Consider the following 58,581-nt stretch of genomic DNA (forward strand, 5'->3'; position numbering starts at 1 on the left):
ACTGAGAATGTGCTGCCCAGCCAGGAGCGCATGCCCTAGTCCCCCTCACAGGAACTGAAGTCATGAGATCCATGCTTGCCAATGCAGAGGGGGCAGATGTGAAGCAGGGTTTTCTGCAGCCCAGCACGGTAAAGACACAGCTGTGCCTTCTCCACGCTCACACTGTTCTCCCAGTGTCATTGGCAAGCCTGCCTTTGTCCAGGCCAGACCAATATTGACATCAGGGAGAACTGGGCAACCAGCAGCCATAAAACACATGACAATCCTGAAAAGCTCTCAGGATCTTGGCCAAGGCTGTAGGAGATAGCTGAATCAAGCTTCTGGAGACTCAGAATTCAAAAAGGGATGCTAATTTGCACTAATTCTAGACACTATAGAAGGTGGGTGAGGGGGAGCCATGTGGAGGGGTGAGGACATTGTGACAGCATTAGTGTCGGTACCTAGAGGTGATTGCTTCTGCAAAGACTAACCCAGCCTCGGGGTCCTCCCTTTTATCCGAGAAAGAAAAACGGGTGATAAACAGGGTTAATATTAGGGTTAATAAAGAGCACTCCTGTCTTTATCCACTTGGGGCAATCAGGGTGTTCTCATAGCAGACAACAAGGTTGTTTCTAATAACTTAGCACACCACACACACACACACGTAGGCACACTTGTTAAGGCATAACCATCCTGTCTCATGCCCTGGCCCGCTGATCTTTGCAACCTGGGAACACAGACCTGGCTCTTAGCCTGTGAAGATTGTAGGGTGCCAGCTTAACACAATATAAAAGGCAGAGACGAATTATTCTCCCAATCCCTTGTTCAATCCCACGCCCGCTTGTGATATCAACCAATTTCACAAACAGAGGCAGCCACTCCCAGACCTTGCTATGACTGGCTGCAGCCTGGAAGCCCATTCCTGGCTCATGAGGACTCTGCAGAAGTGATGGGTGAGGCTGGAGTCCATGAAGCCTAAAGCCAGACCTCAGTTTTGCTTGACGTGTATAATCTCCCTGCGTCACATTAGCCGTAAGAGATACAGCTCTTCTTGTTTCAGTGGCAGTTGACTGGGATTATCGCTGTTCCCTCAGGGAGCTCCCTGAGGTTTCCCCTGTGGAACTCCATGGTCTGAAGAGTAAACTCCTAGGAACTGGCCTTAGCTCCTAAGTGGTTGGGCAGGTCTCAGGAGAGAAGACGCCTCTGGGGGCTCCAAATTAGCCCTCGCAAACCTCTCCATCTCCATCAGTTTACTCAATAGATATATGGAGAGAACATGCTAGAACAATCTCTGAACTAGTAGGAGCCCCTGACCCACTGGGCCCTTCACTTGACTTGGTCTATTAATCATGGGATTAATGAGGCAGAGACTTCATGGTGGGGAACACGGCACTGGGACACCAGAGGTCTGGGAACCCCACTGGGTGACATTCAGGGATCCTTTCTGAATACAAGGAGGTGAGATGCAGGGGTGTCTTAGGGTGAGGTAACCTCTAATGCACCATCCAACCTGGATCAATGTTCTGTGAATACAGAATGCTATGACATTTTCCAATGCAGCCTAAACATAAGCAGTGTTTCTGGAACCTAGGTTATTCTCATTATAACATAATGTTTTTGCCATATCAGCATACCATCTGTATTATTATTGTCAGTTTTCTTATGAGTTAATCCTTTACTTTAACACACTCATTAAAAAAAGAAATTTTGCACCATTCCCGTAAATGGAAGACCTGAATGACTTGCCATGAATTAAAGGTAAGCATGAAAAATGTGACATTGTATTTTTAAAAATTAAAATGATGGTAAAATTAAAAAATGAATGAGAAAACATAAGTAATAACTCCTCTAAGTGATTTACAAAGGTGTATACCCCAAAATAAGTAACTCAATGGGAAAAGTGGAGCACTGATGGTCAGTTAGTAATATAAGGGCAGGGACAACCTTGTCCACCAACACGACCATTAGATAATTCCCCAGGAACTGGCTTCATTGAGGGTCATTGTAACTGCAAACATTTCCCTGAGTTTCAGGACCTTCTTCTCTTTCCACTCAGGTGGTTGGGGAGAGATTTCGTTACCGTCACACCTCTCAAGGCCCTTGATGCTGAGCTGTAATTAGGTGGTCAGACTCCCTGGGCTCAACCTGTTCATAGGACTAAGTGAGGGAGAGCACCTGTGGGAAATTTTGGCCTGAGGGTGAGTCCTTGGGGGAAGTACTGCCCCACAGGCATACTGGTCATCCTGCATGGCACTAGCAACTGGCGGCAGATAATCTACATTGGTCAATCATGTGGGACTGCCTAGTTTAGCTCCTGCTGAGTAAGAATGTATTGTGAGAGTAGGGTAAACTATAGTAACGAATGGATCCAGAATTTCAGGGGCTTATTCCTTGCTTATGTAATGACCGAGGGTGCTGTTCAGGTCAACAAAGTGGCTGTCCTCCATATGATCATTAAGGTATACAACCAGGGAGTCAGCAAACTTGTTATTTAAAGGGTCAGATCGTAAATATTTTAGGCTTTCTGGGTCCTATTGTCTCTGTAGCAACTACTCAACTCTGCCTTTGCAACAAAAGCGGCATAGACAATGCCTAGGCAGATGGGCATGGCTGTGTTTCAATAAAACTTTATTTTAAAGGTAGATGGTGGGCCAGATTTGGCCCATAGAGCAGTTTGCGGATCACTGATCTAGACTTTGGCGACTTTGCCGTCTTTGACTTGTAGTTTCTAATGTTGTTATGGGTGTTGATTCCTGTCAGCTCCAGTGGGGAAGAGCATGAAGAAGAGACGATGGTGCAGGGGGGCATTTTGGACCAGCCCTGGATGTGGCACTCCTCACTTCCACTCACATTCCACTGGAAAGAATTTAGCCACATGGCCAGTCTAATTGCAAGGAAGGCTGGGAAATGTGGTCTGGTTGTGCCCCAAAGAAGGTAGGACAAACTTTAATGTCCAGCCAGCAATTCCTGTTACAAATAAAATCCACTAATTTATGGATCTGTTTCTAGGGAGTTTTTTCTAATACATGGCAATACAAATGCATTATATAAATGCTTTAAAGTTTGCACACCATCTAAAATGATCTTGCATAACTCTAGCAATAACTATACTACACTTTGGTAAACAATGTGCTTTTGTATTTCTTTGTTTTCAATTTCAAGAGCCTGAGTTAAACCCAGTCCCTGCTTGCTAGGGCTAAATATGAAGGTTTCCTTCAACATTTTACAAATAAAAAAGGTAAATGGGCAAATCAGAAAGACACCTAAAAATTCAGGCCCAGAAAGTTAAAATAGAATCATATTCTGGAAATGGCTCAGCGCAAACAAATTACTATTATACATTGCATTATAGACCTCTGGGTGAATACAGGTACCTCAAATAGAGAAGTGTTTAATTGTTTTTTATCCTGAAAGTTTGCATATATTAATGTCCTGAACCATCCATGACTTCTCCTGATTATACTGAGCAGTAACAGGTGAACAAGATTTGAAGGAGCAGAGAAGACAGGGCATTAGCAATGGTGCAAGGTGTGTTTGGAGACTTCTTAGAGACGTGATTTGGGCTGCACGGGTGAATAGAGGATGGAGGGCTTGAATGTCAAGTTAAAGAGACCCAGCTTTCACCCTGGACAATGCAGAGCCATTAACGGTCTTTATTCCAGAGAATGACAAGATAAAAGGGCCTTTCTGAAAGTTGAATCTGGCAGAAGCAGGCAAACCATTGGAGAGGCCAAGAGGGTTACTCTGAAAAGCAACCAGACAACCACTCACTGGGAGGGTGGAAGGTGAGCTCTCCTCCCCAAATATAGCTGAGTTCTCTCCATGTGAAGCTTGGCCTTTGGGCTCCCACAGGCCTCAGCAAGAATAATGACAAAAACATCTCCAAAGAGCTGAACTGCATTAAGGTTTGCCAAATCCTAGGATCCATTGATGCTGCCCCTCAGTTCTCACTTTAGGTGCTCACAGAAGCCACAGGGAAGTTGTAACCTTCTGAGATCCCCCCACTCATTGTCTGTTCTGTCCTACGTGTCCTTCTGTGGAAGCAGGTGGGGAGCACATTGGGGAGGGCACAGGAGTGTGTGTGGGAGGACGAGTCAGTCGACAGATCCCCATTCCATCTCCCTGTCCGAAGGGCCTTTTACACTACACACATATAAAATGTAATTTCAACATGACAATAAGCGTGAACATCAAGATGTGCAGAGTCAAATCAGACACTCAAATTGCCCCTGTTTAATTTGCAAGGATTTGTACCACTACTGTTTTAGTGTTCATGCCAAGTATTGGAAAGAGTATGGAAAAACAGGAACTTTCACAACTGATGTGGGAGATAAACTAGCACACTTTCTTGGGGTACAATATGGCAAAATCTACCCAAATATAATCATCCAAAGGTATCTGCAGGGGATGGGTTCCAGGCCCCTTGCAGATACCAAAATTCATGAATATTCAAGTCAGAAGTGTGGTGACCAGAGACTCCTGAAAGAGGTGGCAAGTAACTGGCTTCTGGTATCCTGCTTATCCGCTACTGGCTCTATCAGCCTCAGGCCCGGGAGTGGCTGTGCTGGGACAGACCAGCAGCTTATGAAGATAAGGGGTTGGGCTTAAAGAAATCAAGGTGGACCATCTCTGTCTCCAGAGAAGGCCCTAGCAAGGGCCAAGGCATGGATACAACCAGGAGCCACAGATGCAGTGTTTCTGCAGCAGAGAAAGACTGTTACACAGGGAGCAGCCCCCACACCTCCTGCAGCTTCAGGCTCCAGTCCAGAGTCCCAACATAGGAATAGCTGACTCAGAGACAGAAGAGGAGGGGCCTAAAGCAAGCCCAGCCCCTGGCCACAGTGGGCCTGTGCAGATGTGAAGTCCATAGATAGCCAAACAAGAAGACATCTGCCTGCTGCCCAACCTGAGCCCATTCCCAGGTCCCTGCTAAATTTCATTCTTGCACCACAACCCTGCATACTCCCCTGGAAGTTGCCATTGAACCATGACCTCCATCTCCAGTCACTTAGTAGTAACAATAATCCACCAATGGAGAGAAGTGAGAGGGCAAGGCCAATATTCGAGATAAGGAAGGACTTTGCAACTCTCATATTTAAAATAAGATGCAGAGTCAGATACAGAACCAAGATTAGAATTATTAGCTGGGTAATTAAATTTGTAGAGGTCCCCACCCGAGCTTTGGAATTGGAAGAGAAACATGGCACAAGGAGCACCTGGATTTGTTAAAAGAGAGAAAGGGTCCATCCCAGACCCACAAGCCATGGATTCCAATTAGCACTGAGACCTTAGGAACATCAGCACCTTGGACAAGGCCACTGCACTGAGCTAACATTTCATCAGGAAACAGGTTGGTTTATCCTGTGCCTGTTACCATTCCCAGTGCTTTATAAATTGCAACTCACTGAATCCTCTTAATGAGTCCATGAAGTAGTATTATTAACCCCATTTACAAGTCAGGGAACCTGAGACATAATGGGATGAAATAACTTACCAGTTGGTGAGAGTGGGTTTTGAACCCAGGAAATTGAGGTCCAGTCTATGCTCTTAACCATTCTGATATTCCATCTCCGCTGGTCCCCAGCATACAGCCATAAAATGGTCCAGAGGGTAGGGACATGGATCCTTAACTAGGATCCCAAGACTCTTTTCATTACAAATATATAATACACATAAACATAAATATATATGTGGGTATATACACATAAATATAAATATATATGTGGGTATATACACGTATATGTAATTGTACAGATACATGTAATTTATATATATGTAGATACTTAGGTATATATAATTTATACACGAGTGTATATATATTTTAGTGCCTGAAATGTGCTTGGAAGAAATAGCTTCCCCAGGTCACATAGTAAGAGAGAATTCATTGTGAACAGAGTTCTCCTGTCTCCTGGGGAAAATACCTTTGCTGGCTTTCTCCAAGCACACCCAGGCCCATGTTCTCTGGTTCTTTATGCCAGATACAGGTTCCATCTGGGCACATTACCAAGAAGCAAAAAGATTACCCATACAGTGTATACGTGTTAAGATGACGAATGGCTTCATGTGTCAGATCTAACTATGGTCTCTTAACAAATGGGGTTTTCTTATTCTCTTGTAACAAAGAGGCAATGGGTCAGGGAGAGAGACGTTTTTCAGAGGGAGAAGAGGGAGAAGAATCCTTGCTTCCAGAATTGAACTTTCTTCACATGGACATGCCCAAAAACCAGGGAAGGCTCTGGAGATACTTAAGAAAGTCATCAAAGATTTGAACTCCTTCTAGCTTCCTGTTCCACCATCCATAACACACGGTTCTCATGCTCACGGTGAAAAAATGGCTAATCCTCCTGCGGACATCTTGCCAACCTTTCAGGCAGGAGGAAGGGAAAAGAAGAAGAGGGCAAAAGGCAGAGGCCCGTCTGTGCCTCTTTACTCTGGGGAAGGAGAGATTTTTCTAGAACCCCACCCAGATGTCTGCCTACATGTCATTGGCCAGATCCACATACACTGGTAACTTCTAGCTGTAAGGGAGTCTGGTGGGCAGGGCAAGAATTTGTACCTGTGTACACTGCTTCCCTGGACAGAATTTGGGTTCTCTTAGGAAGAAGAGAAGAAGGATATAGGGAGGATGCTGCTCATTGCCTCCCTGCCTGTGGCTTCCTCATTCTGGATTCCATCATCTGCTGAGAATGATGGGAAGGGGCGTTGTGGAAAGCACCATGGTCTGAGCAGCCATATGAGGGCTTCTTTCTCCCGCGGGCTGAGATCATCGTTCTCTTGTGCTCAAGTTATGGGGACTCAGGACTCGGTCTTCCGGGATGAGGACTGACAGAGCTGGGGTTGGCATTGACAGAGGCACCTCTAAGCTGGCTGAGTGGTTGGCTATGTCTTTGAGCAGAGCATTTTTCCCCATTCCAGTTTCGCGCTCTCCTTCTCTGGCCTGACAGGGCACCTTACAATGGAGGAAGCTGATTAAAATAGAATATGGGCACTATGGCCACCAGGTGGCACCAACACAGGCTCCTGCTGACAAGCAGAGGCTGAGGGAAGATAGAAGGACTAAGGGTTTTTGTCTCTTGACCATCCTCAGAGCCTATTTGAACCCTCAACACTTTCCTGAACCAGGGGTGAAAAGTGGTTCTTGTCTGCATAAAGTATCTGTTTGGTTTTTTACTGCTGTATCTTTGGTGGATTCACTCATTCATTAATTTTTTCATTCATTGTTCAGAGTCATAACTAGTCCTACTCTGTACCAGGAAGGAACTAGAGAATACAAATATCAAATAACCGTGACCTCAAAGAACTAGCAGTCTGATGGAGGATACAGCTGGTATGCTGATCAACAAGCATATATTGAGCTCCTACTGTGTGCTTATTTGAAGCCCTCCAGTGGCTCCTCTCTGCTGTCAATGTAAATCCAAGCTCCTCAGCCTCCCCATCCTCATCTCACCCCACTTCTCTGTTTTATTCACCATAGACTAGCTGCACCTGTGTCCCCAAGCACACCCTGTCCACCTGGACCTTATCCCTGGGCCTTTCCCAGTCTCTCTGACACTGGAAACATCCTATCTGTTCCTCGAGATGTCACCCCTAAAAAAAACCTTTATTAATCTTCCCCTGTTACCACACTTACCAGAGTTTATTGTCATGATCTTTTGTGGGGCCAGCAACTTGGGAAAGGAGGCACAACCACTTACTTCTCTTTATGTCTCAGGTGTCTAGACGAGTATTTGGCACATCATCAGCCCTCAGTGGATGGTTGGGATACAGAGATGAATGTGACAAGGCCATATCACAGCCTGGCAGAGAAATCATGCACAGAACCCACCTAGGGACATCAGAGCGGGTTCCCATAACAGGTGGCCCTTGAGCTGAATCATGAGGGAAATTCCAGGTCATGAGATAACAAAAGGGACAGCACAGAGGCATGAAGCAGTACAAGCATTACAAGGATCTGCAGAAATTTGCAGGGTTGGAGTGGACAGGTTGTAGAGGAAAGTAAACCAGAAGATGAGGGACTTTGTATGCTGGGATAAGGATATAGGAATTTTTCCAGGTGCCCTGAGGAGTCGGTTGTAAGTGTTTGATTGGTACAGTGGTGTGATCATACTTGGGTGTTATGTAGTGTATCAGCGAGTTATTGCTGGGTAACAAACAACCCCAGGTCTTAAACAATAACCATATGTGCAGCTCATGACTCTTTGAACCACATGCCTCCCACCATTCTGCTCATCTGGACCAGGCTCAGCTGATGTTAATCAGGCTCACCCATGTGTCTGCATCTGTAGGGCAGCTAGAGGCTGGCTGGTCTTAGATAACCTGTCCTAGGATGGCTCCCCTCCACATGGTGTCTCATTCTCCAGCAGGCTAGCAGGGGCTTGTTCACATGGCAGCCACGTGGACTCAAGAGAATGAATGGACACGTGCATGTCCTCTTGAGTCCTGAGCTGAGAACTGGCAGACCATTACTTCTGCCATATTTTACTGTCAAAGCAAGCCAAAAGGCCAGCCTGGACTCTGAATGAGTGGACCTGCGAATCGCTTGGCAAAGAGTACATATATAGAGAGGTGAAAACAGTTGTGGCCATTCAGGTGCATCACTCTGGCTCTGTAAGGTGGAGAATAGCAGCAGGGAGACTAGTTTGGAGTCTTAGACCAGCCCTGGTGAGAGGCAAGGGATAGATCCTTTGCAGAGAAATTCTATGTGTGTGGAGCTTCCTGAGCACTTCCAAGGTGCTGGGAACTGGATTAGTTCTGTCTTTAGAGGCTGGGGAGACCAACTGGGCCAGAAGTGTTTTAATGTCACTTTGAAGCAGGAATAAGATTCTGGAACCTCCCACCAAGCACCTCCTGGGTAGATAGGATCTAGAGGCTGCAAGAGCCAAGGGACCAGTCTGAATACTGTTCCTGGATGTGTCAGCTCAGGCATTGTCACCACTGTTTTGGAACATTGTGGGGAGTCTTGTCCTGGGGCTGAAGTCCTGGCTCCATCCCTGAAGCAGGTGTGGCTACATGGACACTGCCCACAGGAGGGCAGCAGAGAATTCTCAGCCAGATATGTTCCTTTGGTCAAAGTCAAGAGATGAAGTTGGAGATGAGGACAAGTCCGGATAAGGATGTTAAACAATGTCCTGTGTAGGAATGAAGGGTTGCTTTGCACTTAAGGACTCAGACTCTGCAACCAGACTGCCGAGGTTCATATCCCAGCTCTGCCACCCGGGCCTGCTTCATGGGCGTGAGACCTGTGCGGTCACACAGAGCCCAGCTCTGAGAAGGCCTCCAGGCTCCACAATGGCTTTAATGCTCTGCTGTCGCCATCTTGGTAATATTAATAATTTTTGAAATGAGGGGTTATTTTATTCAGCACAACAAAATAATTCAAATAACACATTTCTATTTTGCACAGTCAAGTCTGTAGCTAGTCTTCTCTGTTGCTTTCTAGTTGAGTTTCCTTGGGCCTTGTGTCGGTCTCATACAGTTGCTGTGAAAATCATTGGAATTAATACAAAAAGTACATTATTATGAAAGCACATAATAAATACTTGATAAGTTTTAGTTACTATTATTACTATAGAGTTCAAAGATACAATCCACAGGTCACCGAAGGCTGATGTCCACTTCAACCTTGCAAAGATCCATCTGTCTGGCCATCTGTCAGTCCGTCCATCTAATGTCATTGCCAAGCACTCTCTAGGGGACCATGAAAACGAATCTGACCTTGATCAGACCCCTACGAGCCCACAGTCTAATAGAAAAACGTCTGGTCACTAGCATACTTGCCTTTCTTTTTATTCCTGGTGCTAATGTACAGGGGAAGCTGATGGCCACAAGGACTGAATGGACAGGGCCATGTTCGCTCATCCTGGGCTAACCGTCCACTCCCTCATTCAGTCTCTCACCTCCTAAACTGACCAGGTGAAGCTCTGGGCAGGGCCTGCAGTTACGAGGACCTACTTCAGAAGACTGCCCTTCCAACAGTGCCCGTCTGAATGGCGAGATGTGGGTTGATCTGCTGTACCCCATGGGTGTGGGCAGAGCTGAGCAGTCCAGGGCCAGCCCCAGCCCAAGAAGCACTAGTGGGTGCAGATCCACACCCTGGTCAGGGATGATCTCTACTGGAGGGTGACTGAGACAACCAATCAGACCTTCTCTCTCAGGAAGTTTGACCTGAAACTGTGCAGAGAAAGCCCAAGGTCAGGAGAGGGGACAGAGTGTAATGCGAGGTAACAGTGAGCAGAAGCCCTGAGCAAACAGACACAGAGGACATTGGCAGGAGCTGTAGAAGCAGAGGCTCAGAGGGGATGAGTGGACGTGAAGGGGGATATCCAGGTCAGGGGTGGTGGGGGCCACTGCAGGGGAATTGACATAATGACCTTCTTGTCATAGCTTCCTCAGGTTCATCTCCAAGACAACATCCCTGTCCCCACAAGGCCTGGTAATGAACTGCTTTCCTTTTTGCTTCCTGCATTCTTACCACAGGCCCCATCACTGATGAAATCCTGAGTGGGCCTACATTTTTTGAAATCTCCAGTAACATGGCCAACAGCTCCTTTGCTCAACTGCTCATGCATTCAGCCGTGCAGGCATCCATGCATTCAACACAGTCTGTGCAGGGCCCTGGAGATGCAGAGACCTACAGAAAGTGTTCACGCCCTTAGGAGCAAACTGATAATATCCGTGGATCTCAACCCTGGTTGCCCACCATCTTCACATAAGGAGCTTTTAAAAATCCTGATGCCCAGGCGTCTCCCCAGGTGAAAGGAATCAGAATCAGGATGGGGCCTGGGCAATGGCATTTTTAAAAAGTTTCTCAAGTGATTCCAATGGGCAGGCAGGATGGAAAACCTCTCATCTTATGGATTTCTTTCAACCTCTGCAGGTTTTTGCTTCTTTAAGCCTTCCTCCATTTTTTTTTCATCTCCAGTCTTTCTTTTTCAAGGTTTTTTTCTCCTTTCTTTTTCTGCTTGCCCTGTCTCTGTTTTAGGTCATGACTTGGTCTGGATAAGGCACCAGTTCATGCCACCGCTTCCCCCAAAAGTTAGTTAGTCATAGTCATTTTTCAAGGAAAATATCCATGATGGACCTTACGAAGCCCCAGGCCTCTCACAGCTGCCCAGATGAGGAGAAAAGTGTGTTTGACAGAGTCAGTTTCATACCCTGGAGCTGGACAAGGAGGGGAAGCAGCTGTAGGCGGATGCAGAGGGACAAGGAGTGGAGAGTGTGGTCAAGAGGGAAAGGCCATTCCTGTGTGGAGGGGGTCAGTCTGGGGGTGGCCAGGCAGTGCAGCTGAAAGACCCCTGCTTTGGGGCAAGGAGGGCTCAGTTTGCCTCCAGTAGTTTGTCAATGTCTTCTGGGTGACTTTGAGGCTATTCCTTCTCCTCTCTGGGCCTCCCTTTGTCCACACGTAGGGGTGGTCAAGTGTCCTCCCTGGTGCCCTTCTATGTCATGTCATGTCGTGTATTTTTCCTCTGGTTGCCTTCAATATTTTCTCATTGTGTGTCTAAATGTGTATGCTCTTGTTTAATCCTGTTTGGAGTTTACTGATCTTCCTGGATCTGTTTTTTGATGACTTTTATTACTTTTGGAAAATTCTCAGCCATTATCCTTATAAATATTTTTTCTGCCTGTTCTTTCTCTCTTCTCTTTCTGGGATTCCAGTTACATGTACGTTGGAGCACAACACATTGGCCCACATCTCTTTGATCCCCTGTACTGTGTTTTCTCCCCCACATCTTTTTTTCCTTTTATTTAAGTTGGGTAATTTACATTGACATCTCTTCAAGTTCACTCATTCTTTCCTCAGCCATGTCAAGTGTACTGATAAACCCATCGAAGGTATTCTTCATCTCTGTTACAATTTTTTAAAAACTTTCTAACATTTCCATTTTCTTCTTTCTGCTGAAATTATCCATCTGTTGATAGACTTTTTCTGTATAGTTTTTTAGATTTCTAGTCCGTTAGTTCTAACAACTGGGCTGTCTCTGACTCTGCTTGTATTGATTGTTTTGTGGTATGTTAGTGGGTTTTTATTTTTTATTTTTTTGCTCTTTATTTGTTTGTAATTTTGGGCGAGTTATCCAGAATCCCCCTCCGTAGCGTGTGTAAGCAAGCAGAAAGTGAATTAAACAGTATTTATGACTGGAAATGGGCGTGCCTCTTTTGGTAAGCTGATAATTTGTGTTTGTGTATACATGTGGGTCCGTGTGTGTGTGTGTGTGTGTGTGTGTGTGTGTATTGGGAGAATTGAGTTAATTCATCAGGAGTGGAGCAGGGCTTGGGGTTCATTGTTTCTATGGTCATCTTCAGTGCATCACCTGATTCAGATTCTTCTAGTGTTACCTTGTGCTTAGGGTGAGAGCTGCTGAGAGGTTTCCCTCAATGTTCCTGTTCCACTCTCAGCTTTAGCCCTGCCCTGTGCACCCGCCCCTCAGAGAGGGTCTCTCTCCACACTTTCCTCTTCCCCAGTGGTACATTTCTGCTGCTCGGTACTTGGTGTGTGCTAACTCGAGGTGGCATCCAGGAGTGGTTTCTCTTGTCCTGGTCCAGTCTCAGCCTTAGGCAGATCCTGTGTCCCATGGTTGTGCAGAGGGGGCTTTCTGTGTTATTCTGCCTCTGCCCAGCAGTAAAAGACCTCTAAGGACCAGGACCCAGGATGGTCTCCTGTCCCTCTCCCAGGGGCAGAGGCTTTCTAAATTTTCCTTTTCCTCGGCCTCAGTAAGTCTTCCCCAGGGCCCTGAGGGATGTGGGTTTGCTGCCCTTTACCCAAGGGTTCAAGGATTTTGTTCCTTAAGGGAGAAGTGTCTGAGCAGGGCTTCATGCTTGCACCCCTGAGGCAGGCTTTCTCTGGTCTTATTACCTGCTCCCGATCTTTCTTGTAAGCCCCTGATGGTGGTCCATGGAGAGGAGTCTGTGTAAACACTCCCACAGGTCCGTGGCTCTCAAGGATTTTATACCCTCCTGCTAGCCCACACTTGGCTTTTCGCACTTGATTAGAAATTTTAGAGTAATTGTGCTCACATCTGTTGTGTCCTCATTGTCCACAGGTAGCATATGGTAAGTCAGCATCCACATCCCATCTCTCATCAAGAGTGTCTGTGTTCCTGAGACTTCAGGGTAGTTGTTCACTGCAACCTCAGTTCCTTGAATGGTACAAGAAAAGTCATGATTTTGAGGATGATCCAGCTTGTTCTTGCTGTTAGGCTGGGAGTGACACTCCCTAGAGCTTTCTACATCCCTGCCGAAGCCAGAAGTCACCCCAGGGATTCTGAAAGAGGCAGTTTTAGGGCAACAGTTTAGGGACTCACTCCAAGGTGGTCACATCTTAGACTGAAGTGGTCCAGGCTACAGAAGGGGCTCAGACAAAATGTTGGAAGAGATGGTCTCAGGGAGGGGCCTGAGATGATACTGTGTATGTTGAAGAAAGAATTGTAGATTGGTGGAAGTGTCCGTAAGGGCCACACAATAGTGCCACAAGGTCACCTCCGTGACTCCCCTCCCACCCACTGCAAGTATATCCTCCGTCTGTGCCTCCTATCTCTACACGTCATTTAATAGGAAGGACAGGGACACTGCCTTCTGGCCACCCCACATCCTGTTGTTGGAAGTTGTGGAGGGCCCAGAGACATGGAGCAGATGCGGAGTGTCCCAGGGCCCAGCCTGCTGGACTCTGCTTGTCCAGAGGCCAAGCCAGACATGCCAGAGGCTGTTTCCTGCACATAGTGCCCTCTCTCTTCATCCTTCTCTCTCTAAGGTTGATAGATGGCTGAATCTCCAATTCAAGACACAGACACAGACTGGATCTCCCAAAGAACATTTATTCCCCAAACTGAGGTCACGGATACAAAAATTACCCTCCCTGGCCTCTGCCCACTCCCATCAGGCAATTCTCCAACCTCCACAATCAGATGCCTCATTGACCCAGAAACACCTTCTATAGAATACTCCATCTGTCCTTCTGGGTTCCACTAGGCCTTCGAGGCTGGGTAGGCTGCCCACTCAAAGCTCAACATGTTCTGTCTGATGTCGCTTCTCTGTTGCCTCCTTGGCCAGGAATTCGGTCCAGAAAACCACTTCCTTTTCTTTCAGCTTCTGGGCTGCTTGAGTGGTGACACCAATCTGCAGGTACCCTTCCTTCTGGTCATACGCTGGCCAATGGGGCAGCCCCTGCCCATTGGGGTTCCTGGGAACAGAATCAAACAGATATTCCCCAAAGCTACTGTGTGGTGCCAACAATCTTCTGAGATTTTCATGGACCTCTGGCTTCATATCTGCCAAGAGGCTCGTATGCCTCCAGAGATAGGGAGATCACCATCTCCTGGGAAACCTGTCCATTTTCAGAGGGCTCGCATGTCAGAGGACACAGGACCAGGAATTTGACCATCACACATCAGAAGATACTTCTTCTAAATAGATATACTCTACCCCTTCCCATCCCTGCTCCATCTTTGCCATGAGGCTCACCCATTGCGAGCAAAGTTGGCCCAGAATTTCATCACCATCTTGCTGAGTTTGATCTCCTCTTCTGAGGCACCCTCTGTAGGGAAGAAGACAAAAAGCCTTTACTACTCAAAGTGAGGTTTCTGGGCCCACAGCAGGATCATCTCTGAGAGATTATTACAAATTCAGAATCCAAACCCTTACTCTATTACTACTGAGTCAAAAGCTGCATTTTAAGAAAATCCTGGGTAATGTATGAGCACTTGAAGCTTGAGAGTTACTGATGTAGGACACAGTCAATCCATGAGTGGGCGGCCTTTGTCTTCTGTGCCCACCCTCCCTATCCTCACTGTTCAGAATCACAGTGCTGTACCCCAGTTTTCCACCATAGCAACACCGCCTCCCAAGATTGCTCTCATTTGGGTCTTTTCTCAGTCTCCTTATCCCACCCACATATACATAGAATATGAAAAATAACAGAACTGCAATGGTCCTAAAGAGTCACCCAACCGGGGAATGCCCAGAGGCACTGGAGTGTCACAAACAGCCCTGAGGTGGGTCACATGCAAGTCATCCCTACGTGTTGATAGTTAAGGGATAGAAGACATTTGTGAAAGGTTTTCTTTAAAATATCATATTATTAAATATATTAGGTTTTAAAAGATACAAGTTTTAGAAAGATAGATGGGTGGTTGAATAGATAATAGACACACACGCAGGCCCTGATTCAAGGTCAACACCCACTCTAACCTTACTCTCACTCAATCTGACATGCTCTTGTGAGTGGAAGTGGGTGGTGGCATCCTAGCCCTTGAGTAGGGCCTGACAGGTCACCCCCCACTGGTTACATTGATGCCCAGGTCCCGATTCTTGTAGTGACGATGAATGAGGGCACGTGGATACACAATCCCTATCATGCATGTTAAAGCAAGAGAAAGGTTGGGAACCTTTGCAGTTCAACCCTGTTAAGGAGAAATCAGGAAACTAAGACCTGGAGAGAAGGAGGAAGTTGCCTAAGGCCACCAAACTGAGACTTGAACCCAGGTCTCCTAATCCCAAATTTGTAGCCACTGACGGGCCATTACCTTTTAGAAACGGGGCCCCGAAGACTGAGAAGAGCTCATCCCCGTGGTCCCCAATCACTGTCTCGGGTTTCATGTCTGATGAGAAGCTTGGGCGATACTGAAAGTCATACATGTAGGTGGGGGCTCCGGCATCTGAGAAGACATGGATTCAAGCACAGTTCATGCACACCTGGATGGTATCAAGGTCTCCAGCGGCCCTGAGCACCCAGGGAATTGGCGGCACACCTGGATCCTGAGGACACAACAACAACAATATTAATAACAACTGCCATTGTGAGTGTCAACTGTGTGTTGGACACTGTGTGGCCCTGCAGGAAACCCCTAGTTATCAGCATAATAGAGAAATTTTGTTTCAGAAAAGTTCCATGATGTGCTTAAGGGCACATAGCTGGTGGAGGTGGAATGGGATTTGAGCCAGGTGTTTGTTGAATGAATGAATGAAGACTAAATGAAGAACTGAATGATTGTTGAGACCCTGGAGAGATCCAGTCAAAATAACTATCATTATAGGTGCACTGGGTCAATTCACATAAATCCCTTTGAGTATTGATGCATTCACACTCAACAACATCTACATTCATACAGTTTACACTACTGTATTCCATTGATAACAGGCTAGTTTTCATTCCTTTGGAGAATATCTGCATCCCAATTGTTGTCTTCTATTCTGCCCAAATTTGAGTGTTCCCAGTGTTTTTCTCACCTTTTCTGAGAAGAGTGAAGCAAATCCACGTTGCTGGTCTGAAAGCGTGAATATTTAAATACAAACATATGCAGACAGGGGACAATCTGTCTCTTGTGTCTCACGAAACCACAAACTCAGCATTTCCTATATCTCTCTTGCCTCACATGTCTTGCCTCCTGCTTGGCCTGGGCAGTGTTGAGGTGGTTAAGAGAGAAGAGGGGCTGGGGAAGGAGAAAGTTGCCTCTCTCGTGCCTCTCTCCTCCTCACCTGCCTCCTCTCTCACCTCCCGCCATCCAAGCCGCAGAGATGTCAGCTTTCCTGCTGATGCTTCCCCAGAGCTGCCATCCCTGCTCCTTCAGGGCTAACTCATGGGCCACCCGGCCATGGAGATCAGCACTTTGTGTGAATCATGAGGCCCACAGTGAGTGACTCCAATGGGGGAAGGGGCACGCCCCAAGTCAGTTAGTGGAGAAACTTTACAACTTTTTATTCCCTTGGATCTAGTAAAAAATTTGGCAAATGCAGAAAACAGGAAAATGAACAAGAAGATCATTTATAATCTCACCACTCACAGAAACCTGTTACTATTTTAGCACATATCACTTTAATGTATACAAAATTGGGACAATATTGTATATCTTATTATGTGAATATTATAATCATTTCTTCACATCATTACATATTTATCCACAAAAAGATTTAACAATATATTTCATCCTGACATGAGGAAGTAGAATAATTTCTTTAATTGCCTCCCTCACTTCCATCATTGCACCCTTGGTTTAGCAAGAGGAGTTGTATGGAAGAAGCAATCCTCTGTGGTTCCATAATGCGCATGTTAAACAGCTGCTTCAAGGTCAAGCAGAACTCACTACAAGTGGGGTGTTTCATCTTGTCTCTGCCACTCAAAAGTCTTAGAAAGGAGTTCACAACACAGCCATAGAGGAAAGAACTTTTGTGAATGAGAGAACTTATTTTTGGCACAATGCTGTCCAAAAGTTATTCTTCTTTTTTTCTTCTTTTTAACTTTCTGCCTTAAACCACCGCAACTCATAAAATTTTGCAATCGCAACACAAGTCTTCAAAGTTAAGTAGGGAAGAGATTTGGATAATAACAATGAGGAACAGCAAGAGAATCAGATGGAAAGAGACAGCTAGTAATCAAAAATATGAAAGTTAAAACAGTGTGATGCTCTTTTTTTTGTGTGTGTGAGGAAGGGCTTATGAAATTAACAGTGTTATTTTTATTTATTAGTCTGAGTGTCCCAGGTGAGAGAATTAAGAAATCCACACTCTGCTATACTGGAAACCAATTTCACAATCTGTATGAAGAACTTTAAAATGCTCCTACACCCCAGCCTAGTAATTTCACTTCTAAAAACTAACTCTAAAATAATTATTAGAGACTAGATTAAAGATTTATGCAAATAAGGCTGGGCAGAATGTTTTTGTGGCATCCAAATATGAGCAGCCAGCCTAAATATTCAACAGGGCAGGAACACTAAAATAAATTTTAATCCATGAAATGATGGATATTTTTGATGAGTTTTTACTGACATTAAGGAAACGTCAGCAATATAGTGTTTCATGACCCAAAATATAATATAAATTAATTTTTAAATTGTATGTAAGACATGGAAAGATTATTAGAGGAAAATATAAACATAATTTATAGCAGACACTTCTAGGTGGAGGAGTTATGAGTGATATCTAGTTTCTTCTCTATATGTTCTGATATTTTCAAAACTTTCTACAACTGTAAGATATTAGATATTATTATATATTAATTTTATATTCAGAAAAGTTCTTTTTTATCAAAAAGACAGTGACACAAATACAAAAATGAAAGAATAACATTGGCAAAATCTGTGTACTCCTATCAAAAGACCTTGAACACAAAGTCATGAAATATCAGATGAAAACACAAGTCCGCATGGTTGGACCAGGAGATGATGCAGACAGGGATACCACAAATCAGACACGTAGTAAGAGACAAGAACAAGTTTATGAAAGAACAGATTTGACCCCAGGTGGCCCCTGGCTGAAGAGTTTCATCAGGACCCTCGGGAGGAGGAAGCAGTAACCAACACCTGTACGTTACTGTCCTGAGTGCTTGGGGACACAGTAGGTCAGCTGTGGATAACTTTTATCATGCTTATAACACCCCAAATTTATAATCCTTCCAAATGTGGTTAGAGAAAGTGATCTAAACCAGAGAACCGTTTCCTGGCTTGCAGACTAGGTGTAGGAAGTCTCCCAGAAAAGCATGGGTCCTATGAGGATCTCAGAAAGGCACCCAGAAGGGACACTTACTCTCTAGGTGAGCTCACCCACGCTGACTTTACATCCCACCCACACATCCTTGGGTCAACGTGGAAGGTTGCATGGTAGACAGCACACACCGGGTTGGACAGAAGCTAGCCACAGACATGGACGTTCTCTAGACCACCTGCCCCATACCTCTCATTACCGATTTCTCTCAGCTTACTTGGTCCCAGACAGCCCTCCTGATCTTCTGTTTGGCTTCACTCTACCCCCAGCTACACCAGCTAACAAATTAGTTTGAAGCTCTGGACCTTAGAAACCTTTCAAGATACAGCTTCTAAGATTTGATCTTTAGCCCCATGGAACACAAAAACATCAGGTGAGGAGTCCTGTAGCAGATGTTGTCAATGCTTCACCATATCTCTGACTTCAGGGCATGCCAGTCTGATTTCCTCCTCTGGCATGTTTGCCTGAGGTCTTTGGCCATGAGAGAAGACTCTGTCCATGTGTGCAGCAGCTCAAAGCACCAGGGAATCAACAAACCCTTGAGAACAGCCTTCAACCAATGACACGTGGGCGTGGGAGGATAAAAACCCCAGTTCCCATACCGCTCACCCAGGATAACCCTGAGACTGTCTTCTGCAGGTTTCCCAAAGCTCCCCATCTCCAGTGTCCACAGTGGATACTAAGTTGGCAGGGCAGCATGGATTGGCTTCCTTCTACTTCCCATGTCACTTCTTCACTCCTCTACTGGTATTTTCTGGGATCACCTCCCCAATAAACCTCTTGCGTTTGGTTCCTTTTCCCAGAATCAGCTACCAGCACAAACCAAAATAAGACAGTGCCCCACCCCAGGGCCCTAAGGAATCAGCCTGGGAGGACTGACTCTCCGCTGTTTCCACATATCTGTCTATGCCGAGGGGAGGGCAGGACAGACAGCATAGCCAGTGGGGTTGGTGTCCCTTTCTTCTTTAACCTCTGGTACTCACCTCTATGGAGACGGGCCAAAGTCACAGATGGGACTCCTACCATCACATCTCCCATCAAATCCAAGAACAGGTCTTTCTTTTTGACAGGGTCGTCTGTCCCTCCTAAATACTTCTCAATGGCCACTGGAGTCAGTTCCTCAGGGATGTTCTGAAATAGATCAAGAGTGAAAGTACCACCACTCCCTGGTGAGTGACACTGCTTCTCTTCTTGTGTTAGTGGTGAATCTTTTGATTCCTGTGCAACCACTCCCAACTTGGGTGGTGGGTGAGAAAGACAGAAAAATGGGGGTAGAACCCTCCAGCCCCAGTCTTCCTTCTGCCATTTAATTGATTTGTTATTTGGTGCAACCTCCTTCCTCCTTTGTCTCTCAGCCAATTCCTGTGATTCCCTAGACTTCTTACCAGGATGTGGCAGAACTTCTGCAAGAGTGACATGGCCATCTTCTGGTCCAGCTTGCCTTCAGAGTGTGGGAGGCCCATCATCTGTTAAAACAATTGTTAAGCAATTGGCAATCATTGGGAATTAGCAGGAAGAACCAAATTGACCAACCGACCAAATCAATGCAGGCTGAAGGTCACCTTGTCAAGTCTTCACAGTCAGGGTATTTGAAGCGTTGGGCTAAATTAATTAATCAAATAGACTATTATATCCAGAAACTCAAGGAGTGCGAAGAGGGTAAAGTAAATGTTTACTTTAAAGTAGAGTTGTGAAAGAGCAGCTGTCCCAGTCCTTTGCAGGATATATGTGTATATATATCTGTGTCAGGCTAGAGTCCCCACAATGGTCATCGAGATGGAGAAGGTTGGTTTAAGCCAGGCTAGTGTTGAAGTGTAGGGCTCTGGGCAGAGGACATAGACCTCACAAATGCCCTTCCTGTCTCAGGTGACTGAGGAAGCCCCAAATCCTGCCATGATGGCTTTGGTCCTTCAGTTTAACCTCTTAAATTGCTCCGAACTGAGAACCTCAGAACTCTGCATGTAACAGCTCCATCCTAACCTCTGCACTAAGGGACTCGACCAAACTCTAACAAGGCTTCTAACAGAATAAGGCCCTGTCTTTAAGATGATCCTAGCTTCCCTTAAATTGCCTGCCTGAGAAGCTCCCTGCTGCCAGGAGAATTTACTGTTTGTTTTAGCCAAAATCTGGTGATAGGTTGATGGATCACTAAACCTGAAGTTAGAGCAGTTCCTTTAGAAATCTTCTGATTACAAATCCTTTCTCTGCCCTTTGAGAATTAAATCAACCACCCAAACTATTTCCTCAAGGACCTGAGAGCCATCTCTTTGAAATGCAAACCTTCAGGGGATGACTCTTGCTTGCTCAGTCCCTGTGGGAGGATGAAGGCCTAACTTGCAGTGAACATCTTGCTTCAATTTATGTCACTGCCTCCTGTCATAAAGACAGGGGAGTCTGTTTCTCCTCTGAATAGGTGCCAATTAAGTAACCCAGGTGGAACAGTCACATGGACAAACCCCCCTCCCACCCCGCAGCCTTACCTTGAGCGCACCCAGCCTTTAAATAGGCTCCAGACTTCTGTTTCAGGGACTGGAGCTCAGTTCACGTTGGACTCTTTTCCCTACTGCAGTAGTTAACTGAATAAAACCTGTCCTCGCCACTTCAACTAGTGTCGGCTTTGTGTCTCTTTGTCAGAAGGATAAACCCTTCCTAACTTTTAGCAGTCAATTTTCACTCAAGAGGAAGCAAGCTCCTCTAAATCTTTCCACTTAGATGACTAGGAGCATGTGAGGGATTTATGGAGAAACCATGAGAGCACCAGCCCAAGAGGAAAGGCTGCAGGGCCCAGGCCTCACACACCTTAACTCCCCCAGCTCCTTCCCCTTTCCAGGCCCCGGTTTTCTCATCTGCCCACGGATTATCTCTACAGGCCCCACTATCGACATTTCAAGATTGTTGGATTGGAAGACAATCAGAGAGTGTTTGGGGAGATGGGTCCCCAGGGCCCCACACCCAGGTGACAGTTGGGCCATCCCAGATAGGGTTTCCATGGAATTGTCAACTTGTGTTGAGGGGACAGTGGCCCTGGACCCCGAGGGGTCTGGAGAAGGAGGAGTTCCTGTGACCAGAGACGGGGGGGTGATGTGATGGGTAGGGGAGATGAGTCTATGATTCCAGCACATTCTCACCTTTGGAATTATCCAGCCAAACTCTTGCTTGTTGATTCCGACGATGTAGGGAACAGTATTGAATGTCTTTTCCGCCAGAATCTCTTCAGGCATCTTTGGCAGCAGCACTCCATCAACCACAGTGGGCAGGTAAGGATGGTTCTGTGAAAGACAGAGCATAGTGTCTGTGCTTCCCCTCTTGAGGAAATATCCACCTCTCCTTACCGCCTGATGAGCTCAAGTCTGGCACCACAGACCTGTGTACCCAGGGTGGTGGCCACAGAACTCAGGATCCCAACAAAGGAGGCTAAGTCTGTGTGATCCCAGAGGGCAGAACTTTGACAAGGGGCTAGCAGTGGTAAGGTGATGGGGCAAGACTCCCTCAAATTGGAATATATATATGTACATAAATATATACAAATATATTTATATATATATTCAAATAAATATAAATATATAAATATATGTGTACTTTAAGAATTGAAATGTATACAAATATTTACATATATTTCAAATTGAAGTGTATTTATATCTAAATGTATCTCTCTATCTATAGTCAGTTCTCATTACTCGTGGTGGTTTAGTTCTACAAAGTCACTGTGACTCTGAATTAGTGACTCTGAGCCACTGTCCCCAGGGGAAATACAGGGTTAGGTTCTGGGGTCCTCTGGTCACATTCTCAACAACCCTGTTTTATGTGTGTTTAAAGATACCTAATGTAATAAACATTTTTTACAAATAATTAGTTAGCTGTAATTCTTCTTTATAATAAAGTACCAGCTGAGAAGGGCTCTAAGGTTTCCGGACCATGGGAAACGTGACTGTGAATACGTGTCCTTCAGCCTCATGACAGTGCCGTCCACTGTGATTTTTATCATCATCTCATAAACCACAAGTGTAGCTGCTTTTCCAGAGCCTCATCACAGCTACAGATGTCACTTCAGCATTTCCAGAGGGGCCTCAGGGCAAATTTCCTGCTCCTTTTCTGGATATGCTGCAGGGTTGATGCATTAGCACTGAACTCACAGCCAACAGCGCTGAAACCCACGCCTGGACGAAGTTCATCTAACACACGTATTTCTCCCATGTTGGGCACATCACAGCATTATCATGCTGAGGAACACTAGAGAGCACTTCAGAGCTGTGCTGGGGGCCATTTTAAACAGAGAAACCTCCAACAGAAAGCATAAAAATGTGAAAAATGTGGCACTAAATAGATCATGAAGAGGACACTTGTTAATAGTCTGAGAGATGAAAAAGAAGACAGAGCGCTGTCATGTTTGATCTCAGATGGGAACGAATGTGTCATCATGTGACTCAAACTTTCTGCCCCTCTGTGCACATCCCCTAATGACCACAAAAATGCCCCGAGTATTGATTTTGGGTAACAAATAAATTTCAGTGAGAAGGTGAATTCACAAATACAGAATAATGACAACTGACTGTATCTGTGTATCTACATGTAAACATGAGCTATTCTGGATGAATGGTTTGCTTCCAGGAGGTAGTGAGCTCCTCATCACTCAAGGAGCTTAAACCAAGACCTAACTCCCTATCAGAGAGGAAGAGCAAGAGAAAAAGAATCACGGGTGGGCTCACGTCCTGGGATAAATGTCTTAGTTTTACGTTTTACCTTTGATGAAGAATGTTTACATGTCACAGATTCTGCAGGGCCTGACCCATGTGTCACTATCTGGGAAGCTGGTTCTGGGTAGTTATGTTTCATATTTGGTCACAGAAGCTGTTAACAGCATGGGTTTGGAGCCAGACTATCTGGACTTGAGACCTGGCTCTGCCACTTACTAGCTGGCAACCTGGGAAAGTAATTTCACCTGTTTGTGCCTCAGTTTCCTCATCTATAAGATGGGCTGTTGTGAGGATTAAATGACTGAGCACATGCTAAATGCTCAGCACAGAACCTGGTATGTCAAAAGGGCTGGATAAACACTAGATGTTATTCATTAGCAGTGCTGTTACAGCTCCTTGTGCCATATTCCCTACCTGGATGGCATGTGAAACTGGACAACCCACAGGCTTTGAGACCCTGTGAACCCCAGGACCTGCACCTTCTCTCCAAGGGCCAATGAATGACAGGCCCGTTCTGGCTGCGCAGGAGAAGTTTTCTCAAATGATCTGACTCAGCAGGACGAGGGCCCAAATCCTAATGCAATATCGTTGCACCACTACTCTCTTCTAAAGGCTCCACAGTTCAGAAAGTGGGGCTCCAGGAATCAAGCAAGGGGAGCAAATCCTTCTGGAAGGAGGACACAGCGCAGGCCACCTGCAGTGGGACTTGGAGAATGAACAGTGTTTCAAACAGTGGCAACAGCATGAACAGAGTGACAGAAGTGTCACTGTTCAGCACTAATCCCAGAAACCTCAGACCCCGAGAGTCCTGGGCTTGGAGGAAGCTGTGGGGCGTGGACTAGAGAGACAGCAGATGGTGCATCGTGTTTTCTGCACAATGTCTGCACAGAGCAGGGACTCAGATGTGTTTTGAAGGATAACTCCATGGAGGTGAGGGGGTCTGTCTTGTCAGGAAGGTCAGCCTTTGAAGAAGGGAGGACGTGCCCTGACCTGGGTCTACAAGGGTGAGTCTGGCAGCACCTTGGGTCATGGGAGTGGGAGGGACAGTAGAGGTGGAAGATGGTGAAAGTCCAGGAGAGAAAACGAGGGCCCGATCAGGGCTGCGTCCAGTGGGGGCTGAGTGACACCAGCAGCAGTGAGAATGGCAGGAGTCGCCGCTGTCCAGAGTGGGTGCCAGTGGCTGACCCAGGTGGGCCTCGTGTATCACCTGGCTCAGGACAAAAAGCCCAGGGGACTGCCTTACCCCTTCTCTTTTCCTTACACCCCACATCCTGTCCGTTAGTAAATTCTCTCAAATGTCACTTCAAGAATATTCAGGCACCAACCCCTTCTCTCCACCCCCTCTACTGTGGGCTAGTCCAAGCCACCATGGTCCCTTGCCTGGATGATTGCAGTGCAGTGGACTTCCAGCTGGTGTCCCTGCATCTGCTCTGCCCTTTTGCTATCTTCAATTTCACCACAGCAGTCAAAGAGCCCCTTTGTAAAATCCAAGGTCTCTCACTCCTCTCTTCAGAACCCTCCCAAGATTTCCTGTTACATTTGGAATAAAAACCAAATTCTTTAAGGACCATGCCCCCACCTCCATTCCCTTTTCAGCCCTAGGCCTGTTCCTCACTCCCTGCACTCCAGCCACACTGGCCTCCTGCCTCAGTACCTTTGCAGTCGCGCTTCCCTCTGCCTGGAACACTCTTCCTGCAGTGTTCCTGACAGCTGGCTTCCTCTCCTCCTCCAGAACTCGTCTCAAATGTCACCTTCTCATGGACCGTTCCCGACCCTGCCATGTAAATTCAAACCACCGGCAAACTCTAGCCCCATTTCCCAATTACTTTTCTCCTTAACGCTGACCTTCATCACACACACTACGTATTTTACTTGTCTGTTTACTGACTCTTCCCTCACTCCAGGAGGCAGGGATGGCCTCTGTTTAGCCTGTTTCACTGCTATATCCCCAGCTCCTGAATCAGGTCCTGGCACATAGTAGGTGCTAATTAAATCTTTGCTGAATGACTGAATGAATCTCTTTTAATCCGCACAACACCTTTCAAGATAAGTGCTACCATCCCCAGGGACAGAGCAGGGAGGACAGGAGTGTAAGATGGTAATGCCACTGGAAGCTGGCACAGTGTTGGAAGGTAGGAGGGGAGGGTGAAGGAGATGGGAGGATGCCGCTGGAGTTTCCTGCATGGCTGGGAGTTTGGTGGTGTCCTCAGGACTGAGATTCTGGGATCCTTTCCTGACGGCCCTGCCGACAGTGCAGCTAGTTCAGCCAATCAACTCTGTAGCCTCAGGGGGAAGATCTGGGCTCCTCAATGAAGGCTCCTGAAGAAACCCCTTATCCAGTTATCTCCACCTCTCAGTAGTAGAATTTTCTAGTCCAGCCTTATCTGGAGGCATTTTGGGAGCAAGTAATGTTAAAAGGACGAGGGGTCAGCTTGGCTGAGGGGACACAGTATTGATGACTGGGAGCACTGGACTGGGAGTCAGAGAAAGGGTTTGCAGTCCTACATGTGGTCCTCCTGGCTGTGTTATTCAGACATGTCACTGCCCCTCTCTGGGCCTCAGCAATGTGAACACAAGGAATTACTATGGACCAGAGAGAATTCTTTCACTCACATTTAACTGGAGCTTAAAGGTATCAAGACTTAAAACCTGTACTCAAGAAGCCAAAGGTCCTTATCTCTCTGGCGTCTCCAAGTAAATCTCGAGGGAGAAAATTCTGTGAAGACAAACGCAGAGGATGTGGGTGAGACGCTTCCTGGGAGAAAAGCTGGGCACTGGCTCCCCTGGGCCTGAGCACAGGGTGTGGGTGTAGGACGGGAAGGGAGCTCTGGAGAGGATGTCTGTGGTTGTGCCTGCCCTGCCCTCCATCCACTTCCCCTTCTTGTTCCCCCAAGAAACAACACTCTTATTTTCCTTTTGGGGACCTCCCTCTTCCCCACTCTTACCCCGTGAATCCAGGCATCTGTATGTGACCAGTTTTCCTGACCATGGAGATTAGTTCAGGGATGAACATATGCCCATGTCAGTCCAATGGAGTTTACCCCAAAACTATTCCTGGAATTATTTGGAACAACGGTTTCTGAACAGATAGGATGTAAGTCTAGAGTGTTGTTGTCTTTAACCACCTGAGGAGACTAATCGGCCTGAGAGTGAAGCCAACACTGAGAGGTAAAAAGCTGAGGGATAGAGACAGATTCTAATAACATCATATGTGCATCTGGATTCAGCCGTGCCTGAAGCCATCTGCTCCTGAACTGTAGTTTAGTTTTCAGTTGGTTGCCTGACGAGTCTGTTACAGCACATTCCTTTTTCTGCTCAAGACATTTCGAGATGAATTTTCTCATCTTGCATTAGAAAGTCCTGACTCACTCAAGATCACAGAAAATCACCCCACCTTACACTTCTCTATGTTGTGTGTTCAACAAGATTGCACTGATTGTACACTGTTGCTAACAGGTCTGAGCAGTATGCAGGAAGTGACTGATAAGGGTCCCTCAATTATGGGTTGCAGCCCTATTATCCAGAGGTGTGTGTGTGTGTATGTGTGTGTACATGTGTGTGTATGTGTGTTGAGGAGAATGGATAATCATGGAAACACTTCCACGTAATCAGAAAATCTAAGAAGGATAACATGTGCTCTCAGGTTCTCTGGGTTTTCCCAATGTCACCAGCTTTCCCCTTAAATGCTAGGTCCTCTTGTGCCACATGAAGAATTGCAGAAACAAATTTGCCTCTTTCCAGGCATGAGAAAAAGTTCTGTTTTAATTTTTTGAATGCTTTGGTCACCTTATTTGAGCCTGAAAACCAAGAATCCAATTTTAGGGTCACACTGGACTCAACCCATGGAAAGAGCAGAGTCCAGTGCTAGAGGCCTGTCCCTGAGGGTCCAGGGGTATCCTCAGGAGCCCACGGTCCAGACAGAGTGTCAAGGGGCTCAGGTTAATCCCGGCCTCACATGCACACCCTTTTCCCACAAAGGGAATAGTACCTGTTGTCCCTAGATGCTGTATTCTCTGGGCGTCTGTCCTGCTGTACCTTCCCTGTGATGACCCACTGCCATAGCTATCCTCAAATTTTATCTTCTCTGTGAAATATGCCTGCTGACTATAATGAATGCTTCCCCTCTCTGTACTCCCAACACACTTAACTCAGGTGTATATGTGTGTTTTTCTCCTTGAATAGTTCCCTGTGAGCGGGGACTGTATCCAATTCATTTGTGCATCACCCTCCCTCTTACCCACCCATACACTTAGTACAAGTAGATGTATGTATGGATGGATGGATGGATGGAGTTTGTTAATGCATGGAGTATTGGTGAATTGCATGGATAAGTGCATAGATAGATGACAACTTGCGTATAGGAGATGGATGGCTCATTGATTTTAGAGGGATGGATGATGAAGTGAAGATATACAGTGGCCGGATGATGCATGGATGATTGATAATACAGGAATGAAAGTTATAGATAGATTGATATCAAATTGATAAAACGATATTGGTGAATTGGATACATTGTGTATGTATAGATGGAAAATAAGAAGATGAATGGATGGATGGATGGATGAATGGATGGATGTGTAGTTATGCTAAAATCACAGTTGAGGTAGATGTCTAGAAAATCTGGAAAATTGAGCTGCCACTGGGTCATAATTGAGGTAGTTTCTAAATTAGCCTAGATTAATTGTGGCAACCTTTCTGAAAATCTTTGTTCTTAATATCCCTATCCCCAAAATTCGGGATGTTAGTTATCTCTGAGAATATGTAATGTTTAATTATTAAAATATATCTGAAAATAAGATACGCAAAATAGTAAGTTTTGATAGAGCTGGGGGATTATTACACAATTGTTCACTATGTTATTTTTGACTTTGCTAATGATTGAGATACTTCATAATAGAGAAGAAAAAAAGAAATTCCCCATTCAGATGCAGAGGCTGACGTTGCTCCTGAGAGGAGAGACGCTGTCCCAGGTAGTTTTTCTGGGGCAAGGGGACAGCCGAAATGGTGAAGTCTGGGCCAAGTTTACAGGGTGGGGGCTTGTGAGGCCATGAGAACGGATGCACCTACCATCTTCAGCGTCGTCTCCAGGAGCTCGTCCTCTGTCTTCTGGCTCAGGCAGTGAACAAGGACAGCCGAGGTGGTGGTGTTACACCCAGCAAACAGGGCAATTTGCTGCAGAGATCACAGGCAACAGAGAATTAAAGGGCTATGCCCTTTCAATCAATCAATAAAGAGATGTTCTGTCCCAACCTCAATTTCTAAAGGCAGCAGGGAGGTGGCAGAAAATACTCCTGACCAGCAGCTGTGGGTCCTGGTCCCAGTCATGCCAATTACACAGCCTCTGTCTCTGTTACCTTATCTCTGTTAAAATGGGCATAAGGATCTCTGAGCTGAACATCTAAGGAGAGGCAGCATGGAGTGGGGCTTAAGAGTATGGAGCCCAGAATCACACTATCTGGTTTCAAATCTTGGCCCATCTATTTAGTAGCTATTTGGCCTTGGGCAGGTCACTTACAAAGTGACCAGAGGAGAAGACGCAGATGGACAGAAGGCAGCCTCCATGATGGTGGGGCCATGGAGAGTGTGTAGGGCTCCCCAGAGCCTAGGACAGTGTCTGACACAGAAACTATGCCCAGTAAGTATTAGTTGAATAAATAAAAAGGCACAGAGAAAAGTAGAGGAGAGAGAGAGAGAAAGAGGGAAAGTATGAGAGGATGAGAGAGAGACAGAAGGAGCAAGAACAAGGGTCTTAGATTCACTTCATTTTTCCAATTTCTGGTTCTTGTTTGATAGCAAAATCCAGCCCCATCTCCGCCACTTGTTTCCCTTAAATAAATTCCTCCTCTCGACTTGAGCCTGGTCAAGTGGGCTTCTATTGTTGACAATCAAAGAATTCTGAAATACATTCTCAAAAATTCTAAAAAGTCCAGGTGTCTTCCTTTCCTCTCCCCCTACTTTCCAGCCCCTCTACGTCTGGCTGCTGCCCCCACCACTCCAGGAAACCAGCTCTCACAGCCCTACCAGAACGCCCCACATCACCAACTCCAGTGGGCGCTCCTCAGCAGAACCACCTGTTGCTCACTCTTCCTTGGCTTCCTAACAGCCTCCAGATAAAGACAGAGTCCTCACAGGGTCCTGTGCAGCATGGCCCCTGCAATGTCCCCATCCTCAGCTCACTCCATGTTCTCTCTGTTCCTTCTGTTCTAGCCACATCAGCCTTTCTCATTCTCTCTCACTTAAGATACTTCCTCTTGATACAGGACATTTGCACATGCTATTCCCTCTTCCTGAAATATTCTTTTGTCACCAAGTAAATTACTGCTCATCTTCCTGATATATGCATTGATCACTTTTTTCAGAAAGATTTTCCTGATAACTACACCCTACACACTGGACTAAGTGCTCCTTTTGGATTCTGGTATGACATCAGGTATCTCTGCTTTATTGCTCTTGTCACAGTTGACATTTTATAATTTGTTTGATTATGTAATCCTTAATCTGTGTCCTGCATTAGAATGCAGGCTTCATAAGGTTGCTAGATATTGAGTATATCAAAATTATTCATGATGAATAAATGAATCAATGAATGATTTCTCCAGGAACCACCCCCAGTCACAGGTCCTCAGGGAGGGACCACATGGGGCCCACACACTGCAATTGGGTTCACCAGAACTCATACCCTGAGAGAGACCACACTTGGTGACACTCCACTGCCCACTGTCTGGCCTGGCACCCACCTTGGCACATGTTGGGAAGTATGGTCAGGGGACAGTGCCCGGCACTGGCAGTCCAGAATCATGAGCTTGAGTCCCAGCTCTGCCTTGATCACTCTCTGACCTTGACAAGCTGCCTCCACTCTCTGCCCAGTTTCCTCAGCTGGATAACTGGGAGGTTGGGTGAGGGGTCTCCTTGCCTTTCCCACTTAGCCATTACCACTTCTGTGATTCGATGAGGATGTCAGCTGGATCCCACGGCAAGAAAGGCCCCTGAAGTCTCCAGGAGAGCAGAGCAAAGGGTGCAGGGGTCGTCCAGTGTATACATACCTGAGCTGCAGCCTTCGAGTCCTTCTGGACCAGGCCAAAAGTGAAGGCCACTCCACTCTCAGAGATGGCCCGGTGGAAGAGGTCCTTGGCCAGTGGAGATAACACCTGGGAGTGGAGGGAGAGGAAGAGAGTTTATGCTCAGGTGGAGGGGCCTTCAAGGGCTACCCTTATCCACAGCTCTGCATTGGACCATTCCCCTGGAGACCCTGGGGCTCAGTGGACATGACAGGTCCTCACTTGGCCTTGCCTGTTCCCCATGCTGACCCTGGGACCCAGCTTCTGCAAGAAAACCTCCCTCAACTGGAGGGAGCCAGGAGCATAGAGTGAGGGACAGAAGAAGACGTGTGTGGTACATGCTGATTATAGCAATCAAAAGTATCTGAAAGACGCTTAGAAATTCCTAATAATACTTAAGGACAGAGTTCTGATTCTGCATTTCAATTTCTCAGAATATATCCTAAGAAAAATGATCATGGAGGCACACCATTTTTTCTACAAATGCTCCTGCTGTTTATAAGAGAAAAAATTGGAAATAACACAAGGATTCAATATTATGAGATTTGGCAAGTATGCTATTTTTCATTCTTACTGTGAAATACTACACGACAATAAAAAATGTAAATATGGAAGAGTATTTAAAGTTTAAGGAAAAATTTATGTTCTGCTATAATGCTAAGGAAGATTCTTTGTTTAAAAATTCCTAGATAGGGTCAGCCAAATGGAGTAGCAGTTGAGCTCGTGCACTCTGCTTTGGCAGCCTGGGTTCGATACCAGGCGTGGACCAAGGCACCATTTCTCAAGCCATGCTGTGGTGGCGTCCCATATAAAGTAGAGGAAGAAGAGCACGGATGTTAGCCCAGGGCCAATCTTCCTCAGCAAAAAGAGGAGGATTGGCAACGGATGTTAGCTCCAGGCTGACCTCCTCACACACGCACAAAAAATCCTAGCTAGCTAGATAGATGGGGAGACACACAGACAGATAGATAAAAGATAGATAGACAGATAAGTAAATATATAACATTAAAAGTAAAAAGTATAAAGATAAGTAGGTGATAGATGACTAGATAGACTGATAAGTAGATAGATGGGGTGAGTCACGGAAAAAAGCCCAGAAAAATATGTGTCAAAATGTCCATGGTGAGTATCCATGGATACTGGGATTATGGATGACTTTTTTCTTTTTTAATGTGACTTGTGATTTTCCTTTTTCTCCACTTTATAAAACACGAAAACAATTTCCCCTGAGTATTCAGCTATGAAACCAACACGTTTTAAAAATACAGTAATGGTGCAGACCCTCTGCTCCACTGTGAGGCAGCTGGAGTGTTCCTTACAGCTCCCAGCACCTTCTAATCTGGTTTTCCATCTTTGCTCCCCTCAGGGTCTCCCTCAGCCCCATTGCCACTAGCAAGACATCCCAGAGACTGCTGCCCTCCCTCTCGGGCGTGGACAAACATTAAGATCATCTCAGAGGAGGCCTCTGACCTGTTCTTAGTGCTCATCTCCCCTTGACGTGTATACGGCTACAAGCCAAACCATGACACCCTGCCCAGCCCTCAAGGTTGCCTCCTCTTATTCATAATGTATACCCACCCCGACGTCCCAAGAGAAGTGAGGTAAGTCCTAATGTTAAAATGATTAGGAAGGAGAGAGAGCTCAACCAAGGTAGAAGAGGAGCAATGTTGCAGATGTGGCTAAACGCTTTTATGGCCCCAGGATGCTAGGTGAGCTCTGAGCTTCCTGGGGGCCAGGAAGAGCTTAGCCATTAGCTCTCCACCATCCAACGCTGTGCAGAATGGGGCCTTGAATTCAGGTCTTGTGAGTAAAGGAGCCCATGGCTAGATTGGCTCATCTCCAAGGATCTCATCAGGAGCCACATCAGGTCTAGGAACACTTACAAGAACAGAAACACTTTCACCTCCCGCTGACTCTCCAAAGATGGTCACGGAGCCTGGGTCACCTCCAAAGTTGGCAATGTTCTCCTGGACCCAGTGCAGTGCAGCCACCTGGTCCAAGTGACCCCAGTTTCCCCTGCCGTGTTCGTCCCCCGTGCTGGGAGTAAGAGAACAGGGTGGGGTGGGAGCAGAGACATCATGGCAGGGCTCTCAGGACCATAGATGGGGCTCTAGGTGAGCCTTCCAGAATGAGACGGGGCTTCCACAGCCCTGACCCAGGGGTCTTCGACTGCCTTCCTCTCCTGCAGCATTGTTCTGTTGTGGGCTCTACAGTTCTTCATCCCCATCTATCTATTGAGCTTCTACCATGTGTAAACACTGTTCTAAGAGCCAGGAGCCCATCTGAGAACAAAACAAGCAAACCTCTGAGTACAGAGAACTCACACTACAGATCATAAATAAACAAACAGATAAGCATAGAATATAACGTCAGGTAGTGAAAGTGCTTTCAGGAAAAACACAACTGGGTAAGGGGAAAGGCAGAGGTGGGGCAGTGGGATCCTATTTCAGATGACATGACCAGGGAAGCCCTCTTTGAGGCTATGGTATTTGAATATAGACCTGAGTGAGTGAGCACAGAGCCTTGCAAATATCCAAAGAGGGGAATTCCAAGTGGAAGAAACAGCAAGTGCAAAGGCCCCAGGGTCCAGTGAACAAAGTGTGAGTGCAGGACATGCAGCTAGAGAGGGCCCTGTGGGCCTTGGTGAGGAGGTTGATATCATTGTGAGTAAGGAGGGAAGTCACTGCAGGGGAAGGACATGATTCTTTTTAAGTCTTAAATGATGACTCTGACTACTGTGTGGATGATACAGAGTGTAAAAGTAGCAGGGTTATAAAAGTGGAGTTTATTACAATAATCCAGGCATGAGACACAGAGGGCTTTGACTAGGGGGGTGCAAGAGAGGAGGTGAGAAGGGGCTGGATTCTGAATACATTTTCAAGGTGGAGCCAAGAAGATTTGCTGACGAACAGGCTGTGGTTTGTGAGAAAAGGAGAAGAGGCAAGGCTGACAGAGGCCTTTACCCTGAGCTACTGGAGGGATGGAGCTGCCAGCAGCTGAGCAGGGGGCACTCTGGGGAGATTCGGAGTGTTTTGCGGGAGGGCCAGTGGGAGCCAATGGGTAAATTTATCCAAGTGAAATGTGAGGTGCCCTTTAGACGTCCCACGGAGAGAGCAGGAGGTAGAAGGAAGTAGATGATGATGTGCACCCAGGTTTCAAAGGAGAAGTTGGGGCTAAAATAGACAGCTATGAAAGTGCCCGCTGAGGTCACTCAGGGCAGCATGGAGATGGAGATGGAGACAGACACAGAAGCCCTATGATGTGGACCAGGAAGTTACACTGAAGGGGCTGAGAAAGAGCAATCCAAGAGGTAGGAGGTGTCCAGGAGCCAAGAGAAGGAAGCATTTCAAAAATGTGTGAGCAATTGTCTGTGGATGCTGCCAAGATAGTGTGTGGATGTTTGCCAAGGTTGGGTCATGAGATGATGGGTCATTGGTGACTTCAAAAAGAAAATTCTGGTGGCATGGTTAGAGTGAAAACCTGATTGACATAGGTTTGAGGATAGACTGGGAGGAGAGGAGGCGGGGATCCCTAATGTAGCTGTTTAACTGTAACAGGGAACAGAGAACCGGGCCTTGGTTAAAAGAGATGAGCAGTCTCAATGAAGGCAATACACCCTGGGATGTGACTCACCTGAGATAACCCTTTTCCATCTCTATAGGTCTTTCCAATGATGAGCCCCCTCCTCCTCCATCTCACACATTAGGAATCTCAGAGTCAGAGGTCCTGGGGCTGGTGCATTCAGAAAAGCCTCATAGTAACTGTGTCCTGCAGGAAACCTGGTTCTGTTTCCGTGGAGATGAGATGGAGAAGACTCTAGCCTTGACTGATGAATATGCTAAATGCAGGACGAATTGGGACGAGTGGACCTGACATTCCCTGGGTGGGTTGTCCACTGGGATCAGATGCTGTGACAACCACCCAGATCCAGCCACCTCTTCCCTCATCCACAAGAATTCACTGAGGGCCGGCCCCATGGCTAAGCGGTTAAGTGCACGCGCTCCGCTGCTAGCCGCCCGGGTTCGGATCCCGGGCGCGCACCAACGCACCGCTTCTCCGGCCACGCTGAGGCCGCGTCCCACATACAGCAACTAGAAGGATGCGCGGCTGTGACATACAACTATCTACTGGGGCTTTGGGGGAAAAAAATAAAAATCTTTAAAAAAAAAAAAAAAAAGAATTCACTGAGCTCCCACCATCAATCTGCTGCTTCCTTACTTCACCACGAGGTAAGATGTGTAAGCCTCTGACTGCTGTTCTGCATGCTAACTGGCATTTTAGAGGCTGCAGTGTGCTGGGGCAGCACACGTGAAAAGGAGATGAGAATTTTAGAGAAAGTAACATTTGAGTTAGCCAACCCTGGAGGTCTAGGGATTAACATTCAGTGCCCTCACTCTTGCATCCCAGGTTTGATTCCTGGTCAGGGAACGATGCCACCCATCTGTTGGTTGTCATACTCTGGTGGCTGTGTGTTTCTGTGATGCTGAAAGCAATACCATCAGTATTTCAAACATCAGCAGGGTCACCTATGTTGGACAGATGTCAGTCAAGCTTCCAGACCAAAGTTGACTAAGAAAAAAAATCTAGCCATCCATTTCTGGAAAAATTGTCCATGAAAACCCCATAAATAGCAGCAAAGCATAGTCTGATACAGTGCCAAAAGATAAGAGGATGACACAAGGAGACAGAGCAGGGTTCCATTCTTCCTCAGATGGTTGCTAGGAGTCAGAATTGACTCATCAGCACTAACAACAAACATTTGGGTAGGATCTTGCAGGATGAATAAAAGTTTGTCAGCTAGAATAGGCATTCCAGACAGAGGGAACAGCACATGCAAATTCTGAGAAGGACGTGACCAGTGTGGCTGGGGAATGAGAAGGTAGCTGGAGCCCAACTATGAAGGGATTGGGTGACTTTCTAGGGAACTGAGCAAAGACCCTTTTGAGGGCTTACATGATGAGAGTAGAGTCCTAGCATCCTTGCTTTGGGGGCCAGTGTGCAGTGAGGAGAGTCTGATGTCTTACCTGAAGAATCCCCAGATGCCCAGGCGGTACTGAATGGTCACCACCACCACGTTTTCATGGGCAGAGAGGGGCAACCCATCATAGGTGGATGCTCCACCTATCCTCAGACCACCTCCATGGATCCACACCATCACCTGGACAGGGAGGAAGCAACAACACTGATTATAGGAAGCAGATCTGAGAAGAACCTCAAGAGGTCATCTGGTGTAGTCGCATACCCCTTAGCGATGACCCAAGGAGGTCATTACCCAAAGTCCACCAGTGTCCCCCAAATTTGGAGCAGGCAGTTGCTCACCTCTCCCACTCTCTCAACTGGGGCCCAGGCCACCACCCCATTCAATGCATCTTGGCTGCCCCTGCCTATCTTCCCAGCCTCAGTGTGGCCTCCTCTCAGGGCTCTTCATGCTGAGAACACCATCAGGGGCACATTCAAGTCTAAGGGTGTCATCATCTCCCCAACTGTCCCATCATCCTCATGCCTGGACCCCTCACACAGCTCAGCATACTGTTCATGCCATAGCACTTGTACTTCAGCTTCGAAGTAGTCACCTCTTATGCAGTGAATTAAACCTCTCTCATGCATGAATGATTATCTCAAAAAGCACACATGCCCCTAGTCATATGTCTTCCTAATATGCCTTCCCTCTGCCTCATCCTGATTCCTCTGGATCCCCATATCCCACCGATACTTCCAAGCCCAGCCTAAAAGACACCTCCTCCAAGAAGACACCAATCACTTGACCTACATGATCTGAGTACCTACTATATGCCAGAGAATGTGATAAGAATTAATGATGAGAGTGGACATAACAATTTATAACACGTGGCTCTTGCATTTAAAGATCTCACATAGCAGGGAAGTGAGAGCGGTTAAAATAATAATATTGTAATAATTTTGTTAATAAAAAAAAGAACTCATAGCACAAACTGTGGCAAATACTGTTCTTAGCATTTAAAAATAAACCATCCATGAGTTAGGGACTACTATTGTCCCATTTAACCGCCAGGAAAACTGAGGCACTTAACCCACCTGAGGTCCCACAGCTAATAAGTGGTGGAAGCAGGACTTGAACCCATGCCATGTGGCCCCAGAGTCCACATGTTGAGCTGCCCAGCACACTGCAGCCCATGTCAACAGTGCACTAGGTTGGCTGTTAGGAAAGGAGTAAGATCTTCCTTTCAACTGTAAGTAATATATCATGAACACTTGGTTGTATACTTTGTCAGGCACTGAGTTAAACCTTGATATTCATCATTGAATACTCATACGTGATTACTGCAGTTTTGAGGAAACAGATCCAGGTCTCTTAGAGAGTAAAAGGCAAAACTAGGATTTAAAACAAGACCCTGTATTTCCAGAACCTGTGTCATAATTAGAGGTTCTCCAGCCTCCAGGTTCCCAGAGCCCCTTTCCTCCCACTTCTCTGATCCCTGTCTACCTCCGGGTGGAGGGACTGACTTTGACTCATCTCTGAGTGATGGCTGAGCCAAGACTGGGTCAGCAGTGATTTGCTGAAGTTAGTCTCTGTCTGTGCAGCCCTGATGGCAAGATCCTTGAAGGCAGGGGCTGCGTGGCTATGGTTTTATGTTCCTTCTTTCTCCTAACCCCCAAGTCTAGCTATGTATGTTGGGGGACTGAGTACATAATAGAAGAATCAATGAATGAATGAATGAGTGAACCCCTGGCCCTATCTCTTAGGGTCAAGCTTGTGCAGTGCCACTTCTAGCCACAAGTTCACAGATGCCTCCTCCACTCCTGGGCATCATGCCGGTTGTGTCCTGGGAGGTGGCTGGTGCTCACACCCCTCCCTTCTCCACCCCGGGGACCCCCTCCTTTTCCAGCAGACTCTCTCCACCCTCCACCCTGGTCTGGAAGCCTGCCCCATCTCTATGCCTCCCTTTATTCAGAAAAGACTAACTCACTGGATCATCAGCCCATGCCAAGACAATTACAGAGGGAAATTAGCTACAACAAAATCCTAGATACTTGGGCAAAGACAAAGGAAAGTGCTTCTTGGATTGACCCACATTCTGCCCCCATATTTCCATCAAAGGATGCTGTCAGAGACTGATCTTTGTGTGCTGAAGACAGGCCACACACAGGCTCGATTTCCCAGTCTGTGTAAAGAGCACTGGTTGAAGATCAGAAGACATGTGCTCTCATCCTGCCAACCCTAGGTGTTACCTCGCCTTCCCCTCTCTGGGCCTCAGTTTCTCTATCTGTAAAGGGTTGGGTTGTTGGCTTATCTCTAAGATTCCTTCACTTCTAACCTTGTGGGAAATTATGTCTCAGCTACTCTGGATGTCAGATTCCAAATCTAGCAACCAAAAGTAATCGTTCTTCCTCTATTAACATAAGAGAACTTGGAAAAATCAAAAGATACATTACAGATGTACAGCAAACTCCTCAAAAGATCCTATGTCTGTCAGCAGGAAAACTGAGGTTGAACGGGAGAAGAATAAGCCATCTCAGAATATTCCATTTTGGTATACTGATTATTCTGAAATAAATTTACTTAAGAAAAATTCCTAGGAAACAGCCAGTGTGAGGAGGACACTCTAACCCTCTTTTGGGTCCTGAAAGCATGAAATAAATCTCCCGTGTGAAGGGTACCCTCCCTGCGCCTGGAGGGTAAAAGGCATCCTTATCACTAGAGATAGGGAGTTCAAGGCTGACAAGGCTGTATAAACAAACTTTGTAACTTCCTGTTTAACTTTCTACTCCAACTCAAACCCCTTTGCTTTATCAAATCTTCAAAAATAATCATTTCTTTGTCTCAAAGGTATAAATACTGACTGTTTTGGTCACTTCTTTGATGCTCAAATTTTTATAAGCTCCTGTATATATGAAATTAAATTTGTTTTTCTCCTGTTAATTTGTCTTATGTGAATTGAATTATTAGGCCAGCCAAATAACCTAGAAGGGAAGAAGGAAAACGTTTTCTACACTGTAGTTTCCTGTGGTCACGTGGTCCGGTTGTGGTGGTTGAAGAAAGCCCTGGGGCCCCTGAAGCAGCCATGGCTGATGTGTCCCCACCTCAAACTGCCTTCATCCTCTTCCAGTCTCCACCAGAATGTCCTGGAGGGCTGGAACTCGCCAGCCTTGACCTGTGGTTCCCACTACTTACGGGCAGCCTGCTTTTCTTCGTCAAGTCAGCAGGAGTGTATATATTTAGGTAAAGACAGTCTTCAGAAAACTTGAGAGGAATGTTCTCCTTTCTATTGGTAAAGAGCTCTGAGAGCGCCTGTCCAGTCACTGGGTCCTGGGAGCACCTGGGAGCAAGAGGGAAAAAGAACAACTCCTGAGGTTCAATCAGAGCTAAGCAAGGAGATGTCTCTTATGATCAGGCTGGGCCTTGGACTTGGAGGTTAGATCTGTAATAGAGTTGTTCTTACCATACCTGAGACACTGGGAGGGGTAGGAGGCTGCCTGGGGATCCAGGTGGGGGGGCTGGGAGGCTCACTAAGGTCTTCCAGGACTCTGTATAGTGAGAAGACCTGGCATCTGTCCCCTTCCCAGAGTCTTTGAGATACCCTGGGTGGAGGAGAGGAGGCTACTTATGTACCTGAGAGAAGACCATTTCCTTCATACCCTGGACATAGCCTGGCTCTCTGCTAGGCTCTGTGTGTTGAGCTGCAGGCTGACCATGTTCCTCCATCAGGTAAAACAGGAGTTCTAGTCCACGAGAGTCATCCATAAACCATGAGAAGTCACTCAAATGCAGACATTTAAGGCACACAACAGGTCAGTGATGAAATATTTGTGGGGCAACATTAAAAGAACTGCGTTCCAGTCCTGCCACAGCCAGTAACTTGCTGGTAACCTTGGTTGACTTCCTTCCCTTCTCTGGGCTTGAATCTCCCAGGTCTAGGTGAGGGGGGTGATTTCTTTAAGCATCTTGCAGCCCTGACACACTAAGATTCTATCATCACACATCCCAGGCAAGCACAAATGGTCCCCTAATAACAGATATTAAAGATCCAACATACATTATAATTGGTAACATTTACTGATTCCTCCCAGTATGTCAGGTGTTGTACTCATTGTGTGTTAACTCAGTTAATCCTCAAATCAACCCCTTGACATAGGTTCTATTATTATTTAGGTTTTACAGACAAGAAAATTGAGGCAAAGAGAGGTTAGAAATCCTTCCTTCACACAGCCAGAAAGATCCATACCAGGACTACTTATATTTCCAAAAATATTATAAGCAACATTTCCTGATCTCAATGTACCCACAAGGCAGGCAGCACTGTCCTAGTGTGTAGATGATGAAACTGAGGCATTAAGGTGCTTGGATGACACAGCTGTCAATGTCAAAATCAGAGGCTGCAAAGACAACTTCCTGATTTCCATCCGGGGGGAACATTCCCTAGATCACCAAGAGCAGGGGGCATAATATTCATAAAATAAAAAATTCAAATGTCAAAAAAGGAGAAAAGAGTTAACATCACTGGTATTCAAATAAATGCAAAATAAACAGCAAATATATATATATATATATGATGAGATTAATAATTGTTACTAATGTTTTACCTTTCCATTTGTAAAAAAAAAAAACATTTTTTAAAAACCCCAAGAGTTGCCAAAGGTCTGGTGAATGGGGCTTTCAGACATTAATGGAAAGTGTGTAGTTGGAACACTTCTGGAGGGAAATTTAATAAAAGATGTATATTCTTTGACTCAGAAATGTCATCTCTTTGAACCTCTCCAAAAATGTTCATGAATCCACATGAAGATTTAGCTATAGGTTGTTCATGAAAGTGCTATATATATTATCAAAAACATTAAGAACAACTATGATCCCAAATAAGATATCAGGTAAATAAATTACGATTCAATGCTCAAGGTAATGCAGCTATTAAATGTCAGGCTGTGATATTTGATGACATAGAATGATGTTCATGATATACCTATAAGTGTACAAAGGAAACATCCAAGGTATCTGTATAGAGTGATGGGATATTGTGATTTATAATAAGAAATATATGTTTAATCTTTGTCTAGTTTCTGGTACAATTCTCCTAAAACCCTTGGAATTTCCTAAGAGATGAGAGCCATAAAGATGTGTTTGTTATATTAATGAGGTGAATTTTGGACCTCAGCTAAGGATGTGGGCTGGTTGCCAGGAAACCAACCAGTGATTAAAGGGTTGGAACTTTCAGTCTCACTCCCCCGACCTCTCGGGAAGGGAGAGGGGCTGGAGGTTGAATCAATGGTCAATGGTCAATGATTTACTAAATCTCACCTATGTAAAGAAGCATCCATCAAAAAACAAATGGACAAGAGTTCAGAGAGCATCCAGGTTGGTGAACCACAACGCCACCCCGTGCCAATGTTCAAGGCCCAAAGTCCATGAGGACAGAAGCTCCTTTCTTCAGAACATCACTCTACGAATCTCTTCATCTGCTGATTCATATCCTTTTATATCCTTCATAATAAACCAGTAATCTAGTGAGTAAACTGTTTCCTGAGTCTGTGAGCCACTTTAGAAAATCAATGGAACCCAAGAAGGGGTTCATGGGAACATCTGATTTATAGCTGGTCGGTCAGCAGCACAGGTAGCAACCTGGACTTGTGATGGGCGTCTGAAGCAGAGGGCAGTCTTTTGGGATTAAGCTCTTAACCTCTGACATCTGATACCATCTCCTGTTAAATAATGTCAGGATTGAGTTGAATTGTAGGACATGCAGTGTGTGTCTGAGAATTGCTTGTCGGTGTGGGAAAAAAAACACATGCACACATGTTGAATCGGGTGCAGAATATTTTGTGATTCCATTTTTAGAGAGAAAATATGCAACAGATAAAAGACTGGAAAAACAGTATCTAAAACATGAGTAGCAGTTCTCTCCAGGGTGAAATCATATAAGTTTTTCATTTTCTTACCTATATATCCTCACTTTTCTGTAATAAGTAGGTATTACACTTACAATCAAGAAGTAATAACAGTGAATATTATTTTTAAAGGAAAGAAGAAAGGAAGGGGAGAAGAGTAGAGAAGAGGAAAATAAAAAAAAAAAAAAAAAAGGCAGCAAGAGGCAGGATCCTGGAAATTTCCAGAAATGCCTTGCTGAGATGAATAAGGTTTGAACGGACGCATGACGGCGTCCAGAGTCCTTGGGGGGTCCTGTGGGGCTTCTTTGCCCAACTTGGTGAGAGTGACAAGGACACATCAACTACTGCATTGTAAGTGACTAGGTGGTTAGACAGACCTGGGAGTTGAGAACTTGCCTGGTCAATACCCCATAGCACTCTTCACACCTGTCCTGGCCCACCCCACTCACCAACTATGACAAAGTTCAAGACAGCAGAAAACAGAACCACTACTTCTGATTCCTCGCATTCCCCACCTTTTTATTTTTTCCAAAGCACTTATCATATTCTAACATACTACATAATTCCTTTAGTAATTTGCATGTTGTTTGTTATCTGTTGTCACTCCTAGAATGCAAGCTCCATGAAGATGGGATCTTTGTTCTGTTCACTAATGGATCCCAGGAACTGAGGAGATGCCTGGCACACAGTATGTGCTCAATAACTATGTGTTGAATAAAGGGCTCTAGAGTGCCATGAGAGTTCTGGAATGTCTTTAAGGATCTACAGTATCTTGAGGATTCCAGAACAAAGTGTGAGCCACTCAGAGGATCACCTTGGCTCCTTCCTGCATCACTTTGAGGCAAACGTCCCACTGAAAGTTGCCAAAGCCACCCCCCAGCTTACATAGGAGGGTAGGAGGTGGTGTTCTTCACGAAGTGCCATGGTTCTGCAGGCTGCGGCGGAGCGAACCTCAGGGGTCCAAGAGGAGGCTTGGCAAAAGGGACGCCCAGGAAAACGGCCATGGGCTGTGCAAATCCTTCTAAGCTGACGTACTTCCCCAGGACCTTGCCCTGCACGGTGTCCACAACAGGCGGCGAGTATGGGAGCCCTGCTGGACATGGAGAGGAAATGAGGACATGTCAGAGGTGGAAGGTTTGACCTGGATTCCAGGGGGGTCTTGTCACTTTTGCCATGTGACCTTGAATGAGTCACCTCAACTCTCTAGGCCTCAGTGTCTTCTTATGTAAAAGAGAGATGACATTAAATGTCCTTCCTAACTCATCGGGCTATCTCAAGGAGCAAATTGGAATTGGAGGTAAAACAGCCTCAAGTGAAAAGTAAATGCAAGAAGGAGGGCTGCTGGGAGTGAGCAGACACTGGGTTTCCACTCTCAGGAGCTTCTGGAAACAATTATCCACTAGGATCCTGGTGCTGAGCTGCATGCTGGATGGGAGGATGAACAAGAGCGTCCCCTCTTCTCAGAAGCTCTGAACCTTGTAGGGAGAATGAGCCACATACTACTTGACCCTCCTGCTGGGAAGAAAGTGGTCAGTGTCCCGAGAGAGGCACCAGTAAGGTCCTACAGGAGTGAGAAGAGGGACCGAGGGCTTCTATTGGTGGCATCATGAAGGCCGTGACCTTGGAACGGGGACTTGCAGCAGTGGGATGACTGAGCAAGGGGAGATAGAAAAGGGGGCATAAAGGTATAAAGCAGAGAAGAGAATGTGCGGAGGCTCTGAGACAGCAAAATGCAAGGCCTTCCCAAGGAAGAGTGATGGCACATTTGAGCCAGAGGGAGTCTATGGGGAGGGGAAAAGAATCTTGGGGTGAGAGGGGTTCATGTCTGGGAGGGCCTTGAATGCCAGGCTAAGGATTTGGGCTCTATTTAGTGGGTAAATGAGCAGCAGGGAACAGTTCTGGAGTGCAGGAGAGTGACACAATCAGCTTGAAGACGGTTCTTCTGGTGGCTCTGAGCAGGGTCGTCCAGAGGGGGAGAGATATGGGGTCAGATTCCTCTCTGTTCCATTCTTGTGGAGCAGACAGTGCCTCCTCACTGAACTAGAAACTCACCTCCCTGCAGCTTCCCCATCAGCCCTGGTTCTAGCTGCTGTGGGACCATCCTGAGCTGTCATGGGGCAGGTGGCCTTTCAGACACTTGATCGTGCCCATCCCTCAGGTCAGCTCTTGTGCGTCCTAAGTTTGTTTAAGCGTTCCTCATAGGAAATGACTTCTAGCCTCTTGTCCTCCCAATTGCTCTCCTTTTGGTGTAGACAAAAGGTCAACATCTCCCTCCAAGTGTGAGGCCAGAACAGAAAAGAGTAATCCAAATTTCTTCTTATACAAGAATATTCAAGGATATCTTTCAAGAGAGATGAAGTGGACAGAAGCCAGGTTGTCAAGAGTGGAAAAGTGGTGATGGGATGAAAGGCATCAGCAATAATGGTAAGAGCAGCAGTTCCCACGTATCTTAAAGGTAATACTGATATACTGAGCACTTCCTATGTGCTGGATATGCATTTCGGGTCATTTAAATCAATCTTCATAAAAATCTGGCTTTGTGGGTATTCATATGTCCATTTTACAGATGAGGAAACTGAGGAAGTGGAGGCAGCCAGTACAGACTTTCTGAAGATGGAAATGTGATGGACTTGCTAAAGGGGGACCACTGGTAAAGGAAGATCCCTTCTAATTTGGTTCTTACTCCTCCCTTATACTCAGTTCCCAGCCTCCCTCAGTGTCACATCACCAGAAAGAAGATAGAATCCAGATAGGCCTGGGCTATCAGGACACTGATGGCCAGAGCACTGGCTCTGGATTCAGGAGTCACAGAGAGAGTCCAGAGCATGATTTTCCAGTTGACCTTGGACAAGTACATTTCCCTGTCTGAGTCTCAGTTTCTCCATCCATCAAATGGCACAGATGCGTTCTGAGGACCCCTGCTGCACCCTTGTATTAACCATGTTTTTTAGTGTCTATATTTGATGCTTTGACATCTGGGGCCTGGAGGGACTGCCCCTCCCAGAGTCTGTCATTCCTACAGGTAGGAATCACCTTGTCCTTCCAGCATGCCACAGCCCACACCCCAACCTCCTTCTTTATCAGGATCCTGCCCTAATCACACAGGGCCAGGTACCTGACAGCTGCAGACAGCGCCAGGGCCCCAGAGCCCCTTGAAATCATTTAGTTTGCCCACCCTAAACCTGCTTATCCTGCCTCACCCCTTCCTTGCTCCAGAAACCAGGATAAAGACTGTGTCCCACAATTCCTCCTCCTCCCTCTGCCTCCTGACTGCCCCAGTGTTTTATCTTGTGGTCCACCACGGCGGTGATGTGCCCCCTCCCCTTGGGAACTATGAGTAACACACTGTCTTTCCAATGTCAGTCGGCTCCTGGTCTGTTGTTCTTACCATGTCTCAAACTTCTATTAATATGCTATGTTTTAAAACAGCCACTTTTATTTATGAACCCTTATTTTGCACACACTTCATACTAGGAAGTATGCTCTTTACATTTCCTCCTCACAACAGCCCAGTGAGGTAGGTACTGCTGACATCCCCATTTTAGAGGGGGAAACCAGGGCACAGAAACGTGAACTAACTTGCCTAAGAACGCACAGCTAGTAAGTGCGGAGCTGGGACTTCAACCTACACACTCTGGTGCCAGAGTGGATATTTATATTCTGCCAAGCCACTCTCCAGGATTTGGTCATATCTTGGCTAATATTAAGGGGAAAGATACTGAGTTATTCAAAGTCCTCATCTGGAGGCATGAGGTTGGCTGGTGCCCTCCTGTGTGTGGCTGAGGCAACTGAGGTCTCAGGTGTTATCCTCCCCTGGACGGGGCTGCCTGGGCTGGGTGCTCCAAATCTGGAGGGCAGCTGCTGCTGAACCAAGTGTGTCATGCCTTCCTCCCATAAACATCTCTCTCACCTTTTCCCTGGACAAGGATTTCCAGTGTGCCCCCACTATTTGTATTTCAGAAGGACTCACCCCAAGCTGTGGAAGCAGCCACAGAGACCAGGACAAGAGCGAAGAGCCACATGGTGGAAGGACAGCAGCTCCTGGGCCTGCAGGTCTCTGTGCCTCTGGGAGGGGCTGTGCAGTCAGGCCCCAGAGCCCCAGCTCCCACCCTGCCCCCCAGCTCACACCCTATCTGTCACCCAATAGTCTAATCAGGAAATAGAAGAAAAACTCTCTCCCTTCCAAAGATCACTCTAAGCTTTTCCTGGGCCTCTAAGCCACGCCTCCCAGAATTTACCCTTTTTTATCTGAGCAGCAGGGACTAAACTCTCCAGTTAAGATAGCCACACTCTTATTCTCACATAAAGGTTTCTCCGTTCCTGGACTCTAACCTTAGTGCACTGTGAGCTTCCCAAAGAGAGGCACAAGCAACAGAAACCATTAGAAAATTCTTTAGAGAGTCTTTGGTGGGGTTCCCAGAACAAGCTTGAAATGGTTTATAGCAACTCCCAACCCATAAGCTGCAGCTGGGGAACTGAGGACAAATCTCTTAGCTTCCCTGGGCTCTATTCCATAGAGCTCTATGTTGCCAAGTTTGGAAGCATCTTAAATTTCATCCAGTCTCCCTTCTGAGGCCTAAATTAACATTACAATATTCCTGCCAAGTGTCTCAGCTTCCTGTCCCACACCTCCAGGGTCAGGGAACTTACCACCTCTGCAGGCAGGGATCTTTGGGTAGGAAGTTCTTACAGTAATGAACTCCATCCCTCCATAGTCCCTGGCTCTATGCATTCATTCATCCATCAATCCATCCTTCCATTTATTCATTCATTCTCTAAGAGTTTACCAAATGCCTGGCAGTATGCTAGGTGTTATAAATGTAAAGATGAATTCAACATGTTCCATCTCCTCAAGGAGCTCACCATGTAGTAGATAAGACAAATGGGGTGGGAGTGGGAGTTTGGATTGCAATACCACGTGCAAGCACCAAAATAGAGGGATGCGAAGTGCTCTGGGGACACCTGGGAAAATGCCTTTTACCTGCTAGGGACACGAGGAAGATGTTCACAGCTTGTTCCATAGAATCTTTGGATGTCCAATAATAGGAAATTCATTAAAGACACTCTCGTATCGCTGGCTAAGAAATAGTATGCATTCACTGAAACTAGTGACGCACACCTCTATTTATTGATAAGAAAAGACAGTCATGATCTATTGTGAAGGGACAAAAATCAGGTTATAGAATAGTTACAGCTGCTTTGGGAAACAGTGTGGCAGTTCCTCAAAAATTAAACCCAGAGTTACCATGTTTCATAGCAATTCCACTCCTAGGTAATTACTCAAGATCATTGAAAACATGTCTATACAAAAACTTGTACACAAATAGCCACATTATTCATAATACCCAAAAGTGGAAACAACCCAAATGTCCACCAACTGATGAATGGAGAGATAAAATGTGATCTACCCAAATAATGGAATATTATTCAGCCATAAAAAGAAATGAAGTATGGATACTTGTTACAACATCAATGAACCTTGAAAATCTTATGCCAATGAAAGAAGCCAGATAGATACAAAATGCCGTAGAAGGTATGATTCTACGTGTAAGAAATTTCCCGGGTAAGGAAATCTGTAGAGACAGGAAGTTGATTAGAGGTTGCTAAGGACTAGAGGAAAAGAGAATGAGGAATGAATGCAAAGGGATATGAGATTTTTTGTGGAATGATGGAAATGTTCTGGGATTAGATAGCAGTGATAGTTACACAACTTTGTGAACCACCGAATTGTACTTCAAAAAGGTGAATTTTATGGTATGTGTATTATATTTCAGTAAAATAAAAGAACTGTTTTTTTAAAAAAATCCGGTCGTGTATAATATTTCACTTTAGTAAAAATGTATACCTTTATTCGCATAGGAAAAATTCTGGAAGGTTATACATCTAATTGGTATTACAACAGCCATTTCCTGGCTATAGCATTGTAAGTGTTCATAGCTATTTGTATTTTCCACTTTTATCCATTCAGACATTCATTTCACAAATATTTACTGAGAGCCGACTGTGTGGCGAACCCCATGCTGAGTGTTTTGTTTGCAGGATCTCAGTTGTCAAAATAAACCCGTTAATTGATACTATTATCTCCCGGGGCTCAGCGTGGTCCAGGAACTGGCCCACAGTCACACAGCAAGTACGAGGAAGAGCTGAGGATTGAACAAAAGCTGCATAATGTTACAGCCCATACTCACAACCACGCTGCTGTGGTGCCAAAACTTTCTGACAAAACGACTTCGTTGGTGCCCTAAGCACGTGCTTGGTCCCCCTGTGGGTGAGCTCATGTAGACTCTCTCTTCTGGGATCTCCTCCACCTCCACCTCTTCAAAGTGCCGCACCTTCCTGCTGACCCCTCCTGGGTCCTCAGGCTGCCTGGCAGGATGGTTGGAAACAGGGGTGCTGGGGCTCCTGGGAGAGGTCGTGACCAGGCGGTGGAGGGCTCACTGATGGCTCTCACTTCATAGCCCCCTCTCCCAGTGTGGACTTGTCACTGAGAACGTGCTGCCCAGCCTGGAACACATGCCCCAGACCCCATCAAATTAGCTGGAGTCATGAGATCCGTTCTTGTCAATGCAGAGGGGGCAGATGTGAAGCAGGGTTGTCTCCAGGCCAGCGCAGTAAAGAGACAGCTGTGCCTTCTCCACGCTCACACTGTTTTCCCAGTGTCATTGGCAAGCCTGCCCTTGTCCAAGCCAGACCATTACTAACATCAGGGATAGAAGGATAACCAGCAGCCATGAAATTCATGACAATCCTGGAAAAGCTCACAAGATCCTGGCCTAGCCGTCAGTTATAGCTGAACGAAGCTTCTGGAGACTCAAAATTCAAAAAGTGATGCTCATTTACACTAATTCTAGACACTCTGGCAGGCAGTGAGGGGGAGCCCTGTGGAGGGGTGAGGACATTGTGACAGCATTAGTGTCGGTACCCAGAGGTGATTGCTTCTGCCAAGATTGACCTGACGTGGGGATCTTCCCTTTTATCCAGGAAAGAAACACGGGTCATAAAGAGGGTTAATGTTAGGGTTAATAAAGAGCACCCCTGTCTGTATCCACTTGTGGCAATCAGGGTGTTGTCATAGCAGACAACAAGGCTGTTTCTAATAACTTAGCACACCACACACACACACACGCAGGCACACCTGTTAAAACATAACCATCCTGTCTTTTGCCCTGGCCCGCTGGCCTTTGCGAGCTGGAAACGCAGCCCTGGCTCTCAGCCTGTGAAGATTGTACGGTGCCAACTTAACACGATGTAAAAGGCAGGGATGAATTATTCTCCCAATGCGACTGTTCAATTACTCGCCCCATTGTCACAACAACCAATTCCACAAACAGAGGTAACCACTCCCAGAACTTGCTGTGTCTGGCTACACCCTGGAAGCACATTCCTGGTTGATGACAACTTTGCAGAAGTGCTGAGGGAGGCTGGAGTCTATGAAGCCTAAAGCCAGACCTCAGTTGTGCTTGACGTGTATAATCTCCCTGCGTCACATTAGCTGTAGGCGATACAGCTCTTCTTGTTTCAGTGGCAGTTGACTGGGATTATCGCTGTTCCCTCGGGGAACTCCCTGAGGTTTCCCGTGTGGAACTACATGGTCTGAAGAGTAAACTCCTAGGAAGTGGCCTTAACTCCTAAGTGGTTGGGCAGGTCTCAGGAGAGAAGACACTTCTGGGGGCTCCAAATTAGCCCCCCCCACCTCTCCATCTCCATCAGTTTACTCAACAGATACATGGAGAGCACATGCTAGAACAAGCACTGGACTAGTAGGAGCCCCTGTCCTACTGGGCCTTTCACTTGACTTCATCTGTTAATCATGGGATTAATCAGGCAGAGCCTTCATGGTGGGGAACACGGCACTGGGAGAGCAGAGTTCTTGGAAGTCCACTGGGTGACATTCAGGGGTCCTTTCTCGAAACCAGGAGGTGAGAGGCAGGGGTGGCTATGGGTGTGATAACCTCTAGTGCGCCATCCAATCTGGAGCAATATTCTGTGAATCCAGAATTCTATGACATTTTCCAATGCAGCCTAGACATAACCAGTATTTCTGGAACCTCAGTTATTCTCATAACAACATCATGTTTTTGCCATATCAGCATACCATCTGTACTATTATTGGCAGTTTTCTTAAATGGGTTACTCCTTTACTTTAACAGACTCATTCAAAAAAGGAGATTTTATACCATTTCCATAAATGGAAGACTTGAATAACTTGCCATGAATTAAAGATAAGCATGGAAAATATAACATTGCATTTTTAAAAATTAAAATGATGGTAAAATTCAAAAGTAAATAAGGAAATATAAGTAATAACACCTCTAATTGATTTACAAAAATGTATACCCCAAGATAAGTTACTCAATGGGAAAAGTGAACCATAGATGGTCAGATAGTTTTATAAGGGCAGGAACAACCTTGTCCACCATCATGACAACTAGGTAATTCGTCAGGAATTGACTTCACTGAGGGTCATTGTTAACTGCAGCCAAACTCAAATTCCAGCATGAGTTTCAGGGACCTTCTTCCTTTGACATTTAGATTGTTGGGGAAAAATCTCATTATGTTCACCCCTCTCAAGGCCCTTGGTGCTTGGCTGTAATTAGGTAGTCAGACTCCCAAGAGTCAATCTGGTCCTAGGACTGAGTGAGAGAGAGAAACTGGGGGAAATTGTGGCTTGGGGGTGAGTCCTGAAGGGGAGTGCTGCCCATAGTCATAGTGGTCATCCTGCATGGCACTAACACCTGGCAGTCAGGTCATGTACATCACGCAATCACGTGGGACTGCCCAGTTTAGTTCCTGCTCAGTAAGAAGATATTGTGACAGTAGGGTAAACTATGGTAGCAAACAGACCCAGAATTTCAAGGGCTTATTTCTTGCTTATGTAATGAACTAGGGTGCTGTTCAGGTCAACATAGTGGCTGTCCTCCATATGGTCATTCAGGTATATAACTAGGGTGTCAGCAAACTTATTCTTTAAAGGACCAGGTAGTAAATATTTTAAGTTTGTGGGTCTCTGTGGCAATTTTTCAACTCTGTGATTTAGCAAAAGCAGCGTAGACAATGCCTAGGCAAATGGGCATGGCTGCGTTTCAATAAAACTTTATCTTAAAAGCAGATGGTAGGCCAGATTTGGCCCACAGAGCTGAGTTTGTGGATCACAGATCTAGACTGTGCTGGATTTGCTATCTTTAACTCATGGTTTCTAATGTTGTTATGGGTGTTGATTCCTGTCAGCTCCAGTGGGGAGGAGCATGAAGAAGTGAGCATGGTGCAGGGGGACATTGTGGACCAGCCCTGGATGTGGCACTCCTCACTTCCACTCACATTCCACTGGAAAGAAGTCAGCCATGTGGCCAATCTAATTACAAGGAAGACTGGAAAGTGTGGTCTGGTTGTTCCCCAAAGAAGGCAGGAGAGACTTTAATGGACAGCTAGCAATCCCCGCCGCAAATAACATCCATTAAATTATGGATTTGATATTAGGATTTTTTTCCTAATACATGACAATACAAATGCATAATTGTTATATAAATGCTTTAAAGTTTGTTTGCACACCATTTAAAAGGATCTTGACTAACTCTGAGAAGAAGTGTACTACACTTTGGTAAACCATGAGTTTTTGTATTTCTTTAATTTAAATTCCAAGAGCCTGATTGTAAACCCAGTCCCTGCTCCTAGGGCTAACTATAAAGGTTTCCTTCAAATATTTATGAAAAAAAAGGGTAAACGAGTGAATCAGAAAGACACCTAAAAACTCAGGACCAGAAAAGTTAAGATTGAATCATATTCTGGAAAGGGCTCACCAAACTCAAATTAATATTGTACATTTTATTATAGACATCTGGGTGAATACAGGTACCTCAACTAGACAAGTGTTTTGTTTGTTTTATTACCCTGAAAGTTTATATATATTAGTGCCCCAAACTGTCCATGACTTCTCCTGATTATACTGGGTGTTAACAGGTGAGAGGGATTAGGAGGAGCAAAGATGACAGGGCATTAGCAATGGTGCAAGGTGGGTTTGGAGGCTTCTTGAGGAGGTCATTCGGGTTGGAAAGATGAATAGAGGTTGGAGGGCTTGAATTTCAAGTTAAGGAGACCCGACATTCACCCCAGACAATGCAGAGCCATTGAAGATCTTTAATCCAGGGAATGACAAGATAAAAGCGCATTTCTGGAAGTAGACTCTGGAAAAAGCAGGCAAGCCATTGGAAAGGCCAAGAGGGTTACTCTGAAAAGCACCCTTCCAAGCACTCACTGGGAGGGTGGAAGGTGAGCTCTCCTTTCCAGATACGGCTGAGTTCTCTGCCTGTGAAGCTTGGCCTTTTGGGCTCCCACAGGCCTCAGCAAGAATAATGACATCAGCATCGCCCAAAAGCTGGACTGACAGAAGTTTGCCAAATCCCAGTATCCATTGATGCTGCCCCTCAGTTCTCACTTTAGAGGTTCACAGAAGCCACAGGGAAGTTGTAACCCTCTGAGAACCCCAGTCATTGTCTGTTCTGTCCTACATGTCCTTCTGTGGAGGCAGGTCGGGAGCACATTGGGGAGGGCACAGGAGTGTGTGTGGGAGGACGAGTCAGTCCACAGCCCCCAGTCCCATCACTCAGGTTCCAAGGGCCTTTCAAGATACACATATATGAAATGTCATTTCAACATGCCAATAAGCATGAACATTAAGACATGCAAGGTAAAACCAGGTTCTCAAATTGCCCCTATTAAATTGGCAAGGATTTGTATCACTGCTGTTTTAGTGGTCACCCCCAGTATGAGAAAGAGTATGGAAAAACAGGAACATTCACAACTGATATGGGAGATAAACTAGCACACTTTCTTGGGAGACATATGGAAAAATTTATCTAAATATAATCATCCCAAGATATCCATGGAGGATGGGTTCCAGGATACCAAAATCTGTGAATGCTCAAGTCAGAAGTGTGGTGACCAGAGACTCCTGAAAGAGTTGGCAACTAACTGGCTTTTGGTGTCCTGCTTATCAGCTACTGGCTCCCTGTGCCCAGAGAAGGCCCTAGCAAGGGCCATGGCGTGGACACAATCAGGAGCCACAGATCCATTGTTTCTGCAGCAGAGAATGGCTATTACGTAGGGAGCATCCCCCACACCTCCTGCAGCTTCAGGCTCCACTACAGATCCCAATCGAGACAGGCCAACTCAGAATCAGAAGAAAATAGGCCTGAAGCAAGCCCAACCCTTGGCCACAGTGGGCCTGTTGCAGATGTGAAGGCCACGGTCAGCCCAACAACAAGGCACCTGCCTGCTTCCCACCCTGAGCCTATTCCCAGGTCCCTGCTAAATTTTATTCTTGCACCACAACCCCGCAAACTCCCCTGGAATTTACCGTTGAACCCTGACCCCCACCTCCAGTCATTTAGTAGTAACACAACTCCACCAATGGAGAGGAGTGAGAGGGCAGCACCAATATTTGAGATAAGGAAGGACATTGCAACTCCACTATTTCAAATGAGATGCAGAGTCAGACATGGAGCCAAGATTAGAATTATTAGCTGGGCAATTATATTTATAGAGGTCCCCAATTCCAAGTTTTGGAATTGGAAGGGAAACACGGCACAAGGAGTACCTGGCTTTGTTCAAAGAGTGATGAGTCCATCCCAGACTCACAAACCACGGATTCGCAGGAGGACTGAGACCTTAGGAGCATCAGCACCTTGGACAAGGCCAATGCACTGAGCTGACATTGAATAAGCAAACAGGTTGGCTTATCCTGTGCCTGTTGCCATTCCTAGCGCTTTATAAATTGCAGCTCATGGAATCCTCCTAATGAGTCCCTGCGTAGTAATGTTAACCCTATTTACAAGTGGGGGAAACTGAGACATAAAGAGATGAAATAACTTACTAGTTGGTGAGACTGCAGTTTGAGCCCAGGAAGTATGGCTCCAGTCTGTGCTCTTAACCACTCTGATATGCTGTATCCCCTGGTCCCCAGCCATAAAAGCGTAACATTTTCCAGCTGCTAGGGACATGGGCCCTCAACTAGGATTCCAAAATCCTTTTCATTACAAATATATAATACACATAAATATAAATATATATGAATGTATATACACATATATGTAATTGTACAGATACATATAATTTCTCTATGTGCACATAACTAAGTATGTATAATTTATATATGAATGTATATATGTTTTAGTGCCTGAAATGTGCTTAGAAAAAATAAGTTCCCTAGGTCACATAGTAGGAGAGAATTCATCTTGAACAGTGTTCTCCTGTCTCCCAGGGAATATACCTTTGCTGGCTTTCTCCAAGCCCACCCCAGGCCCATGTCTCTTGTTCTTTATGCTGGATACAAGTCCCATCTGGGTTCACTATCAAGAAACAAAAAGATGACCCATACAATGTATGTGTGTTAGGATGACAAGTGGCTGTATGTGACAGATCTAACTGTAGTCTCTTAACAAATGGGTTTTTCTCATTCTCTTGTAACTCTCCACCTGGGCACACCCAAAAACCAAGAACACTCTGGAGATGCTTAGGAAATTCATCAAGGATTTGACCACCTTCTAGCTTCCTTTTCCACCACCCACAGCATATGGTTCTCATGCTCACGAAGAAAAAGTGGCTAATCCACCTGCAGACATATTGTCCGCCTTTCAGGCAGGAGGAGGGGAAATAAAGAGAGAGGGCAAAAGGCAGAGGCCACCATAATCTGTGCCTCTTTACACTGGAGAAGAGTAGACTTTTCTAGAACCCTGCCCAGTTGTCTGGCTACATTTCATTGGCCAGATCCCTGTAAGCTGGCAACTTCTAGCCGTAAGGGAGTCTGATGGGCTGAGCAAGAGTTTGTAAATGAGTACATGCTTCTCTGGACAGAATCTGGGTCTCTTAGGAAGAGGACAAGAAGGATATAGGGAGGATGCTGATCATTGCCTCCCATCCTGTGGCTTCCTCACCCTGGATTCCATCATCTTCAGAGACAGGCGGGGAGGGAGGTTGTGGAAAGCACCATGGTCTGAGCAGCCATAGATAAGGGCTTCTCTGTCTCATGGGCTGAGATCATTATTCTCTTGGGCTCAAGTTATGGGGACTCAGTACTAGGTCTTCCAGGGTGAGGACACACAGACCTGGGGTTGGCATTTACAGAGGAACCTCTAAGCTGGCTGAGCAGGTGGCTATGTCTTTGAGCAGAGCATTTCTCCCATTCCAGGTTCCCTCTCTCCTTCTCTGGGCTGACAGGGCACCTTAGCAACAGAGGAAGCAGGTTAAAACAGAATATGGCACTGTGGACACCAGGTGACACCAACACAGGCTCCTGCTGCCAAGCAGAGCCTGGGGGCAGACAGAAGGACAAGTGCTCTTTGTCTCTGGACAAGTCTCAGAGCATATTTGAACCCTCAACACTTCCCTGAACCAGGGGGTGAAAAGTGGTTCTTGGCTGAATAAAAGATCTAGGAGGTTTTGTCCTGTTGTATCTTGGATGGATTCATTCATTCATTAATTAATTCATTCATTTGTTCATTGATCAGATTCATACCCAACCCTACTATGTACCAGGAAAGAACTAGAGAACTGTAGATTAAATAACCCCATCCTCAAAGAACTCTCAGTCTGATGGAGGAGACCGCTGGTGTGCTGATCAGCAAACATATATTGAGCCCATTTTGCATGCTTCTTTGAAGCCCTCCACTAGCTCCCCTTTGCCTTCAATGTGAATCCAAGTTCCTCAGCCTCCCTGTCCCCATCTCACCCCACCTCTCTTCTCCAATCACCTTAGACTAGCCGCAGGTGTGTCCCCAAGCACACCCTGTCCCCCTGGACGTCATGCCTGGGCCTTTCCCTGTCTCTCTGAAACTGGAAAAGTTCTATCTGTCCCTCAAGATGTCACCCCCAAAAAAGCCTTTCCTAACCTATCCAGTTACCACACTTACCAGAGTTTGTTGATATCATCTTTTGGAGGGCCAGCAAATTTTGAGTCAGGATGCACAACCACTTACTTCTCTTTATATCTCTGGTACCTAGATGAGTATCTGGGACATGGTCAGCCCTTGGTGCATGGTTGGGTTACAGAGGTGAATGAGACAAGGCCATCTCATAATCTGGCAAAGAAATCATGCAAAGAACCCCACCTAGTGACGTCAGAGAGGGCTCCACAACAGGTGGCCCTTAAGCTGAGTCGTGAGGGAAATTCCAGGCCATAACAATAGGAAATGTGACAGCACAGAGGCATGAAGCAGTACAGGAAGTACAAGGATCTTCAGAAATTTACAGGATTCAAGCAGACGGGCCGTAGAGGAAAGTAAACCAGAAGATAAGGGCCCTCCTATGCTAGGATAAGGAGATGGAACTGTTTCCTGGTGCCCTGGGGAGTTGGTTGTAAGTTTTATGTTGGTGCAGTGATGTGATCATACTTGGGTGTTATATAGTGTATCAGTGAGCAGTTGCAGGGTCACAAACTACCCCAGGTCTTAAAACAATAACCATATGTGCAGCTCCTGAGTCTATGGACCACCTATCTCCCAGGGTTCTACTGATCTGGACCAGGCTCAGCTGGTCTTGATCAGGCTCACCCATGTGTCTGCAGCTGTGGGTCAGCTGGAGGCTGGCTGGCCTTAGATAGCCTGTCCTGGGATGGTGCCCCTCCATGTGGTGTCTCATTCTCCAGCAGGCTAGCCTGGGCTGGTTCACGTGGCAGTCACGTGGGCTCAAGACAGCAAGTGGGCACGTGCAAGGCCCCTTGAGTCCTTAGCTGAGAACTGGCACACCATCACTTCTGCCATATTTTACTGTCACTGTAAATCAAGAAGCCAGCCCAGGCTGTGAATGAGTGGACCTGCAGAATCTCATGGCAAAGTGTGTGTGCATAGAGAGGTGAAAACAGTTGTGGCCATTCAGATGCATCACTCTGGCTCTGCAGGGAGGGGAATAGTTTCAGGGAGACTAGTTAGGATTCCTAGACGAGCCTCGGTGAGAGGCAAAGGATAGATCCTTTGCAGAGAAATGCTATGTGAGTGGAGCTTCCTGAGCACTTCCGAGGAGCTGGGAACAAGATTAGTTCTGTCTTAGGGGCTGGGAAGACCACCTGGGCCAGAAGTCATTTAATCTCACTTTGAAGTAAAAATAAGATTCTGGAACCTCCCACCAAGCACTCCTGCATGGATAGGATTTAGAGGCTGCAACAGCCAGGGGACCAGTCTGAATGCTGTTCTTGGATGTGTCAGCACAGGTGTTGTCACCACTGTCTGGGGACATTGAGGAGAGTCTTGTCCTGGGGTTGCAGTCCTGGCTCCATCCCTGAAGCAGGTGTGGCTGTATGGACACTGCCCACAAGAGGGCTCAGAGAATTCTCAGCCAAATAGGTGCCTTTGGCCAAAGATAAAGAGACGCAGTTGGAGATGAGGATGAGCCCAGATAAGGATTCTAAACACTGTCCTGCGTAGGAAGGAAGGATTGCTTTGCGCTTAAGGGCTCAGGCTCTGGAGTAAGACTGCTGAGGTTCATATCCAGCTCTGTCACCAGGGCCGGCTTCGTGGGCGTTTGACCTGGGCATTCACACAGACCCCAGCCCTCTGAAGGCCTCCAGGCTCCACGGTTACTTTAATGCTCGGCTGTTTCCATTTTCAAATTTTCAATAATTTTTAAAATGAGGGATTATGATTATTTTTCACAACAAAACAATGCAAATTACACATTTCTGTTCTGAACAGTCAAGTATGTAGTTGGTCCTCTCTGTCACTTGCTAGTTGAGTTTCCTTGGGCCTTGTGTCGGTCTCATGAAATTGCAGTGAAAATCATTTGAATTAATACAAAAGTATATTATTATGAAAGCACATAATAAATATTTGATAATTTTAGTTACTACTATTACTGTAGAGTTCAAAGATAAAGTCAACAGGTTGCTGAAGGCTAAAGTCTACTTCCACCTTGTAAAGATCCATCTGGCTGGCCATCTGTCAGTCCATCCATTTAGTGCCATTGCCAAGCACTTGCTAGGGGACCCTGAAAATGAATCTGACCTTGGTTCTCACCCCTACGAGCTTGCAGTCTAATAGAAAAACCTCTGGTCACTAGAAGCCTTGCCTTCATGTTTACTCCTGGTGCCAATGTACAGACGAGCACAATGAGCTGATGGCCACGAGGACTGAATGGACAGGACCACGTTTGCTGACCCTGGGCTAACCGTCCACTCCCTCATTAGTCTCTCACATCTTGAACTGACCAGGTGAAGCTCTGGGCAGGGCCTGCAGTTATGAGGGACCAACCTCAGAAGGCTGCCCTTCCCACAGTGCCCTTCTGAAGGGTGAGATGTGGGTTGATCTGCTGTACCCCGTGGGTGTGGGCACAGCTGAGCAGTCCAGGGCAGGCCCCAGACCAAGAAGGACTAGTGGGTGGATCCACACCCTGGTCAGGGAGGATCTCTACTGGAGGGTGACTGAGACAACCAATCAGACTTTCTCTCTCAGGAAGTTTGACTTGAAACTGTACAGAGAAAGCCCGAGGTCAGGAGAGGGGGCAGAGTGTAATGCAAGGTAACAGTGAGCAGAAGCCCTGAGCAAACAGACCCAGAGGACATTGGCAGGAGCTGTAGAAGCAGAGGCTCAGAGGGGATGAGTGGCCATGAAGGAGGATATCCAGGTCAGGGGGTGGTGGGGGCCACTGCAGGGGAATTGACACAATGACCATGTCGTCGTAGCTTCCTCAGGTTCATCTCCCAGACAACATTTCTGTCTCCACAAGGCCTGGTCAATGAGCTGCATTCCTTCTTGCTTCCTGCATTCTTACCACAATCCCCGGATCACTGAAGAAATCCTGGGTGGGCCTAGATTTTCTGCAATTCCCAGTAACCTGGCCAACAACTCCTTCGCTCACCTGCTCATGCATTCAGCCGTGCAGTCATCCATGCATTAAGCGCACACTCTGTGCAGGGCCCTGGAGATGCAGAGACCTACAGAAAGGGTCTGTGCCTTCAGGAGCTCACTGACCACATCAGTGGTTCTCAACTCTGGCTGCACACCATCTTCACATAGGGAGCTTTTTAAAAAATCCTGATGCCCAGGCTCCTCTCCTGGCCAAAAGAATTAGAATCAGGAGGAGACCTGGACAACGGTATTTTTTAAAAGTCACTCAGGTGATTCCAATGGGCAGCCAGGATGGAGCACCTCTCATCTGATGGATTTCTTTCAGCCTCTGCAGGTTTTCGCTTCTTTAAGCCTTCCTCCATTTATTCTTTTCATCTCCAGTCTTTCTTTTTCAAGTTTTTTTCCCCTTTCTTTTTCTGCTTGCCCTATTTCTATTTTAGGTCATGACTCGGTCTCAATGAGACACCAGCTTATGCCACCATTTTCTCCAAAGATGAATTAGTCGTAATAATTTAAAAGAAATGTCCATTGTTGGAAATTTCACAGCCTCAGGCCTGTCACAGCTGCCTGGAATGTGGGGCCAAAGTGTGTTTGACAGAGTCAGATCCATACGCTCGATTTGGGCGAGGAAGGGCTGCAGGTGTTGGCAGATGCAGAGGGGCAAGGAGTGGAGAGTGTGGTCAA

At 46.1% G+C, this 58,581-nt stretch overlaps 1 protein-coding gene across 1 annotated transcript; it reads right to left on the reverse strand.

Annotated features, from left to right (window-relative positions):
* Nucleotides 1-13,839: 13,839 nt before the first annotated feature.
* On the reverse strand, nucleotides 13,840-43,166 carry LOC131395927 (liver carboxylesterase-like). The gene is made up of 13 exons (XM_058527702.1): nucleotides 43,118-43,166; nucleotides 41,951-42,155; nucleotides 38,358-38,502; nucleotides 35,230-35,363; nucleotides 32,089-32,242; nucleotides 30,191-30,295; nucleotides 28,215-28,319; nucleotides 21,582-21,722; nucleotides 19,839-19,919; nucleotides 19,437-19,584; nucleotides 15,498-15,629; nucleotides 14,437-14,509; nucleotides 13,840-14,155 (listed from the first exon to the last, which is right to left on the reverse strand). Exons 1-13 carry the CDS (start codon nucleotides 43,164-43,166, stop codon nucleotides 13,972-13,974), a joined length of 1,656 nt encoding a protein of 551 aa, XP_058383685.1. The 3' UTR covers nucleotides 13,840-13,971.
* Between the last annotated feature and the right edge of the window lie 15,415 nt (nucleotides 43,167-58,581).

This window comes from Diceros bicornis, chromosome 32 (genome assembly GCF_020826845.1).
Source record: "Diceros bicornis minor isolate mBicDic1 chromosome 32, mDicBic1.mat.cur, whole genome shotgun sequence".
NCBI classification, from domain to species: domain Eukaryota; kingdom Metazoa; phylum Chordata; class Mammalia; order Perissodactyla; family Rhinocerotidae; genus Diceros; species Diceros bicornis.

Coding starts and splice junctions, on each gene's coding strand:
- LOC131395927 (XM_058527702.1), bottom strand. CDS start 43,166: ATGGTCCCACAGCAGCTAGAACCAGGGCTGATGGGGAAGCTGCAGGGA. Junction 42,156..43,117: donor GATGGGGAAGCTGCAGGGAG/GTGAGTTTCTAG, acceptor CATGTCCAGCAG/GGCTCCCATACTCGCCGCCT. Junction 32,243..35,229: donor GGCATCTGGGGATTCTTCAG/GTAAGACATCAG, acceptor TCTTACTCCCAG/CACGGGGGACGAACACGGCA.